Source organism: Sorex fumeus, unplaced genomic scaffold (assembly GCF_029834395.1).
Source record: "Sorex fumeus unplaced genomic scaffold, SorFum_2.1 ptg000276c, whole genome shotgun sequence".
Lineage (NCBI taxonomy): Eukaryota > Metazoa > Chordata > Mammalia > Eulipotyphla > Soricidae > Sorex > Sorex fumeus.
This window is the reverse complement of record NW_026606333.1, coordinates 124,456-196,544: the sequence shown is the minus strand read 5'-3', so window position 1 is coordinate 196,544 and position 72,089 is coordinate 124,456. Positions and strand designations below refer to the sequence as shown.

The 72,089-nt window shown below is 41.9% G+C and overlaps 1 protein-coding gene across 1 annotated transcript; it reads right to left on the bottom strand.

Annotated features, from left to right (window-relative positions):
* Positions 1-50,586: 50,586 nt before the first annotated feature.
* LOC130018818 (elongin-C-like) lies at positions 50,587-50,925 on the bottom strand. Its single transcript, XM_056109509.1, has one exon. It carries the CDS (start codon positions 50,923-50,925, stop codon positions 50,587-50,589), a length of 339 nt encoding a protein of 112 aa, XP_055965484.1.
* Between the last annotated feature and the right edge of the window lie 21,164 nt (positions 50,926-72,089).

The window sequence follows — 72,089 nt, the reverse complement described above, 5'->3', positions numbered from 1 at the left end:
GCGCTGTCCAGGGCTCCCAAAGGCCAACTAGAAGAAAATTTCCACAAGGATCTCCTTTCACTCTTCCCATCGGCATCTCCGCTTTTCTGAGGTCAGATAACACCCCTCCACCAGGAAGTTCTCCTTGATGGATGCTGCCACCCACCCACACGTATGTCTTCCATTGTTTCATTCTCCTACTACTAGGAGTGTCAGGCAGGAGGGACAGAGATAAGGAGGATCTGACAAGGCACCATGGGACAGGAAGTCAGGTCCACTCCTCTGTTTCCCTGGATTCCCAGGTACTCACCTTTGCGAATTCCTCCTCATTGATCTCTTCCCCCTGGAAGCAAACAGCCAATGCATGAGAAAGGGCCCCATGGGAGACTGCCAGGCCTTTGGCCTTTTCCATTTTCTGCCTTTTAATTTATCATCACACTGCCCTCCAGATAAAGGCTATTAATTATGTCCTTCCAACTAGTCATGAAAATTCCCTTTTCCTCCCAGACTTTCCCAGCATGGAATATGATATACATAGATTTTCATCTCTGAATAAGGGGTAGGACATGAGATCTCACTTCATTTCAAATATCTTGGGTTATCAGTCATTTTGGACACATGCTCATATGTATTCTTTGTTATTTATTAAGAAATAAATTATTTGTTCCTATCCTTAGCTCTTAAAATTGATGACTGGGATGGAGAGATAGTACAGTGATTAAGGCACTTGCCTTGGAATTGACCAACCTCATTTCGATACCTGGCACCGCATAGGGTCCCCCATGCATTGCAAGGAGTGGTGTCTGAGCCCAGAGAAAGCCCTGCGGATTGCAGGGTGTGGCTTACAAACCAAAACAAGTAAAAATAAAAATGAACATGCCCATCTGATTTTCATTAATTTAAGAGGAAAAACACACTAATGTATTAACACTCAAAGTCTGTTATGCCCCATATAGGATGGAAATATTTATCCTATATATCTCCTACATAGGAGATATATACACTTTGTGTATGTCATTTTTGAAAATAGCCAATAGGACTGTTTCAGATGGTCTGAAATAAGGACATTTTGAAGAGGAACGAAAGATGACCACAACAGACCCTGGTGGCCAGGACACGGGCTGGTCAGAGGACTGACAGAGTAACTGGACATTCTGGGAGGAAGGAGAGAGAGGTGGACTGAATTAGGTTTCTCAGATGGAGCTGGGTGACAGGCGGGTGATCCAGATGCACAAAGACCATGGGGTTCCCACGGGAAAGACAGGCAGCCGGAATGCTGAATTCCAGGGGCTGCACCCTCAGGGATGCTCTCTCCTTCCATGGTCTTCAAGGAGCCATCAGAGATGGATCCCAGGTTCAACCAGCAGTGTCCTTGGGCCTGAGGTCTGAGGCCAGATTAGGAGCAGCCGTGGCCATTATTCCCACAGTCCTGGTGAAGCCCTGAAGAGTCAGGGGGAAGAGAGGAGAGCCTGGAAGTCATAGTCCGTTCCCTGACACAAGCTCTCTAACTGAGCCCCCTCGCTGCCCTGCCCCCACACTCCTAAGAGCACCTACTTCACACACGCACACACAAACTCCATAGAGCACCTGCTTCACACACGCACTCACACACACACACTCCCTTGAGCTTCTCCTGCGCGCACACACACACACACACACACACACTCCCCTTAGAGCAATTCTTTCATGAATGCACACACACACTCCCTAGAGCACCTCCTTCACACACACACTCTCATACATACTCTAGAACATGTCCTACACACAAACCCCCACCCCTACACACACCTTAGAGCACCTTCATACATACATACACAAACTCCCTAGAGAATCTCCTTCACACACAGACACACACACTCCTTCACACACACACACACTCTTTAGAGCACCTCCTACACACACTCACACACACAAAAATTCCCTAGAGCACCTCCTACATACAATACACTCGCACACACTCCTTAGAGCACCTCCTACACACAAAGACACGCACACTCCTTATAGAAACTCCTACACACACTCACACACACAAAAACTCCCTACAGCACCTCCTTCACACATCCACTCCCTAGAGCACCTCCTTCATACCCACACACTCCCCAGAGCACCTCCTTCATACACACACACACACACACACTCCTCAGAGCACCTCGTAACACACACATACAATACCTAGAGCACCTCCTTCACACACACACACACACACACACACACTCCCTAGAGCATCTCCTTCACACACAAACACACACTCCTTAGAGAACCTCCTCACACACACTCCTTGGAGTACCTCCTATACACACTCATACACACATTCCTTATAACACCACCAACACATAAACTCACACCACCCCAGCCCACTCACCTCAAAATCTGCCATGTCTCTGTCCAGTTTCTCCATCTGCTGAAAGTAGGGCCCCAGGAAGGGAATCAAGTCCTGTGCTGAAGGGGCCGTTAGAAAGGGGCTCTGCACCTGGGGTCCCCAGGACACCCCGAGGACTCAGCCTCCCACGCCTAGCTCCAGGTAAGCGGGAGCCTCTCCATGATCACCACCAAGGTCCACCTCCCCTCACGGCTGAGAGCCTCCCTGGGCTCTGGGGTCCCAGGACTCTCCCTGGGGCGACCCCACTGCCCTCCATGTACCAGCTCTGAAACCGCCTGCTCTGCCTGGGAGGAGGGACAGGGTCATCAGGAGGCAGGGCAGGGACGGGCCTCCTTTCTGAGGGCAGACCCTGGTGGGGGCCACCCCTGTCCCTGAGTCCCGCACACGCCCCTCACCTGCCACAGGGGGATCCCCTGTCGCCTCCCGAGGTTCTTCAGCCAGGACTTGAAGCTGTATCCCTGTTCCTTCTGGAAACGAGCACCCGTCCCTGAGCCTCTGGGCCCACACTCCCAACCCCTCTCTCCTCCCTCAGGCCCAGACTGAGGAGAACAGCAGCAGTGGAACCAGCAGCCCCCACTCAGAGCAGCAGGCCCACGCAGATGCCTCCAGGGTCACCTGCCCCCATGTCCCCTAATAGGTCCTAATGCCTCCCACATGCCCACCCTGCCCATGCAGAGAAGACTGGAAAGTCACAGAAACCACATGGGAGCCCAGCACCCGCGCCTCCTCCCCGCCTCCTTCATGCAGGCCTCCAGCCTGCACACTGCCTTTGGGGGCTTGCAGTGGCTATGTCGCTGGGCCTGTCTTCTCAGGGCCCTCAGCTTCCACCGGCTCCACCTAGGGAGAGAACATTTTTTTCCTTAGGAGTGTCCCTGCATCCCCTGAGCCCCAGGTGGGACACTAGTAGACAGCAGCTGCCTGCGTAGTGTCCTGGGCTCCCGCAGCGTGAGCTCAGGGCCAGTATGGGGCGACTGAGGCTCCCCCCCCCCAATCCCACTTTACACAGCTTGGTTTGGGCGGTGAGTGCTGAGACCTGGACACGGGGGTCTGTGACCAGGAACAAACTGAACGTCTGTGATTCAGTTTGAGCTAGTGGGATGGACATGCCCTGCATGCCCGAGTCTAGTCTGAAACCATGCACCAAGTCCCACGCCTGCACCCACTGTCCCTGGGACCAGCATCACTGGGGCAGAGCACCCAGACCTTGGCACCCACGCAGCCCCAGTACCCTGCGGGGGGAGCAGTTCACAGAAAGTTTGGCAATGTGGGCCCCCAAGTCCACATATTCTGTTTCTGGCTCTGCCTGTCCCCAACACTTAAGGAAACTGGAAACAGAACAAGAGCTCAGGTGAAAAACCTAAGTCCCATTCCCTGCACAGCTCCTGGGCCCCCAGTCTGCTTCTACAGGGGTTCCAGCACACTGAGGGGCACTGCAGACAGAGCACAGAGGCAGTAGCCTTGGGGCCACCATCCAGGATACATGGCGGCAGGTCTGGCGGAGTCTGCGGATGGTGGGGCTCTGCAGGGCACAGAGGATGGCGTTGGTGCATGCCCAGTTGTGAGATGCTGGCACTCCTGGGAGGCAAGAGCGGGGTACAGGGCAGCTGGAGTCCAAGCACCCGCAGGCCACAGTGCAGAGCCCAGACACTGGGGACCCTGAGAGTCTGGGGTCTACGAGGGACACAGGGATCCCCAAGGAATCCCCGGGAAACTGTGGGCACGACTTGAGAAAGAAGAGGCAGAACGATGGGCCCCCACTGGGACAGCCACCAGGACCCAGTGCCCCTAACTCCCAGAGGCTCTCGCCCCCAACATACCTGGGCCAGCACAGGGATTAGGGGAGTGTTTAATGGCCTTCTATTGCTACAGTGAGAAAGGTGAGGTGTACTGTATTTACATAATTCAGAGTTTGAAGAGAAGAAAAAATATGTCACAGCCCAACAGTTATTCCCAATTTTCCTAGGTGCTTCTAGGAAATGAGTAAAGGAGAGAGAACTTGTACCCTTTTAAAATACACGCCTGTATAAGTCATTTTTTATGGGATCATCATTTAAGACAAATTTCAGTGGCATTTGCTATACTTGCTACTTTTACAACTATTACCATTATTTTATCCATGGGCTGGAGTGATAGCAAAGCAGGTAGGGATTTTGCCTTGCAAGTGGCCAACTTGGTTGACCCAAGTTTGATTACTCCGCCCCTTGCAGAGAGCTGGCAAGCTACTGATGATATCTTCCCAGCACGGTTTAGCCTGCACGTTACCCATGATGTGTTCAATATGCCAAACACAGTAAAAATTGTCACAATGGAGAGATTACAGGGCCCACTCGAGCAAATCGATGAACAATGGGAGGACAGTGACAGTGACAATGACCATAATTTTATCCATAACAGTTTCACCATTTCCAAAAACAACCTCTTCACTACCCACTGACATCTGCATTCTCTCTCTCCTCTGGTTCCTGGCAACACTCCTCTTTTATCTATATGAATTTTCTTTCTCTAAACACTTCACATATATGGATTCTAAGATATGTGCCCTTTTTGGCAACATTTTTTTAACCCTTGCCACGCCGTCAACGGTGTCGCCCGCGTAGCAACATGTTACGGGGAACCTGGGCAGGCCTCAGGTTCCTGGGAATGGGAGGTTCGCGGCCCATGGGTCTATGCCTCTGGCAGCCTCCCTTGTTTGCCTGGGCCTAGCAAGCGCCTATGACACTTCTGGTATGCGGTTCTCTAGCCTCCCAAATGGATCTTTTAATATTTGCCTGCCAGTCTTACTTTTAGTTTAAGTATCGACTACTGCAGAAAACATAATCACTGACCACAGGAATGTAGGGAAATAAGTTCATGGTTTTAGGACAATAGGAATATAGGAATATAAGACTAGGTTAAGACTTATAAGAAGAGGTGCTGTAGTTGCAGTTTAAATTACTTTATTGTCAGTTACCTTAGCTCATGGAAAAGAGGTTTTAAATAAAGTCAGAGTTCATTTTGAAGCTAGACAAAAGCAGAGCCAGTCAAGACCACTGAAAGTTATCTTTAGAAGAGTGCCAGCCTCAGCTTACAATGCAGTCATTAATGAACAAACAGCAGGCCTACGTGTGGGAGAGAGGGGATGTTGAAAGACCCCTATGCCCTCTTTTGCAAACATCAAACCCCTGCACGTACACTGCAGACATCGGCCCCTGCACGTGCACCCCGTAATTCATTAATGTGACAATGCTAAACACAGTTTGGTAACCTAATGACCTTCCCTGTCTCTTTAATGTACTGACCTGGTTACAAAAATAAAGCAGAACTTGTATTGGGAAAGATAAGGATAAAAGAACTCTGTAAATTGGATTGTGGTTAAACACCGTTGAACATGAAAGGCCTATGTAAAGATTAATGTAAAGCAGACCCTGTACCGTTTTTGGGAACTTAATGAAGAGACTAATGTAATGTCTGATAAGGACCCCTGGTTCTTTGTTCTTTAACTGTATAATAAGAGGAACTCTGGGCTCAATAAACTCGCAGCAGCATTCAGCCTCTCTCGTGTTGGTGTCTGTCTGTCCATCGCGCCGAATCTCCTGCTTTCCTGCGGACCTTCTCCCCTGTTTTCCCCTCAGCCTGGTGGTCTTCGACCGAGCCAGTCTGCGGCAAACCCTGATGCTTTCAAAGTTCATCTGTGCTACGTTATGTCATTACTTCCTCTGACTGATATCCTGTTGTATGGATCTATCATATTGGAGAGGTTTCCACACATTCTAAATGTACAGAGCCTTGGAGGTCTCATAAATTGGCTGAAAGAAATACAGATCGTGGTTGTACACATAGTACAAGGGTAGGGTGCTTCTCTTCAACACAGTAGGACTGCTTGGCTCCCTGGCACTCCATATGTCGCTTGAGCCCTGCCAGGAGTGAATTCTGAGTACAGAACCAAGAGGAAGTTCTGAGCACCATCAAGTGTGGCTACAATACACACACACACACACAAAGCGTTCACAAACACAATAGATCCAGTCCCGTTCATGTATATTTATATACTTAAAAATAATTGTGTGGAATAGATAATGACCATTCAAATAAGCCATCAACCCTCAAATATTCATTTGTTTAGTAAACCTTGATTGAATAGAGTACTATGGCTGGCAATGGAGAGATCTGGTGAATTATCAGGTGAGTCAATGGAATAACACTTGTTCTGACACAATGTAGGAAGAAGATGATGAAGATAGAGGAGAAGGTCATGTAACTTTCGAGCCAAGACGTGAGTGTATTAACTACCAGACAAATTGATGTCATCATAGTTTAACAGAAAATACAGGATAAAGACCTTCTAAAAAAATGTATGAATCCTGGCTGACATATTTTTCCCAGTTATGTTCATGTGAAATTTCTGACTTATAGGAGTGCGGATTTTTTTCTTCTCATGTTTAAGCTAACAGCTGATTGGTTCCAGCACTCACAGAAAACCTAACCAAAAGAGCACATCAATAACACAATAGCCTGTAATTCAAGACAGTGCCCAGCAACAAATATTTGAAACCAGTACATATAAAACTTAAAAATCTTTTTCTATTTCACTCTTAAATAAACACAGAAATTCTTTTTTTTCCCTTTATTTTATTTTATTTTTTTTAAAGTTGTAGATTTACAATTTTTTGTGCTTTGGTTTCAATTATACAATGATCAGATACCCATCCCTCCACCAGTGCCCATTTTCCACCACCATGGATAATATCCCTCCCACCCCCATCCCCCCATCCCCCCTGTCTCTGTGGCAGGGCAATCCCCTGTGTTCTCTCTCTCCTTTTGGGTGTTGTGGTCTGCAAAAGAGGCATTGAGTGGCAAACATGTTCAGTCCATAGTCTACTTTCGACATGCATCTCCCCTCCTGGGAGGATCCTCCAAACATCCTTTATTTGGTGCTCCCTTCTCTATCTGAACTGCCCTTTCCTCTAGGATACCCGGCTGGCCTCTAAGTTATGGAGTAATCCTCCTGGTGCTGATCTCAGCTATTCTTGGGTATTAATCTCATACTTTGTTACTTTATATCCCCCAGATGAATGCAATATTTCTATGTCTATCCCTCTCTTTCTGACTCATTTCGCTTAGCATGATATTTTCCATATTGTACCACTTGTATGTAAATTTCATGACTTCATCTTTTCTAAGAGCTACATAGTACTCCATTGTGTAGATGTACCAAAGTTTCTTTAACCAGTCATCTGTTCTTGGGCATTCAGGTTTCTTCCAGTTTCTGGCTATTGTAAAGAGTGCTGCAATGAACAAACAAGTGCAGATGTCACTTCGACTATACATTTTTGCCTCTCTGGGATATATTCCCAGGAGTGGTATTGCTGGGTCAAATGGGAGCTAAATTTCTAACTTTTTGAGAATCGTCCATACTGTTTTCCAGAAGGGTTGAACCAGTCGACATTCCCACCAACAGTGAAGGAGTGTCCCTTTCTCGCCACATCCACGCCAGCATCGGTTGTGTTGTTCTTTTGAATGTGGGCCAGTCTCTGAGGTGTGAGATGGTATCTCATTGTGGTTTTGATCTGCATCTCCCTGATGATTAATGATGTAGAGCATTTTCTCATGTGCTTTTTTGCCATTCGGATTTCTTCTTTGAGAAAGTTTCTGTTCATTTCATTGCCCCATTTTTGGATGGGGTTGGATGTTTTCTTCTTGTGGAGTTTAACCAGTATTTTGTATATCCTGGATATCAACCCCTTGTCAGATGTGTATTCGGCGAATATCCTTTCCCATTCTGTAGACTGTCTTTGTATTTTGGTCACTGTTTCTTTGGAGGTGCAGAAGCTTCTTAGTTTAAGATAGTCCCATTTATCTATCTCTGTTTTCACTTGCTTGGCCAGTGGGGTGGCATCTTTGAAGATACCATTAGCTTCAATGTCATGGAGGGTTTTGCCAACTTTATCTTCAATGTACCTTATGATTTCTGGTTTGATGTTGAGGTCTTTAATCCATTTTGATCTTACTTTTGTACATGGTGTTAGGCAGAGTTCTGAGCCTATTTTTTTGCATGTAGCCGTCCAGTGATGCCAACACAATTTATTAAAGAGGCTTTCCTTACTCCACTTCACATTACTTGCACCTTTATCAAAGATTAGATGAGCATATGATTGAGGAGAGATGTCAGTGTATTCAACCCTGTTCCATTGGTCTGCAGTTCTGCCTTTGTTCCAGTACCATGCTGTTTTAATTATTACTGCTTTGTAGTACAGTTTGAAGTTCGGGAGGTTGATTCCTCCCATTTTCTTTTTCCCAAGAATTGCTTTAGCTATTCGTGGGGGCTTATTGTTCCATATAAATTTCAGGAGTGTTTGCTCCATTTCTTTGAAGAATGTCATGGGTATCCTTATAGGGATTGCATTGAATTTATACAATGCTTTCGGTAGTATTGCCATTTTGACAATGTTAAGTCTCCCGACCCATGAGCAGGGGATATCTTTCCATTTCCTCATGTCCTCTTTTATTTCCTGAAGTAGCGTTTTGTAGTTTTCTTTGTACAGGTCCTTTACTTCCTTAGTTAAGCTGATTCCTAGCTACTTGATTTTCTGGGGCACAATTGTGAACGGGATGTTTTTTTCATGTTGCTTTCTTCTCTCTCACTGTTTGCGTATAGGAAAGCCATGGACTTTTGGGTATTGATTTCATAACCTGCAACTTTACTATACGAGTCTATTGTTTCTAGGAGTTTTTTGGTGGAAGTTATTGGGTTCTCTAAGTAGAGTATCATATCATCTGCGAATAGTGAGAGCTTGATTTCTTCCTTTCCTACCTGAATGCCCTTAATATCTTTTTCCTGCCTAATCGCTATTGCAAGTACTTCCAGTACTATATTGAACAGCAGTGGAGAGAGTGGGCATCCCTGTCTCGTCCCTGATCTTAGAGGGAAGGCTCTCAGTTTTTCCCCATTGAGGATGATGCTTGCTGTAGGCTTGTGGTAGATGGCTTCAATTATGTTGAGGAAGGTCCCCTCTATACCCATTTTGGCTAGGGTTTTCATCATAAAGGGGTGCTGGATCTTATCAAATGCTTTCTCTGCATCTATTGATATGATCATATGCTTTTTATCTTTTCTTTTGTTGATATGGTGGATTATGTTGATTGATTTCCGAATGTTAAACCATCCTTGCATCCTTGGGATGAATCCTACTTGGTCATGGTGTATGATCTTTTTGATGAGTAGTTGGATTCTATTTGCTAGTAGTTTGTTGAGGATCTTTGCATCTGTGTTCATCAGGGATATCGGCCTGTAATTCTCTTTCTTTGTGTTATCTCTGTCTGCTTTTGGTATCAGTGTGATATTTGCTTCGTAGAAACTGTTCGGAAGTGTTTTTGATATTTCAATTTCGTGGAAAAGCTTAAAGAGCATCGGGAGTAAGTCCTCTTTAAAGATTTGGAAGAATTCACTAGTGAATCCATCCGGGCCAGGACTTTTGTGCTTGGGGAGACTTTTTATTACCATTTCAATTTCCTTGATGGTGATAGGTCTGTTCAGGTATTCCAGGTCTTCTTGGTTCAGACTTGGAAGTCTGTAGGAGGCTAGGAATTTATCCATTTCCTCGAGGTTTTGATGTTCCGTGGCATAAAGCTTCTCAAAGTACTCCCTGAGGATCCTCTGAATTTCTGTGGTTTCTGTTGTAATGACCCCCTTTTCATTTCTGATTCGGTTTATTAGGGTTTTCTCTCTCCCTTTCTTTGTGAATTTTGCTAGAGGCTTATCGATCTTGTTAATTATCTCGAAAAACCAGCTTTTGGTTTCATTGATCTTTCGGATTGTTTTTTGGGTTTCCATCTCGTTAATCTCTGCTATGAGTTTTATTATTTCCTTTCTCCTGTTCGGGTTGTGCTCCTTTTTTTGGTCCTTCTCCAAGCTCTTAAGCTGTGAGGTTAGGTTACTTATGTGTGCTCGTTCCTCCTTCCTGAGGAATGCTTGTAGAGCTATAAACTTTCCTCTTAACACAGCCTTTGCTGTGTCCCATAAGTTTTGGTAACTCGTGTTCTCATTTTCATTCGTTTCTAGGAATCTTTTGATTTCCTCTTTGATTTCCTGTCTAATCCACTCGTTGTTCAATAGTGCACTGTTTAATTTCCAGGTGTTTGATTTAGTTTTCTGTTTTTGTGTGTGATTTACTTCTAATTTCAGCGCATTATGGTCTGAGAAGATTGTTGATACAATCTCTACCTTCTTAATTTTATGGAGGCATGTTTTGTGGCTCAGCATGTGGTCTATCTTGGAGAATGTTCCATGTATGCTTGAGAAGAATGTGTATTCAGCTTTTTGTGGATGAAGTGTCCTGTATATATCTACTAAGTCCCTTTCTTCCATTGTTTCCCTCAAATGAAGTATGTCCTTGCTCAGCTTGAGTCTGGTTGATCTATCAAGAGGTGACAAAGCAGTATTGGAGTCTCCCACTAGTATTGTGTTGCTATTGATGTCTTTTTCCAAATCTATGAGTAGTTGTTTTAAGTACTTTGCTGGTCTCTCATTAGGTGCATATACATTTATTATTGTAAGTTCTTCCTGTTGTACAGATCCTTTGATCAATAAGAAGTGGCCTTCACTGTCTCTTATGACCTTCCTCACTCTGAAATCGATGTGGTCTGATATAAGGATGGTTACCCCAGCTTTTTTATGGGAGCTGTTTGCCTGTAGGATTGTTTTCCAGCCTTTGACTCTGAGTCTGTGTTTGCTTTGACTATTGAGATGCGTTTCTTGCAGGCAGCAGAATGTTGGGTTCAATTTTCTAATCCATCCTGCCACTCTATGTCTTTTAATTGGTGTGTTTAGCCCATTGACATTGAGAGAGATTATTGTTATGGGATTTTGTCCCATTGTTCTCTTGAAATTTGGTGTATTTGGGGGGCCTTTCTTGCCTTAAAGTAGCCCATTTAGTTGTTCTTGTAACCATGGTTTTGAGTCTATGAAGTTCCTGAGCTGTTGTTTGTCTGTGAAACTGTGTGTTGTTCCTTCTATTATGAATGAGAGTCTTGCTGGGAAAAGTATTTTTGGGGAGGCATTTATTTCATTGAGTTTTTTTACTATGTCCCACCACTGTTTTCGGGCCATGAGGGTTTCATCAGAAAAATCAGCTGTGAATTTTAAGGATGCTCCTTTGTAAGAGATTTCTTTCTTCGATCTTGCTGCTTTCAGAATTTTGTCTCTGTCTAAGGTTTTGGTCATTTTGATCAGAATGTGTCTTGGGGTATTTTTATTCGGATTTCTTCTAGCTGGTACCCTTCGGGCCTCCTGAATGTGGTCACAAGTTTTCTTCAGCTCTGGAAATGTTGTAGCAATGATTTCTTTGACAGTTTCTTCTTCATCGAGGTTTTCTTCCTGTACCTCTGGGACTCCAATAATTCTTATGTTACCCCTCTTGGGTTCATCACGATCTTCTCTTGCCATCTGTTCCCGAATTGTGAGTCTCTTTTCCATTTTCTGCTCTTTTCTGGAGAGTCTCTGAACTTCATCTTCGAGCTCACTGATTCTGTTCTTAGCTGCTCTTACTCTGCTGCTGAGGCCTTCCACTGAGCTTTTCAATTCGCCTACGAGATTTTTCAGGTCTGACATTTCTGATTGCATTTTCCTCATTTCTGCCTTCAGATCCTCTTGTCTTCTATTGGCATTGCTTTCCATTGTTTCTTTTAATTCCCTAAGCATCTTAAGTAGCTCCCTTCTGAATTCCTTGTCAGAGAGGTTGTCTAACACTACAGTACTGTTGGTGTCATCTGGGCTAGACTCTTCAATATGAAAGTTTGGTGGGCTTTTGCGTTGCTTTACCATTGTGAGAGGTGTGGTTTAGTCCTTCACGTTCACTGTTACTATTCTACTTGATATGCAGTGTGAGTTAAGATAGGCTTATGAGTTATTGGCTACTAACACAGAAATTCTTAATGGAACTTGTGTAGCTAGTAGATAGTAGATAGGGTAAGTAGCAAGATCTTGAGGCTGGGACTTAAAATGAGCAGTATGGTTCCCGGTTCGCATCAATTTGCAAACTATTTTGACTTTATATTATAGTTACTCCTCCAGGAGTGATTCCTGAGTGCAGAGCCAGGAGCAATCACTGAGGATAACCCAGTGTGACCCCCAAACTGAAATAAATAAATAAATAAATAAGATTTTCAAAGTTTCCTATAGTATTTTTAGCCATATTGTCCATAACTCAACCACCTCTATTCTCACAGCCACTCTCCACAAGCTGAGACAAGCCTCGCCCATGAATGAATCTATTCCTGGAACTCTTTTATAATTTACATCACTGATAGATGATAGATCAACAGTAGCACACCACATTTGATTGGGTTTAAAATAGAAGACAGGTGGTTGGTAGGTGTGCTCTCCAAGGCAGTGTTACCAGAAATCAAGCTCAGAGAACTGCAAGACCCATCACCTTTGGCCATTCCCCACCCACCACCACCCCCGCAAAACACATATGCACTTAGAACGGAGGTGTTCCCCAGCAAGTTTTAGGACTGCATCAGAAGTGGGACTTTATTCCTGATCAGGTACCATTGGGGTTTACTCCCCCAAAAGTAGAGCAGGGGTGATGGGCATGGCTTCCAAGGCAGCAGTGCCTCATGCGGCTGCTCTAATTTTAAGCTTTCTCTTCACTTTAGACTCACATCCCTGTCTCCATTACCTAACTTTCAGGAGTACCACTTGGCTGTCACAAACACATTATGCCAATAGTCCACTCGCCTATTCCAATTTCATCAAAATAAATGTGAACACAAGAAACTAACTGGTCTAACATTAAAGAAAACATATCTGAAACTGCACTAGAGGACCCACAGAAGTCACAAAGGAGCAGAACCAAGGAGGAAGCTACTATTCTAGAAGGGGGAAAAGGTGACCACTATAGAAGAGCTCATCCAGTATCCTTTCTGACAGCAAGAGGGGAACATTGAGAATGAACCGGAGGGTCCCACCTTAAAAATACCTAAGCAGCATGAAGAATAGGCGCAAATCCCCACCACGAGGAGTGGATGAAGAAAAGAGCTCAGAAACCTCAAAGGGTATAAGAACAAATACAATCTCTCCAATAAAGAATTCCAGAGATGAAATGTTGAGGATATGTATTGAACTCAAAGAAACGATGGAACAGGCACCCAGTAGATTAAAGGAAGCCATGAAAGAAAGAGTGGAATGGACAGCCTATAAAATCAGAAAGCAATGAAAGCAGAATTAAGAAAGCAACAAACATGTGTCACTAATAAAGGATTCAGTAGAAGAAATTAAAAACAGAGTGTGCGCACTCAACAGTCGAATGACCCCTGCTGAGGACAGAAACAATGAGCTTCAAGATGAGCTGCATAAATGACACAGGCAACAACATATAATGGGAAAGGACCTCAAAATAGGTCGTGTGAATCAGAGACCGAGGGTATGAACTTCAGAGGAACAACATGAGAATCATCAAAGATTCAGAAAAACAGGGAGGCCACGCCAATGAGTAGCAAGAATTAAGGACATCATTGCTGAGAATTTCTCAAAGCTGGAGAATGCAGATATTCAGATCCAAGGAGCATGAAAGGTACCAGCTAAAAGAGACCATAATAAAGAGACTCCAAGACATAGCCTATTCAGAATGACGGATAACACAGATAGAGACATAATAATGCAATTTGAAAGGTCAAAGAAGGAAATCACATACAGAGGACACGCCTTAGTTTTACAGCAGATTTATCAAAGGAAACTGTCCTCGCCCAAAGACAATGGGGGGATATAGTGAAAAAAACAATGAAACAAATGCTTAACCACGTATATTCTATCCATCAATGGAATACACTGCAACTGTTAGAAAGGATGAAGTCATGAAATTTACATACAAGTATTTCAACATAGCTAGTATAATACGATGTGAAATGAGCCAGAAAGGGAGGGACAGACATAGAAAGACTGCACTCATCTGGGGAATATTAAATATCAGAATGGGAGAAAACACCCAAGAATATTTGAGATCATTACCAGAAGGTCTGCTCCACGGCTTGGAACTGAAAAAACTGGACAGTTACATGCAAAAAAAAAGGGGGCTCACACATCTACCTAAGACCATACACAAAAGTCAGATCAAAATGGATTAAAGAACCTCAGCATCAGATCTGAATCCATAAGGTCCATTGAAGAGAAGGTCAGCAAAATCCTCTGCAACACTGAAACTAATAATATCGTCAAAGGAGACAGGCCACTGAACAAGCAAGTGGAAACAGAGATACACTAATGGGACTATCTTTTTTTTAGTTTTAAAATATTTTATTTCTTTTTTTAAAAATTTTTATTAGTGAGACATGATGAGGTACAGTTGTAGAGCTACAAATTTTTGTGCTTGGGTTTCAATTATACAATGATAAAATACCCATCCATCCACCAGTGCCCATTTCTCACCACCACGGATCCCAGTATCCCTCCCACCCCACATCCCCCCCATCCCCCCATCCCACCCTGTCTGTGGCAGGGCATTCCCTTTTGTTCTCTCTCTCTCTTATTGCATGTTGTGGTTTGCAAAAGAGGCAATGGGTGGCAATCATGTTTGGTCTATAGTCTACTTTCAGCATGCTTCTCCCATCCTGGGAGGATCCTTCCAATACTCTTTATTTAGTGCTCCCTTCTCTATGTGAGCTGCCTTTTCCCCTAGCATGTGTGGGTGGCGTCCAAGCCATGGAGTAAAATTCCTGGTAGTAATCTCAGCCATTGTTGAGTGTTAGTCTCCTATTTTGTTGCTTTATGTTAATGGGACTATCTTAAACCAAGAAGCCTCTGTGCCTCAAAAGAATCAGTGAGCCAAATACAAAGACAGTTTACAGAATGGGAAAGGATATTCACCCAATACCCGTCTTATAAGAGGTGAAAATCAAGGCTATACAAGGCTCTGGCTAAACTCTACAGTAAGAAAACATCCATCCCATAAGAAAATAAGGTGATGAAATAAACAGAAACTTTCTCAGAGGAGAAATCTGAATGGCCAAAAGGCACATGAAAAAATGTTCTTCACAAATCATCAGGAAGATGCAGATGAAAACAAAAAGATACCAAGTCTCACCACAGAAACTGGCACATATCCAAAAGAAAAAAAGCAACCAGTGTTGGCATGGATGTGGGTCGAAGGGCACTCTCTTTCTCTGCTGGTGGAAATGCTGACTGGTTGCAGCCTTTGTGGAAAACAATATGGACGTTTCTCAAAAAAACTAGAAATTGAGCTCCCATTTGACCCCACAACACCACTTCTGAGAATATATCCTGGAGATGCAAAGAATTACAGTAGAAATGACATCTGTGCTTGTACATTCATTGCAGAACTTTTTGCAATAGCCAGAATTTTGAAAAAATCCAAGTACCCGGGAACAGATGACTGGTTAAAAAAAACTTTGGTACAATTACACAATGGAATACTATGCATCTGTTAGAAAAGATGAAATGATGAAATTTGCATAGAAGTGGATCAATGTATACAGTATCATGCTAAGTGAAATCAGTCAGATAGAGAGGGACAGACATAGAATGACTGCACTCATTTGAAAAATATAAAGTGACAGAATGGGAGACTAACACCAAAGATAATAGAGAAAATGTCAAGCAGATCGTTCCAAGGCTTGGAAACCGGTCTCATATGCTGGGGGAAAAGGCAGATGGAATAGAGAAGGGACCACTATTGAAATGATTCTTGGTGGGCTCACTTGGGATGGTAGATGCCTGTTGAAAGTAGAACATAGAACAAACATGATGGCCACTTACTACATGCATTGCAAACCATAAAGCCCCAAAGGAGATAGAGAGTAAAAGGGCTTGTGTTTGCCACAGAGGCAGGGGCGAGAGATTGTGTGGGGGTGGTGGGTGGGATACTGGGAACATTAGTGGTAGAGAATGTGCACTGGTGGAGAGATGGTTACTCGATCATTTTATGACCGAATGTACTTTCGAAATGTAATCAAGAAATTTTGCAAATCTGTAACTGAACCTCATGGTGATTCATTAAAAAATAAAAGGTAAAGGTAAAGGTAAAGGCCCTCCCGTTGATCGTCGATTTGCTCGAGCGGGCCCAGTAACGTCTCCATTGGAGACTTTTGTTGTTACTGTGTTTGGCATATCGAATACTCTCGGTAGCTTGCCGGGCTCTCCGAGAGGGGCGGAGGAATCGAACTCGGGTCGGCCATGCTGGCCGCTTGTAAGGCGAACGCCCTACCCGCTGTGCTATCGCTCCAGCCCAATAAATAAAAATAAATAAATAAAATAGAATAGAAGGAAACCAGCCTTAAGGGAAACATATTTATACAGAAAGATAGATGGACAGACAGACAGACAGAAAGATAGATATGCAAACAAAGTTAACTTAACAACCTTAACAACATGTTACTTAACCTTAACAACATGTTACTAATCTCCTATATAAATTCTTAATGGCTCCTGGGTGAAACACAACTGTCTTGAAATACTTTCCTCTAAGAAACAATTTTTGGATCATTTTTAGCGAATTATTGATAACAAGCTCTACAAAATTAATTATTTTGGCTCCGCATTAGTGCGGGGGGGCCCACCAGACCAATCCTCCGGCCCGTGGGTCCGTAGATGAAGGGAGGGACTGATCGAATGAACACAAGACACAAGAGACATAATGCAGTTTAGAAGCAGAGAGAAAAAGGGACAGGACAGAGCAGACAGGACAGCAGGCAGGATTGGACAGGATAGGAGTTTATTCAGGGCAGCAGGGGCTTAAATACCTATTACTACAGGAAAAGCACAATGCAGTTACACAAAAAGGGTCATGTCCACATACGGTTAGGAAGGTTACAAAGTCTACACGTTTTCACATCCCAGGCATGAGGTAGTTACACAAAGGGTCATGTCAATATATGATTTACAAAGTTTATACATTTCACATACCAGGTTAATCACTGTCAGTTACTTCTTGTTTTACTGACAGCCATGACAGATGTTTTCTCAAGATAACTATACATAGCACAGCACAGCACATAGGCCCTTGGTCAGTTAAAGGGCTAGCTTCCCACACATTAGGGCAGGGTTTTAGGTTTGGGATGGAAACATTTGAAATATGGTGGTGAGAAGGTGTCATGGTGGTTTATTGGTGTTTGAATATTAAATGAACTCAAATATTGTGAACAACTTTTAAAAAAATTAAATTAAAAAATCTTTTTAAGAGATGAAAGCCAATTCTGAGTGTGGAAATCTATGAAGAGGAAAGCAAAATCAAGAATAACCCAGAGGTTTCTGTATTCAATTATTAGGTGTTCAGAAAGAGAATTCAGCATGATCCACAAGGCTCATGCTGAAAACTGAATGCTGAAAGCCCCAAAGGTGCCATGTGGAGAGAAGGATCATGTGAATCCAGCACTAAGCCAGAGGCTTAGGACTGCGATCATTAGAAAACAGTTGGTTGTCAAAAAATGAAAGTATATAGAGCAAGACCACTTAAGATCAAGGTTGAATCAGTGCGGACTTAAAATGTTGAGAATCAAATAGTGGAATTTTTTGCTATTCACAGTTCTCACACTTCCGTCTATAAACCACTAGGAATTATGTCTTGCACATAGCACTGTAGCACTGTCCTCCCATTGTTCATCGATTTGCTCAAGCGGGCCCAGTAATGTCTCCTTTGTGAGACTTGCTGTTACTGTGTTTAGCATATTGATTATGGCACTGTAGCTTGCCTTGCTTTGCTGTGCGGGCGAGATACTCTCGATAGCTTTCCGGGCTCTCTGAAAGTGGCAGAGGCATCAAACTCAGCTCGACCAGGATGAATAAATTTATTTATTAAATTTAAATATAATAATACCTCAGCAAGAGCAATTGTAAATTAGATAGGTATTTGGTTTGGTCAGGGACTATCCAGGTTCAATCTAAGACTTCCCATATTTTTCGGCAAGCACTACCAGGCATAATTACTGAGCTTCGAACCAGGAGTCACCTCTGAGAATTTTGGGGTGCCCCCACAAATAGTAAGAACTTATGAAGTGCCCACTGTATACAAGCCATTGTTTTAAGCATATTAGTAGCTATTAAGTTGATAATATTTTGTTAGAAATGCTCTAGCATCAAAGATAATAAGATCAAAGAGATAATATGTGGGAAATTGTGTGCCATGAAGGCAGTGGGAGGACAAGAAAGGGGGGATGTTCTGGGAAGACACTCTGAGGGTTTTGTGTTAGAGGGCTCTCTGGATGACTCTATCTCACCATCCGCGTTCGATGCCCTAGAACTACTGTGAGTGGCCTGGATCAGAAGGCTGTTGGCCAAGGGCAGCAAAAGGAAGAGACCAGGGCCAGGCCAATTGATCTTTCTATCAGTTTATTACCAGGAAGTTTATCCCATAGAAGAAATTTATGTTCTGGAGGGCCTAGGTTCTCTAAAGCACATATTCTCCTTGCTAGTCTCTCCGTGGTCCATCTTGCAGCCCTGCTCTCTCTCTCTCCAGCTCCCTTGTCTCTCCAACTCCCTGGAAGTCTTGGGTGACACTCCACCCAATCAGGTAGCCAAATCAACATAAGAAAGCCCTTCCTGAGGGCCCAACTCAAAGGTAATTCTAAAGCCCTTTCTGACAACCCAAGGGCAAAATATCTCCTAAGGTGTTTTTCTCTTTCCCTCAGTCCAATAAAATATCAAGAAATTATCAATTATCAACTATTCCTGAGGCTTTGCAGAAATGACAGAACAGTGTTATCCTACAGAATGTGCACTGGTTTAGGGATGGGTATTTGAACATTATATTATGACATCTTATTATCTTATTCCTACTTTGGACAAACTGGCAGGCTACCGAATGTAGCCTGCCCACACGGCAGAGTCTGGCAAACTCCCCGTGGCGTACCATATATGCAAAATACCAGTAACATTGATGGATCTCATTCTCCTCAAGACCCTTGAATATAATCTCAGGGCTAGGATGAAGGAGATTTTACTGGGGCCTGCTCGAGGCAATCGACGAATAACAGGATGGTCGTCGTGATTCGTGATGTTTGTAACTCAAACATGAAAGCTTGTAACTCTCTCACGGTGATTCATAAAATAAAATTTAAAAAATATAAAGATTCAATCAAGAGAACTCTCAAAAAAATAAGAAAATAAAGAAAATGTGATTCAAAATCAATTTGGAGTCCCATCACTTCCCTGCCCCAATGGAGCAAGCCCCAGCAGCCAAAAACCTCCAGAACTTGAAAGCCATGATCATAGCCTCTATCCTCATGTGGTGAGAAGTCTCATCTATGCGTGAATCCGCAGAAAAACTCAGGTATGTGGGACTTCTGATTGAAAACTTCAGGCTCAATGAAATCAGAGAATGTGACCTCTCCCAAACTCCCCCCATTTACAGCAGCTTGACAGTCACACCCACAAACCACCTCTGGAGCCATATATTCTCATCAATGGCCTTGATCTAGAGAATCAACAATAAGTCTCTCAGAAGAGAGCAAAAAACAATACACCATAGACATACCCCTAGATCCCATGCCATCCTGTTTTATTCAAGGCATCCTGGGGGGGGGGGGGGGTGAGGTCCAATGAAGTCAACCCCAGCAGCCGAAAACGTCTTCCTTCCTTCCTTCCTTCCTTCCTTCCTTCCTTCCTTCCTTCCTTCCTTCCTTCCTCCCTCCCTCCCTCCCTCCCTCCCTCCCTCCCTCCCTCCCTCTCTCTCTCTCTCTCTCTTTCTTTCTTTCTTTCTTTCTTTCTTTCTTTCTTTCTTTCTTTCTTTCTTTCTTATCTTTTCCTTCTTTCTTTCTCTCTTTCTTCCTCTCAGTCATCCTTTCTTTCTTCCTTTTGCTAATTAGGGATAAAGAAATATTTTCTATTTAAAAAAACTACACATAGTAAACTGGTTACTCTTTGAGGATCTGTCTCTGTCTCTGTTCATATCTGCAGTTGTAGTATGAAATCCATTCCTGGCCACTTGAGTGATCCTTCCCTAGCAAAGTTCCTGATTCTGTCTTTGCACTGACTCCTACTGGCTCATCTTATTTTCACTTCTAAAATATATTTCTGCTCCAGCACTGAGGAATAATGTAGGGCTTAATATATTAATATTCCATGTGATTGACCCTGGTTCTATCAGCATAACATATGGTCCCATGAACATCACCAGGAGTCATTCAAGAGCACAGATACAGGAGTACCTGAGTATCACTGGGGCTGGCCCAAAGCCTTTCTGTACACACACACAAACACACATACATAACAAACACACACACACCTCCTGGGCTATCCGGATTGATAGTGCAGTTAGCAGGGTGGTTGCCATGTATAAAGACAATTCTCAAGGGTTCAAGGGACCATACATATTGGGATGGCAGGGATTGAATCTAGGTCGACCATGTGCAAGGCAAGTGCATTTCCCACAGGATTATCACTTTGATCCAGATGACGACACTATTTTAAATGACAACTGCATTCAAGTATTTCTTGTGTCTTTCTGATTCTATTTAGAGGTCCCCAATTATCCCACACTACTTGGGATTTTCTAATACATGGTATAATTTGTTGATCACAATAATTGGTTATAATATGTGTCAATTGTTTCTCATCTACCAAATCCAATTGTCACTTTGAACCTCTATTCAGCAGCGGTCACTCACAGAGAATGAGACAAACACAGAAGTAGACAAACACGTGGATTGGCCAAGACTTAGGGTAACCTGTGCAGCCATCAGTGGTCTGATGGCAGATCAATATAATGCTATATTACACCCCAACCCCAGCAGATCCCTACAAGTGAGCAATTGTTAGGGTTGACAGAGACATCAAGGACAGTTAGGAAGTATATAAACGTGCCACAGGGACCTGGAGAGCAAAGGCTAGCGTAGTTCACAGAGAATCAGTAGGCATCCGTAAAATTTAAAGCTGTTTGAGCAGGAGAGAGAATTCAGTGGGCAGGGTACCTCTCTTGCACCCAGTCTACCGAGCGCCTCCAGGAGTGATTCCTGAGTGTGGAGCCATGAGCAAGCCCTGAGCATGGCTAGGTGAGGACCCAAAATCAAAATAAACAAACAAACAAAAAAAAGATTGTGAATGTTGTTTATTCTAGTTTTGGCTATATTTCCCCCTAAATCTAAAAGACCCTACAAAGTATAAGTCTTTGTTTGCCTGACACAAGTTTGCAGCTGGCAGATACTGTGTCATCTATTCTATCCTTGCCTACTATTCTTTTCTGGGTGCATGTTTGCTAGCGGAACAACCTAAACATAGGGGTTTTTGCTAGGGGAAGATTTCTCATAATAATCCATCATGTCCTACACCAAAAATAAGTAATAATGTATATCATAAAGCATTAACATATAATTTATTTTTATTATTAAACATTATACAAAATACACTAGTGTAACTTAATGTTATTGGTTAACTAGGCAATATAAATTATTACCTAGTATCTGTTGATTTTTTAACAAAATATGTAAGCTCATCAGTGTATAGGAGTATTTCCCTAACCTAAGAGTCTAAGAAAAATGAAACTGCTATAACTGTCTTGTAAAGATTCCATCTCTCTAGCCTGCTTAAGTCTACCTCTCAGTCTATCCAATCCAGTCTTCTTCTTGGGAATCCGACCTCCCTATTGGCTAGCCTCTAACTTTCAACTGGCTGCTTTATGACATCATTCTCCCACCAAACCTACAAGCACCTGGTAGAATCTTGGGGCTCCCGTGCAATTGTTTCTAAACAAGTTTGGATCATCGTGAGTGACCAGTGACCAATGACCAAGCACCAGTGATCAGTCATCGCAACTGGACACTAGTCGACTCCCGCTTCAGTGTTCAGGCGTACTCTCACATCGTCTCCTCTTCTCATTTACCTTTCCTTGATATTTCCTCTTTTCTGATCATGTCAGGTAAGGAATAATATTTTTCAAAGCTTTTTATGAGATTTCTTATCCCTAAACTTAGTACTTAAGGAAAAGCAGCTTGTAAAAATAGAGGAAAGTAATCAACTAGAATATGGTTAGCCTTATTTTAGCTTGATATTCACATTTGCTGTGTGCTTTTAGACACTACGTACCTTTCTCTCAAATACAAAGGCCATTTCTTCATTTATTAAATTATATTTGATAGATATTTATGACCTCAAGTACATGTTTATATATGAGTGTTCACTCTCTGTGTTTTCTTTTGCTTTTAATAGTATTTTGACATGATATCCATGAAATAAATTAAATCAGAGACAATATTTTGACAGAAACAGAAAATACAGTTTTGGTAGAAAACCTAATATATACCAGGATGTTTTATCTGTTACGATTTCTCCACTTGTATTTATAATTTAGTATTTTAAATTTAGTGCTATTCAAAAGTCATTATCGTGTGTCTTTTGAGTTTTCTTTCTAAACTTGATGATAAGAAAAACTGGATTGTGGGGAAGGTGTGGAGTGCTCAGTGGTAGGGAGGCAAGTCCTCAAAGGTAAGGAAGTTTAGGGTTATTTTTAACAAGCTTTGACCAACAGAAGCCAAGAAGTAGAAGATGATATGAGGGATAATGAAATAGGAAAGAAAGATTATGGAGGGAAATTATCAAGGAAGGAGATACAGTTTGAGATGGAATGTTGGAGAGAACCAAATAGTTCATATCAAAACAGAAAGAATATAGTTAAATAATGCTGAGAGCAAGTCAAAGCAGTTGACTTTAATCAATTCTAGTACTAGAAAACATACTATGTCTCTAGTAAAGTACCTAACTCTACTAGAGGAAAAACAGCCTATGTGAAAACAATGGTTGTGGTTGTTTTTCTTATTGTCTCTAGAACACAGTTGGCACTTGACGGTTTTTGAGTGTAAATACGGTTTAGAAATGATAGTTCCTATAAATAACTAAGAGTGGTTACCTAGGGGGATGGAAGATACATCATCTTCAATGTTTTTATTATATTTTAGTTTGTAAGGTACATGTATGTTCTTCCTGCTAAAATATAGAAGTGATATCTACTAAGTTGAATCAGGAGAATTGATTCTTCTGAGTGGTAAGTAGGGTCCAGGTTAAGGCAACGTGTCATCTTCACAAAGAATTTCTTTCTGGGCTGGAGCTATAGGTAAAGCATTTGCCTTGCACGGGGACATGTCATTTGCCTTGCACGTGGCTGACTGGGGTTCGATTCTCAGCATCCCGTATGGTTCCCTGAACACCACCAGTAGTAACTCCGGAGTACATGTGCCAGGAGGAACTCCTGTGTAATGCCACATGTGACCATAAAAGAAAAAAAAGTACTTTCTTCCTAACATGACAGCATTTTGATAGCAGTCGACATCTGCTTTTAGATCCTAGCAAGAAATAGAAATGTCAAGTCTCAGATGTCTAAGTACACATTGATTTCAGGTTTGTGGAGTCTGAGTTTTCCTACATTAAAAATATTTCAATTGGATTTCGGTGATTGTTTCTAAAACATTGGGAATGAGATTTTCCTGGTTGATAAAGATACTTGTCATTTAGGTTTTAAAAATAAATCTGAAATTTTGTTACCATTTTTAAATGGTCTTTTCTATTTCTTGTGTGATTTACTGAACTGGTATGCTCTATTTTATACCTTTTGTTTGATGGCTAATATTCAGAGGTATGAATGAGAATAATAATGTCATTTCCTTGTAATTATTTTATTTCTCCTGTATACTCCTTTAAAACATATACTCACTACGAAATGCAAACATTTATTATATTTTCTGCTTGTTATGTAAGTTACTGGTAAATCTTCTGTTTTATGGACTGGTAAGCTATACACTCAAATATCAACTTCTATAGCCTTTTTTGGCTAGTAGTTTTTGCTAAAATAGAATTTCATCTTCATATCGTATACATGACACAATTTCTTAATAAACTTATTGTACAGTTTTCTTTGTTGTGTTTGGAGACGGTATTCACTGTTGGTCAGGGCTAACTCTTGGGGCGGCTCTCAATCAATTACTGTACTATGCTGCTTGCCACATAGCCCAGATTTCATTAATATCTACATACTTCTTTTTCAGTTCTGTGATACATATTTTTCATAATTTTTTCTTGGTCTCTATTCTTCTCACACATAAGTCACGTGAAACAGACAAATTTTATTTCTGTGTGCACAATATTCTTAATTAGATTTGTAAGTAACTCCTTTGCAGGAAAGCAACTTGAGAGTCAGAATTTAAACAACACTCTTCCTTCCAAAACCACATCTTGAGAAAAACTAAAGTACTCATTTTTGAGGGGGGATCAGAAACCAGGGTACAGTTGTGAACCTTTAATTCATCAAGTAGATGAGTTATATGTGAGCTGTAGGTAATAGATAGGAACCATACAAGAAAAAGACAAACCTGAAGATTACACTGCTAATAGTTGTAACGACCCCACATGCCTATATGAATGGAAAATATTTTCATCATAGTTTCTGATATTTTAGTAATCAAGGCAGAGTCCTAGCAAGAAACTCCACAGGATGAGAAGAAACTAGCTCTAAGCAACAAATCCATGTACCAACATCACCAGAGTTTTCTATAGCTCTCTGTTCACTTTGGGAGCGTGGTGCCAAATACACAAAGTGGCAAAATGTTCCAGCCTTTCAACCACCCAAAGTTGTTTGGACTTTTGGTAACTTACTTGACTGTTGGTATTAGAATTTTCTCTATACCTGAAACCTTAAGTGAATTTTGCTCCTTTCAAACATTGTCAGAGGGGGCTGGAGTGATAGCACAGCAGGTAAGGCGTTTGCCTTGCACGCGGCCCACCCTGGTTCCATTCCCAGCATCCTATATGGTCCCCTGAGCACTGCCAGTAGTAATACTTGAGTGCATGAACAAGCAGTTACCCCTATGCATCCTGGGTGTGACCCAAATACAAAAAAAAAAAACGTTGTCGGATGTTATCAGTCTCACAGATTTTTTTCATCACCCTTTTGTTCCTTACAGAAAATATTCAAATTCCATCTGTATTGGGAACTGCACATTCTCTGCAACTTCTCCTTCTCGTGGTGAACAACGCAGTTTCCCTAACGGGAAGTGTCTGCAACTACTCCAGTGTATATACTCCAGCTGGTAGTTCTGCTTGACTCCTGCCCTCAGATTCTGGCATCTCTTTCCAACCATTCATGGATAGTGCCGATCTTGACCAACATTCTTGCACAAAAATGCTGTCTGTAGGGTCTCCCCAGAACCAGCTATCCACTTTGTCTGCTTTCAACCCAATTGTTTTGGAGTGGGATATTGCAGGAAATACTGAAAAGAAGTCTTACACTAGAGACTTTACTGTGACTATCCTTGACCAAAACACCACTGTCTCTTCCTTGTCTATGGCAGCTCGCTATGAGAAAACCTTAGATACCAACCACATGATGTCTCTGAACCCATCACCCATCACTCTCTGCCAGTTTTGTTGAAAGGACACCATCTGAGGTTCCAAATCAGAGTTATAGCCTGTCGCTTCCCTACCAGGAAGGAAGCCAGGTGGTTTACTATAATCATGGTAGTCCTGGACTTCTCCTTTCTGGAGAGGACATCATGACATGGGTGAAAGATAAACAACTTTCCCAGCTCTTTGATTGCTTAGAAGACCTATGTCAATGCATAGATCAGCAGGAAATGAACACTACGGATACCATCATTCTGTATCAGGGCCAAGAAAACTCAGGTGGCACAAAGGGGAACTCCCTCCCAACAAGGAAGAACAACTACCAGGCCTCTGAGCCTCTGGAGGGAGAACCCAAGGAAAAATTCATTACACAGCCTCAGAATGCTTGGTAGGGGGAGCAGGGATTGTTTGTAATGCTGCAGCCAGTGATAGGTGTCCTGTGACCATGGCCAAACCCAAAAGCAAACCTCAAAATATATGTCTAGCAGAATGAGCAAGACCAAGAGCCATGGGCAGTAGAAGACAAAAAAGAACAAAGAACACTCCAAGAAAGCTGATGACAATAAGCAGACAGGGAACAAGGTGAAGGAGAAGAGAAGCCCACCATTGCCGGGATGAAACGCAAGTTAAGTCAACCTGAGCTTTGCCAAGGGACCCTTTAAAAGACACGCAGCTGCCAGGGCATGCAGAGAATGAAGTCTGTGCAACAGTTTGATGCACTGGGGAAGAAGAAGCATCCAAAGCCTGGATCCTCTTCCTCCCAGGTTCTGGGTAGTTCAAAGAAGCCCAAAGATGTCCAGCCCTCCTCAGCTCTGAAACCATTTGGCAGGTGCTATAAAGGGATGAAAAGGGTCTTGTGAAAACTCAGGTCAAAGCTCAGAAACCAAGCAGCAGTACTAAACAATGCTTGTCTCCATTTCACTCTGAGGTGACACCTCCTGGGAAGGTCAAATTGGTACCTTTGCCTTTTCTTGCCATGGAGAAGCCACAAGCTCAACATGTTCCTCGGAAACCAAAGTCTCTTGCTTCACATCGTCCTGCTGAAGCTTACTCTACCAGGCCTGGCTCGACCAACTCAGCTCAGCCAACTGCCACCAGTTCATCCCAGCCAGGGGCTCCATCTTTCTCACATCCTGCCAGACCAGCTCAGGCTATTTTGACCAACCCATCTCAGCCAGCTTTGCTGAGCTCTACTAGCCGGCCTATTTCTCAGCCTGCAGCTTCTAGACCTGCTTTCTCCAAGACAACAGCTAGCACTTCTCTCCAGCGGGGCCCTCTTCCTGTGTCTGGGACTGAGAGCCAGGCTCCACCCAAATGGCAGAGTCTGTTTCTACTCCAAGACTTCCGTTTTCAACCAATTCCATGGAGAAAGCCCGATGTTCTAGAGCCAGTCTTGTCAAAGCCAATCACAAAAGAGCAGACACCAGAGCATGAGGCTATGAAGAGGAAGGCTCAGCAGGAGTGAGAGAATGCTGCCTAATGAATCTCATTGGGAAATGTGCAGTTTTTTATCGAGAGAGAAAAAGATAAAGACATCTCTTGATTCTATGGCTATAAGTAGCTGGAATGGTTGGTGCCACTTTAAGTACCAGATGGTTGCCTTAGACAAACACCTGAAATGCCATACACATTTCATTTATTCTGATACATTTTTCAAAAAATAAATAGATCCATGTAAGTTAATAGATTAGTAATAAAATTTCTGAATGTTAAGAGGCTCTCCATTTTGTTCATCATTTGGAGGGGGCGAGGATTGAAGAATTCATGAGAAAGAAATAGAAGTTAGAGGGGCGATAAAAGGGGAAACAGACAAGAATCTATGAATGAGAAACTTGGCTCAGGGTTGTAAAGCCCTTAAGAGGAGAAATTTTATAGGTCTGATGAAGAGTTGGGTGGGTGGAGCAGTGAAATAGTATACTTGATAGGGCATTGCAGGAGGCTGACCCAAGATTCATCCCTGGAATCCTATGTGGTCCCAGGAGTTACACTAGATGTTATCCTTCAGCACAGAGCCAGGAGGAAGCCCTGAGTACAGGCAAGTATGTTTCCATCACCAGTCTCCTCCAAAAAAGAATGGGAGAAATGGCACAGTTAGAGGCTTTGGTTTAATATAAAAAAATGGAATAGGTTGAAGAATGAGGATTAGTATAAAAAGATAATCTGTTGAGAAGTAAAAATAGTTTCACAGAGGCTGTCTTTATGTTTCATGGCCTCCGTTTTTAAATAGAGATATTAGAGATATATCTCCAATACGTGATCAGGTTGTGGAATGCTAATACATATAATGGGGAAAGAACATACAGATGAACAGTCAACGGCCCTCAGAGTTAGTCAGGGTGACTGTAAATAGGGACCAAGCAAAGAGAACAATTGTAGTAAGAAGTCCGAAAATCAGCTCTTGGAACATGTAGAGATCAATTGCCATGTACTCAGGCCAGTGGTTCAGTCACCCTACATGCACAATTTCAATTCATCTTCCCAACAATACTCAGAGCCAGTATTACCGGGGAATTAGGCCAGCGCAGTTCAAAAATGAGGTGTATCTAAATTCCCCAAGGTGGCCAATGTGTCTTTCAGACTACAGCATCCTGATATTACTGACTTGGGAGCTCAAAATATATTAGCTTCAGGGCCCTCTTGGGGTTTTTCCGCTGTGCCTGGTGCCTGCAGCCTGCTCCAAACATCGATATTAACGGAAGCTCACACAAAAACCCATGGTGTCAATGGCGTTGGATGCTGGGCCATGGGATAATCCTGACTGGGATATGCGCAGTAGGTCACAACTCCCAGAGCCTTTGGGACAGGCTCTTCCTGAGGCTGGGAACGCGGTAGTGGGAAGAGATGGTGCTAGGAGAAATATGGGGTGATGAATGACAGGGGAGGAAACGGGGAAGGACTGGGACTGAGACACCAGATGGGCATGATGGGAAAGTTGATGGGTTACATTAAAATATTTTTTAAGGAAAAACTGTATTCCATTCACCAAAGAAGGAAAATAAAATAGGTGAAAAATAACAGGTCACATACAAGGTCAGAGAGACCTCAAAGAGCTGACATTCGTTCTGGAGCTACAGATGGAACATGGGCAGCCTGGTTCTCCCAGCATCAAGTGGTTTGACCACAAAACAACCAACACGTGTTAAACATGCAAAGAAAAAAGAAACAAAAATCAAGCTGCAAATATTGAGAGTGGTGAACGGTTTTTCTTTTGGGGGGCGGTGGGAGAGACTTTGAAGTGAAGAGTTGTAAGTATTTCCTAAGGGGAAAAGAGTAAGAACACCCTGGCTAGCACAGGGATTAGAGGCCCAGAGGGGAGAGTCTGAAGACCTTCTACTGCTAATGTGAAAAAGGTAAGGTCTACTGCATTTACATAATTTAGAGTTTGCAAAGAAGAAAAAAATCTAACACAGTCCAATAATTATTCTCAATTTTTCTAGGTGCTTCTAGGCAAAGAGCAAAGGAAAGAGAACTTGTACCCTTTTAAAATACACACCTGCCTAAGCAATTTTTTTATGAGATACATCATTTAAGACAAATTTCAGTTGCATTTGCTTTACTTGCTAGTTTTGCAACTATTACCATTATTTTATCCATGGACTGGAGCTATAGCACAGCGGGAAGGGCATTTGCCTTGCAAGCGGCCAACATGGGCAACCCGTGTTCGATTCCTCCACCCTTCCCAGAGAGCCCAGAAAGCTACTGAGAATATCTCCCCGCATGGCCAAGCCTGGCACATTACCCATGACTTATTCGATATGCCAAACACAGTAACAATTGTCACCATGGAGACGTTGACAGGGCCTACTCGAGCAAATCAATGAACAACGGAAAGACAGTGACAGTAAGAGTGACCCTTATTTTATCCATAACAGTTCCATCATTTCCAAAAACAGCCTCTTCACTACCCACTTACCCCTACATTCTCTCTCTCCTCTGGTTCCTGGCAACACTCCTCTTTTTGTCTACATGAATTTTCTTTCTCTAAACCCTTCTCATATATGGATCTTAAGATATGTGACCTTTTTGGCAGCCATTTTTAAACCCTGATGCTTTCAAAATTCATCTCTGCTACAATATGTTATTACTTCCTCTGAGTGATATTCTGTTGTATGGATCTATCCCAATGCAGAGGGTTTCACACAGTATAAATGCACAGAGACCTGGAGGTCTCATAAATTGGCTAAAAGAAATATTGGTAGTTGTTGTACACATAGTACAGAGGGTAGGGTGCTTGTCTTCAACACAGTAGGCCTTCTTGGCTTCCTGGCACTCCATATGTTTCCTGAGCCCTGCCAGGGGTGATTCCTGAATACAAAACCAAGAGGAAGCTCTGAGCACCATCATGTGTGGATACAACACACAAAAAATCAAAGTATTCACACACACAAAGATCTAGTCCATTCATGTAATTTTAGATGTTAACAACATCATGGTGTAGAATAGATAATGGCCATTCAAAGAAACCATCAAACCTGCAAATATTCCTATGTTTAGAAAACCTTGACTGAATAGATGCTATGGCTGGCAATGGAGAGATCTGGTGTATTTTCAGGTGAGTCAATGGAATAACCCTTTTTGTGACACAGTGGAGGAAGTAGATGATGAAAATAGAAGAGAAGGTCATGCGAACTTTGAGGCCAGGATCTGAGTGTATTAACTACCAGACAAGCCTCCTGGAAGTTATCAGAATTTAACAGAAAATAGAGGCTAAAAATCTTCTAAAGAAGGCATATATCCGGGCTGACATCTTTTTCCCAGTGATCTATATATGAAATTTCTGGCTTGTGGGAGTGCATATTTGTTTAAGCTAACATGTAATTGGTTACATCAGTCACAGAAAACCTAAACAAAACAGCACATCAATAACACAGTAGCCTGTAAAACAATACAGTGCTCCAGCAAAAAATATTTGAAACCAGTACATATAAAACTTAAAAAAATATTTTTCTATTTCACTCTTTAGTAAATACAGCACTTGTTAAGGAACATGGGTAGCTATTTGGCACATAGCAATATCGTGAACCTGGGACTTAAATTAAAATGACAAGTGTGTTCCTCTGCTCCACATTAATTTTCAAACTATTTTGACTTTTTATTATAGTGACTTGTCCAGGAATGATTCCTGAGTGCAGAGCAAGGTGCAATTCCTGAGCCTAATCAAGTGTGGACCCCAAACTGAAATAAATAAATAAATAGATCAAATTTTGAAAGTTTTCTATCCTCTTTTTAGCCATATTGTCAATAATTAAATCACCTCTATTCTCACAGCCACTATCCACAAGCTCAGACTAGCATCACCCATGAATGAATCTCTTCCAATCTCTTATACTTTACGCAACTGATAGATCAAGTGTAGCACACCACATTTATTGAGGTTTAAAATAGAAGGCAAGTGGTTGGTGGGTGTGCACTCCAGGACACTGTGCCCAGAAACTCAGCACAGGGAACTGCAAGACTCCTCACCGTTGGCCATTCCCCCTTTCCCCCCAGAGGCACTCAGGACAGAGGCGTTCCCCAGCAAATTTAGGACTGCATCAGAAGTGGAATTTTATCAGGCACCATTGGGGTTTACTCCCCCAAAAGTAGAGCAGCAGCGGTGGGCATGGCCTCCAAGGCAAGCAAGACCTCATGGGGCTGCTGTAATTTCCCCCTTTCTCTACACTTTGGACTCAAATTTCAATCTCAATTACCTAATTTTGAGGAGGACAGCCTTGCTGTCACAAACACATTATACCAATAGTCCACTAGCCTATTTTGATCACAGCAAACAAGAAACAGACAAGTCTACATTAAAGAACGCATATCTGAAACTGCAGTAGAGGACTCAGAAAGGTCACAAAGGAGTAGCACCAAAGACGAAGCTAGTGTTATAGAAGGGGGAGAAGGTGAGCACCATCGAAGAGCTCATCCAGAATCCTTTCTCACAGCAAGAGGGGAACATCAAGAGTGAACCGGAGGGTCACCTCTCGAAAATACCTCAGGAGCGTGAAGAAAAGGCACAAATACCCACCACGAGGAGTGAATGAAGAAAAGAGCTCAGAAGCCTCAATATGGAATACCAACAAATACAATCTCTCCAAAAAAGATTTCAGAGGTGAAATGTTGAGGATGTTTATTGAACTCAAAGAAACGATGGAACAGGCAGCCAGTAATTCACTAATAAAGCATTCAGTAGATGAAAATATAAACAGAATGTGCATGCTCAACAGTACAATGATCCCCACTGAGGACAGAAACAGTGAGCTTCAAGATGAGCTGTCATAACGCATACAGGAAACAACATATAATGGGCAAGGACCTCAAAATAGCTCATGTGAATCAGAGACCTAGGGGATGAACTTAATTACTGAGGTATAATTACTGAGTATCAGGCCTGGAGTCACCTCTGACAATTTTGGCGTGCCCCCACAAACAGTAAGACCCTATGAAGTACTCACTGTATACAAGCCACAGTTTTAATCATATTAAGAGGCATTAGTTGAGAATATTTTGTTAGAAATGCTCTAGCATCAAAGATATAAGTCCAAAGAGATAGAATGTGGGAAGTTGTCTGCCATGAAGGCAGGGGGAGGGCCAGAAAGGGGCAGTATACTGGGAAGAATGGTGGTGGGGAATGTGCCCTGGTGGAGGGATGGGTGTTTGAATATTGTATGTTTGTAACTCAAGCATGAAAGCTTGTAAGTGTATCTCACGGTGATACAGTAAAATAAAATTTACAAAATATAAAGATTCAATCAAGAGAACTCTCAAAAAAAGAGAAGATAAGAAAATAAAGAAAAAGTGATTCAAAATCTATTTAGAGCCCCATCTCTTCCCCGCCCCAATGGAGCTATCCCCAGTAGCCAAAAAACTCCAGAACTTGAAAGCCCCAATCATGGCCGCTATCGGCAATTGTGGACTAGCCTCATTTATGAGTGATCTGCAGAAAAACTCACGTATGTGGGACTTCTGACTGAAAACTCCAGGCTCAATGAAATCAGAGAATGGTTGACCTCTCCCCAACTCACCCCGTTTTCAGCAACTTGGCAGTCACACACAAAAACCACCTCTGGTGCCATATAATCTCATCAATGGCAGTGATCCAGAAACTCAACAATGAATCTTTCAGAAGAGAGCACTGAACAATACACCATAGACATGCCCCTAGACCCCATGCCAGCCTGTTTTGTTCAGGGCATCCCAGAGCGGGGTGGGGTGGTCCAATGGAGCGAGACCCAGCAGCCGAAAACTTCTTTCCTTCCTTCCTTCCTTCCTTCCTTCCTTCCTTCCTTCCTTCCTTCCTTCCTTCCTTCCTTCCTTCCTTCCTCCGTTCCTTCGTTTTTTCTTCCTTCATTCCTTTTTTCCTTCCTTTATTTATTCCCTTCTTCCTTTCTACTTTCCATCATTCCTTCCTTCCATCCTGTTTTCTTCCTTACATTTGCCTGCTTTCTTTCTTTCTTTCTTTCTTTCTTTCTTTCTTTCTTTCTTTCTTTCTTTCCTTCCTTCCTTCCTTCCTTCCTTCCTTCCTTTCTTCCACCTATCCTTCCTTCCTTCCTTCCTTCCTTCCTTCCTTCCTTTCTTCCACCTATCCTTCCTTCCTTCCTTCCTTCCTTCCTTCCTTCCTTCCTTCCTTCCTTCCTTTATACCCTTATTCCTTTCTACTTTCCATCATTCCTTCCTTCCATCCCTGTTTTCTTCCTTACATTTGCCTGCTTTCTTTCTCTCTTTCTTTCTTTCTTTCTTTCTTTCTTCTCATTCTCCTTCTTTATTTCTCTCTTTCTTCTTCTCAGTCTTGCTTTATTAATTTTGCTAATTAGGAATCAGCAAATATTTTCTGATTAAAAAACTACACTTAGTCAATTGGTTACTCTTTGAGGATCTGTCTCTGTCTCTGCTCATCTCTGCACTTGTAGTATGAAATCAGTCCCTGGCCACTTGGGTGATCCATCCCCAGCAAACTTCCTGATTCTGTTTTTGCAAAGGCTCCTACTGGCTCATCTTTTTTTCACTTAAAAATATATTTCTGCTCCAGCACTGAGCAATAATGTAGGGGTTCACATATTAATATTCCATGTAATTGACCCTGATTCTATCTCCAGCACAACATATGATCCCATGAGCACCACCAAGAGTCACTCCTGAGCACAGAAACAGGAGTACTTGAGTATCACTGGGCTTACCCCAAATCCTCTCTCTCTAGTCACACACAAAAATACACCTACATAGCACACACATATACACACACACACACTTCCGGGGCTGGATTGATAGTACAGTGTGTAGGGTGATTGCCATGTATGAAGACAATCCTCAAGGGCTCAAGGAACATACTTATTGGGATGGCAAGGATTGAATCCAGGTCGACCATGTGCAAGGGAAGTGCGTTTCCCACTGGATTATCACTTTGATCCAGATGACGACACTATGTTCAATTACAACTGACCTCAAGTAATTCTTATATTCTTCCTGATTCTTTTTATAGGTTCACAAATATCCCATACTACTTGATATTTTCTAATAGATTGTATAATTTGTTGATCAAAATAATTGGTTATAATATGTCTAAATAGTTTCTCATCTGCCAAATCCAATTGTCACTTTGAACCTCTATTCAGCAGCGGTCACTCACAGAGAATGAGACAAACACAGAAGTAGACAAACACATGGATTGGCCAAGCTTTAGGGTCTCCAGTGCAGCATTCAGTGGTCTCATGGCAGGTCAATATAATGCAATATACCTCCCCCAAACCCAGCAGATCCCAACAGGTGAGCCAATGTTGGAATTGACAGAGACATCAAGGACAGTTAGGAAGTATATTAACATGCCACAGGAACCTGGAGAGCAGAAGCTAGTGTAGTTCACAAAGAATCAGTAGGCATCTGTAAACTGTAAAGTTGTTTGCGCAGGAGAGAGAATTAGTGGGCAGGGTACCTCTCTTGCACCCACTCTACCGAGCTCCTCCAGGAGTGATTCCTGAGTGTGGAGCCAGGAGGAAGTCCTGAGCATGACTGGGTGAGGACCCAAAATCAAAATAATCAAATAAAAGTTTGTGAAAGTTGTTTATTCTAAATTTGGCTATATTGTCCCCTAAATCTAAAAGACCCTACAAAGTATTAGTCTATGCTTGCCTGACACAAGTTACAGCTGGCAGATACTGTGTCATCTATTCTATCCTTGTCTATAATTCATTACTGGGTGCATATTGGCTAGCTGAACACCCTAAACCTAGGGCTTTTTGCTAGAGGAAGATTTCTCATTATAATCCATCAATTCCTACCCCTAAAGTAATTAATATTGTATATCATAATGCATTAACATATAATTTATTTTTTATTATAAAACATTATACAAAATACACTAGTAGTAACTTAATGTTATTGTTAAGTAGGCAATATAAATTATTACTTAATAACTGTTGATTTTTTAATGAAATATGTAAGCTCATCAGTATAATAGGAGCACTTCCCTAACCTAAGAGTCTGTGGAAAGTGAAACAGTTATAACTGTCTTGTAAGATTCCATCTCTCTAGCCTGCTTAAGTCTACATCTCAATCTATCCAATCCAGTCTTCTTCTTGGATATCTGACGTCCCAATTGGCTAGCCTCTACTTTCCAACTGCCTGCTTTATGACATCATTCTCCCACCAAACCTACCAGCACCTGGTAGAATCTTGGGCCTCCCGTGCAGTTGTTTCTAAACAAGTTTGGATCATCGCGAGTGACCAGTGACCAATGACCAATCACCAGTGATCAGTCATTGGTACTGGACACTTATGGACTCCCGCTTCAGTGTTCAGATGTACTCTCATATCGTGTTCTCTTCTCATTTACCTTTCCTTGATATTTCCTCTTTTCTGATCATGTCAGGTAAGGAATAATATTTATCAAAGCTTTTTATGAGATTTCTTATCCCTATACTTAGTAGTTATTGAAAAACAGCATGTAAAAATAGAGGAAAGAATTCAACTAGAACATGGTAAGCCTTATATTAGCTTGACGTTCACATTTGCTGTGTGATTTTAGACAATGACTTCCTTTCTCTCAAATACAAAGAGTATTTCTTCATTTATTAAATTATATTTGATAGATATTTATGACCTCAAGTACATGTTTATATATGAGTATTCACTCTCTGTGTTTCTTTTTCCTTTTAATAGTATTTTGACATGATATCCATGAAATAAAGTAAATCAGAGACAATATTTTGACAGAAACAGAAAATACAGTTTTGGTAGAAAACCTAATATATACCAGGATGTTTTATCTGTTGCGGTCTCTCCACTTGTATTTATAATTTAGTATTTTAAATTTAGTGCTATTCAAAAGTCATTATCGTGTGTCTTTTGAATTTTCTTTCTAAACTCGATGATAAGAAAAACTGTATTGTGGGGAAGGTGTGGAGTACTGAGTGATAGGGGGGGAAGTCCTCAAAGTTAAGGAAGTTTAGGGTTATTTTCAACAAGCTTTGACCAACAGAAGCCAAGAAGTAGAAGATGATATGAGGGAGAATAAAATAGGAAATGAAGATTATGGAGGGAAATTATCAAGGAAGGAGATACAGTTTGAGATGGAATGTTGGAGAGAACCAAATAGATCTAATCAAAACAGAAAGAATATAGTTAAATATGCTGAGAGCAAGTCAAAGCAGTTGACTTTAATCAATTCTAGGACTAGAAAACATACTATGCCTCTACTCGAGTCCCAGTAGAAAAAAGTGTCTATAGAAAACCATGGTTTTGGTTTCTTTTCTTATTGTCTCTAGAACACAGTTGGCACTTGGAGGTTTTGAATGGAAACAGCTTTTAGAAATAATACTTCCTAAAAATAACTAATACTGGTTACCTAGGGGGATGGAAGATACATCATCTTCAATGTTTTTATTATATTCTAGTTTGTAACGTACATGTATGGTCTGCCTGTTAAAATAGAGCAGTGATATATTCTAAGTTGAATCAGGAGAATTGATTCTTTTGTGTGGTAAGTAGGGTCCAGGTTAAGGGAAATTGTCATCTTCACAAAGAGTTTCTTTCTTGGCTTGGAAGAATAATTAGGGCGTCTGCCTTGCACGCGAGTAGGCCATTTACCTCGCATGTGGCCGACCCGGGTTCGATTCTCAGCATCCCGTATGGTTCCCTGAACACCACGTGGAGTAATTCCTGAGTGCATGAACCAGGAGTTACTCCTGTGTAGTGCCAGATGTGACCAAGAAAGAAAAAAAATATAGTTTCTTCCTAACATGACAGCATTTTGATAGCAGTCAACATCTGCTTTTAGATCCTAAGAAGAAATAAAAAGTCAAGTCTCAGAAGTCTAAGTACACATTGATTTCAGTGTTGTGGAGTCTGAGTTTTCCTACATTAAGAATATTTAACTTAGATTTTTCTGAAACTTTGGACATTTTCCTGGTTGATAAAGATACTTGTCAACTAGGTTTTAAAAATAAATCTGAAACCTCATGGGACGGGGGGCATTCTGGCCCATCCTTCATGCCCTACCGAGGTCACCAGTTGCCCCCCACGAGCGGCTCTCCGACTCGGCCACGGCTCCAGAAGCACAAGGACTTAATGCAGAAAACCAGCAGCTTGGAGCAGAAAAGCGAACAGACTATGTATTAATCCAGGCCATCATGCCTGCCCGGAGGGGAAAGGGTGTTGCCCCATTCTCCCTCTCCTCTCTGGAAAGAAAGATGGCGGCCGCATGGGAGCCTTGTGGAGAGCAGGCATGATTCGGGGGTGGGGCGCGACTGAAACCTCATGGGACGGGGGCGTTCCGGCCCGTCCTTCACGCCCTACCGAGGTCACCAGTTGCCCCCCACAAGTGACTCTCTGGCATGGTGATGACTCCAGAGCACAGAAACCAATCTCTTAATTATTGGACTCTCAGTAGAAATACTTCCAGGGTTAAATAAGTAAAATAGCAGAAATCCAAAACTGACATCATTTAATTGTTGAACCCAACTGTAGAAAGCAAATCATTTCACAATGTTTTTTTCAGCATGGCTGATTTTGGGGGGGGGGGAGTCTAAATAATAATGGTGCAACTCTTATCGAAACAATGAAGCTAGTCAAAGTAGATAGAGTGTTAACTAGAATTCATCTGCCCCACAGGCATTGGGGGGGGTGGCGGGTGGTGGTTTATTGGGGTTCTTCGTGGTGAAAAATAAATATTGGTAAAGGAAAATGTGATTGATGTTTGCATTACCGAGACCTAAACCTGAAAGCTTTGTAACTTTTCCCACAGCGATTCAATAAATAAATAAATAAAAATAAATCTGAAATTTTGTGACCATTTTTTAAATGGTCTTTTCTGCTTCTTGTGTGATTTACTGAAATGGTATGCTCTATTTAATACCTGTTGTTTGATGGCTAATATTTAGAGGTATGAATGAGAATAATAATGTGATTTCCTTGTAATTATTATATTTATTTCTGCCTTATACACCTTTTATACATATGCTGGCTATGAAATGCAATCACATTTATTATATTTTCTGCTTGTTATGTCAGTTACTCTTAAATCTTCTGTTTTAAGGACTGGTAAGCTATAGACTCAAAAATCATCTTCTATTGCCTTTTTTGGCTACTAATTTTTCCTAAAATAGAATTTCAGCTTCATATCATATACATTACACAATTTCTTAATAAACTTATTGTACTGTTTCCTTTGTTGTGTTGGGGGACGACATTCACTGTTGGTCAGGGCTTCTCTTGGGGCTGCTCTCAATCAATTACTGTACTATGCTGCTTGCCACATAGCCCAGATTTCATTAATATACACATACTTCTTTTTTAATTCTGTGATACATATTTTTCATGATTTTTTCTTGGACTCTATTCTTCTCAAATATCATGTAAACCACGTGAAAAAGACAAAGTTTATTTCTGTGTGCACATTATTCTTAATTAGTTTTGTAAGTAACTCCTTTGCAGGAAGGTAACTTGAGAGTCAGAATTTAAACAACACTCTTCCTTCCAAAACCACATCTTGAGAAAAACTAAAGTACTCATTTTTGAGGGGGGATCAGAAACCAGGATACAGTTATGAACCTTTAATTCATCAAGTAGATTGAGTTATATGTGAGCCATAGGTAATAGATAGGAACCGCACAAGAAAAAGACAAACCTGAAGATTACACTGCTAATAGTTGTAACGACCCCGCATGCCTATATGAATGGAAAGTATCTTCCTCCTAGTTTCTGACATTGTAGTGATCTAGCCAGATTCCTGGAAAGAAAGTCCATATGCTTAGGTTCCGTAACTTGGTAATACGTAAGGGACAGTGAGATAGTGCAGGAGGTGATAAGGAATTTGCCTTATAGGCAGCTAATCCAGTTGAATCTCTGTCACTGCATCCAGTTTCCTGAGCACTACATGGGGTAACTTCAGAGTACAGAGCCAGGAATATCCCATGATCACTGCCAGATATTGGTCCAAATCCACTCCACCGCAATCCCAATAAAAAAATAAAAAATAAACAGGAAATCTTGAACAAGTCTCTAGGCCAATTCTGGACCTCGGGTTTCTTTCTTCTCCAATAAAATGTTAGACATTCTCTTAGGACTTCCTAGTTTTAAAATGCTTCCATTCTAGGCAATAATGTAAAGTTCAACAGGAGAGCAAGCTACAGGTAAAGCTAGGACGAGGAGAAACTAGCTCTAAGCAACAAATCCATGTACCAACATCACCAGAGTCTTCTATAGCTCTGTGTTCACTTTGATAGCATGGTGCCAAATACACAAAGTGCAAAATGTTCCAGCCTTTCAACCACCCAAGATTGTTTGGACTTTTGGTAACTTACTTGACTGTTGCTATTAGAATCTTCTCTATACCTGAAACTTTAAGTGAATTTTGCTCCTCTCAAACGTTGTCGGAGGGGGCTAGAGTGATATAGCACAGCAGGTAGACCATTTGCCTTGCATGCGGCCAACCCGTATTCCATTCCCAGCATCCCATATGGTCCCGTGAGCACTGCCAGGAGTAATTTCTGAGTGCATGAACCAGCATTTACCCCTGTGCATCGCTGGGTGTGACCCAAAAGGAAAAAAAAAAAGATGTTGTCGGAGGTTATCAGTCTCACTGATTTTTTTCATCACCCTCTTGTTCCTTACAGAAAATATTCTAACTCCATCTGTATTTGGAACTGCTCATACTCTGCAGCTACCCATTCCCGTGGTTAACAATGCAGCTTCCCTAATAGGAAGTATCTGCCACTACTCCAGCATATCTACTCCAGCTGGTAGATCCGCTTGGCTCCTGCCCTCAGATTCTGGCATATCTTTCCAACCACTCATGGGTAGTGCCTATCTTGACTAACATTCTAAGACAAGAATGCTGCCTGGAGTGTCTGGCTAGAGTCAGCTATCCACTTGGTCTGCTTCCAATCCAAGTGTTTTGGAGTGGGATACTGTAGAAAGTACTGAAAAGAATTCTTACGCGGGAGACTTTACCGTGACTATCCTTGACCAAAACACCACTGTCTCTTCCATGTCTATGGCAGTTAACTATGAGAAAACCTTAGATACTAACCACATGGTGTCTCTGTACACATCACTTTCTGCCAGTCTTGTTGAAAGGACACCATCTGAGGTTCCAAATCAGAGTTATAGCCTGTCACGTCCCTACCAAGAAGGAAGCCAGGTGGTTTACTATAATCAGGTCACTCCAGAACCTCTCTGGAGAGGGCATCATGACATGGTGGAAGATAAACAACTTACCCAGGTCCTTGATTGCTTGGAATACCTAGATTAATGCATATATTTGCAGGGAATGAACACCACAGATACTATCACTCTGAATCGAGCCAAGAAAACTCAGGTGGCACTAATGGGGCCTCCCACCCAACATGGAAAAACAAGAACCAGGCTTCTGAGCCTCTGGAAGGAGAACCAAAGGCCAAAATCCATTCCAAAGAACCAGAACACTTGCTAGGGGGAGTAGGGATTGTTTGTAATGCTGCAGCCAGTGATAGGTGTCCTGTGACCATGGCCATATCCAACAGCAAACCTCAGAAAGCTGTGTCCAGCAGGATCACCAAGACTAAGAACCATGGGCAGGAGTGCCACGCCGTCAACGGTGTCGCCCGCGTAACAACCTGCTAAGGTGACCTGGGCCTGGCCCAGGTCCCGCGGGAAAGGGAGGTTCACGACCTTTGGGTCTATGCCTCCGGCGCCCCCTTTTTCTTATCCTGCTTTGTGTGCTTCTGTGGCACTTTGGTATGTGGCTCTTCTGCATCCTGGATGGAGTTTATAATGGTTGCCTGCCAATTTTACTTATAAGTTAGGTATTTAGAATTAATAGGTAGAAGCTTTGTAGTTATAGTTTGCTTTTAATCATTGTGAAATCTGTAGGAAACCAAGGAGATGTTAGGTTCGACAAAGGTCAGGAGTCATAGTGAAACCAAACAATAACAGGATCCAGAAAAACCGCCAAATATTGTGGCTGAAACAATTAGATCCTTAGCATACAGTACAGCCCTCAATTTCAAGCAAGGGTGCCTAACATAAAAGAAAACAATAAGTTACCGTATGAGAGAATGAGGGACATTGTGAAACTTCTATCCCCCCATACAAAAACTGATTCAAGCACATACATCCTGGAGTTTATTAACAGAAAAACAAAGTGTTGCAAACCAATATATGGGAAGGTCCGAGACCCTTCCTGGATTGTGATGTGTGGTTAAGACCCTGTCAAATGAAAACAAAAGTTGCTGAAGAAAAACAATGATAAAGGACTCTGTAGAAAGGGGAACCATGGTTAGACATTAAATCCTGTGTAATCACTGTAAAGAATTCATAGGTAAATGTTTTGTCCTAATTTAAAGCAGGAAGTGTATTAAGAAAGTGTTTTTGTCCCTCGATATTTTTTGGAATATGTCACCAATAAGTAACCACGATATGATGTAATGTCCGATTGTATTCTGGCCCTTTGTTCTATGATTTTGCCTTGACTGTATAAAAAAGGAACTCTGTGCTCAGTAAAATCGCAGCAGCACTCAACCTCACTTGTGTTGGTGTCTGTCTGTCATCGCCGAATCTCCTGCTTTCCTGTAAACCTTCTCCCACGTTCCCTCAGCCTGGTGGTTCCCGACCGAGCCAGTCTGCGGCACAGGAGAAGACAAAAGGGGCCAAAGAAAACTCCATGAAAGCTGATGACAAGAAGCAGACAGGGAACAAGGTGAAGGTAGAAGAGAAGGCCACCGTTGCCAGGATGAAACGCAAGTTAAGTCAACCTGAGCTTTGCCAAGGGGCCCTTTAAAAGACCCGCAGCTGCCAGGGCATGCAGAGAATGAAGTCTGTGCAATAGTTTGATGCACTAGGGAAGAAGAAGCATCTAAAGCCTGGATCCTCTTCCTCCCGGGTTCTGGGTAGTTCAAAGAAGCCCAAAGATGTCCAGCCCTCCTCAGCTCTGAAAGCATTGGCAGGTGCTATAAGGGATGAAAAGGGTCTTGTGAAAACTCAGGTCAAAGCTCAGAAACCAAGCAGCAATGGGGAACAATGCTCATCTCCCTCCCAGTCTGATCTGCCACCTCCTGGGAAGGTCAAATTGGTACCTTTGCCTTTTCTTACCATGGCGAAGCCCCAAGCTCAATGTGTTCCTCGGATACAACAGTCACTGGCTTCACATCGTCATGTTGCAGCTTACCCTACCAGGCCTGGCTCTAACAACTCAGCTTGGCCAACTACCACCAATTCCATGGCCAGCGGCTGCATATTTGTCACATACTGCCAGACCACCTCAGCCCATTTCTACCAACCCATCTCTACCAGCTTTGCTGAGCTCTACTAGCCTGCATATTTCTCAGCCTGCAAATTCTAGACATGCTCCCTCCAAGACAACAGCTAGCACTTCTCTCCAGTGGGGCCCTCTTCCTGTCTCTGGGACTGAGAGCCAGGTTCCACCCAAACATCAGGGTCAGTTTCGACTCCAAGTCTTCCGTTTCCAACCAATTCCATGGAGAAAGCCCAATGTTTCCAAGCCAGTCATGTGAAAGCCCATCACAAAAGAGCAGAGACCAGAGCGTGAGGCTATGAAGAGGAAGGCTCAGCAGGAGCGAGAGAATGCTGCCAAATGCACCTCTTTGGGGAATGTGCAATGTTTTATGTAGAGAGAAAAAGATATGGACATCTCTTGATTCTATGGCTATAAGTCTTGGAAAGGTTGCTGCCACTTTAATTACCAGATGGTTGCCTTAGACAAACACTTGAAATGCCATACACATTTCTTGTATTCTGATACATTTTTCAAAAAATAAATAGATGCATATGTTAATAGATTAGTAATAAAATTTCTGAATGTTGAGAGGCTCTCCATTGTGGTCATCATTTGGAGGGGGTGAGGACTGAAGGATTCATGAGAAAGAAACAGAGGTTAGAGGGGGGATAATAGGGGAAACAGACAAGAATCTTAGAGAGAGAAACTTGGCTCAGGGTTGTAAAGCCCTTAACAGGTGAAATTTTATGATCCTAATGAAGAGTTGCGGGGTGGGGTGGGGCAGATAAATAGCATACCTGATAGGGCATTGCAGGAGGCTGACCCAAGTTTCATCCCTGGAATCCTTTGTGCTCCCACAAATTTAACTAGATGTTTTCCTGGAGCACAGAGCCAGGAGTAATCCCTGAGTACAGGCAAGTACTTTTCATCGCCAGTCTCCTCCAAAAAAATGGGAGAAATGACACAGTTAGAGGGTTTGGTTTAATAAAAAAAATGAAATAGTTGAAGAAGGAGGATTAGTATAATAAGATAACCTGTTGAAAAGTAAAAATAGTTTCACAGAGGCTGACTTTATGTTTCATGACCTCTGTTGTTAAATAAAGAGATTTGAGAAATATCTCCAAAAGTTGTGGGTGGTCTATTCATAAGTGATCAGGCTGTGGGATGCTAACACATATACTTGGGACAGAACCTACTGATGAACAGTCAACGGCCCTCAGAGTTATTCAGGGATGACTGTAAATAGGGACCAAGCAAAAAGAACAGTTGTAGAAAGAATCCCAAAAATCAGTTCTTGGAACATGTAAAGATCAATCACTATGTACTCAGGCCAATAGTTCAGCCACCCTAGATGCATCATTCTCTTCATCTTCCCAACAATACTCAGAACCAGTATTACCGGGACACTAGGCCAGTGCGGTTGAACAATGAGGTCTATCTGACTAAGTTCTTTGGATTTGCAAACTCCCCAAGGTGGCCAATGTGTCTCTCAGACCAAAGCATCCTGACATTACTGACTTGGGAGTTCAAAATATATTAGCTTCAGTGGCCTCTCAGGGGTTTTCTGCAGTGCCAGGTGCCTGCAGCCTGCTCCAAACATTGATGTTAACAGAAGCTCACACAAAAACCAATGCTATAATTGGCTTTCAAGGCTGGGCCATGGGAGAATCGTGACTGGGATATGTGCAGTAGGTCACAACTCCCGGAGCATTTGGGACCACCTCTTATTGAGGCTGGGAAGGTGGTGGTGGGAAGAGATGGTCCTAGGAGAGATATGGGGTGATGAATGAAAAGGAAGGAAACTGGGAAGGACTTGTACCAGGACACCAGATGGGCATGATGGGAAAGTTGGTTGGTTACATTAAAATGATTTTTAATGAAAAATTGTATTCTATTCATCTTTTTTTTCATTTTTCATTTCATCATCCTGTTATTCATCGATTGCCTCGAGCAGGCCCCAGTAATGTCTCTTTCATCCTAGCCCTGAGATTATATTCAAGGCTCTTTAGGAGAATGAGACTCATCATTGTTACTGGTATTTGGCATATTTGGTACGCCACGGGGAGTTTGCCAGACTCTGCCCTGTGGGCAGGCTACATTCGATAGCCTATTCATCAAAGTAGGACAATAATATAGGTGAGGAAATAACAGGTCACATACAAGGTCAGAGAGACTTCAAAGAGCTGACGTTCGTCCTGGAGCTCCTCCTATATCTTGGGCAGACATCCTGGTTCTCCCAGCATCACGTGGTGTGACCACAAAACACCCACTTAGTGTTAAACATGCAAAGACAAAAGAAACAAAAATCAAGCTGCAAACATTGAGAGTGGTGAATGATTTTTCTTTTGGGGGGCAGTGGGAGAGACTTTGAAGTGAAGAGTGGTAAGTATTTACTAAGGGGAAAAGAGTAAGAACACATTGGCCAGCCCAGGGATCAGAGGCCTTGAGGGGAGAGTCTGATATCCTTCTATTGCTAAAGTGAAAATGGTAAAGTGTACTGCATTTACATAATTTAGAGTCTGAAAAAAAGAAAAAAAATCTAACAAAGCCCAACAGTTATCCCCACTTTTCCTAGGTTTTTATAGGCAATGAGTAAAGGAGAGAAAACTTGTACCCTTTTAAAATACACACCTGTTTAAGCAATTTTGTTTATGGGATCAATCCTTTAAGACAAATTTCAGTGTCATTTGCTATACTTGCTAGTTTTGCAACTATTACCATCATTTTATCCGTGGGCTGGAGATATAGCACAGCAGGAAAGGCAGTTGCCTTGCAAGAGGCCAACATGGGCAACCAGAGTTCAAATCTTCTGCCTCTCGCGGAGAGCCAGCAACCTGCTGAGTGTATCTCCCCCAAAATGCAAAGCCTGGTACGTTACCCATGACATATGAGATATGCCAAACATAGTAACAATTATCACAATGGAGATATTACTTGCCCCAATCGAGCAAATCGATGAACAACGGAAGGACAATGACAGTGAGGGTGATCATTATTTTATCCATAACAGTTTCATTATTTCTAAAAACAGCCTCTTCACTACCCACTGACCTCTCCATTCTCTCTCTCCTCTGGTTCCTGGCAACACTCCTCTTTTGTCTACATGAATTTTCTTTCTCTAAACCCATCCCATAAATGGATCTTAAGATATGTGCCCTTTTTGGCAGCCCTTTTTAAACCCAGATGCTTTCAAATTTCATCTCTGATAACAGTATGTCATTACCTCCTCTGACTGATATTCTGTTGTATGAATCTGTCATATTAGAGAGGGTTCTACACGGTATAATTGCACAGAGCCCTGGAGGTCTCATTAATTGGCTAAAAGAATTATTGATAGTGGTTGTACACATAGTACAGAGTGTAGGGTGCTTGTCTTCAACACAGTAGGACTGGTTGGCTCCCTAGCACTCCTTATGTCTCCTGAGCCCTGCCATGAGTGACTCCTGAGCACAAAACCAAGAGGAAGCTTTGAGCACCATCAGGTGTGGATACAACACACAAAAAATCAAAGCATTCACACACACAAAGATCTAGTCCATTCATGTAATTTTAGATGTTAACAACATCATGGTGTAGAATAGATAATGGCCATTCAAAGAAACCATAAAACCTGCAAATATTCCTATGTTTAGAAAACCTTGATTGAATAGATGCTATGGCTGGCAATGGAGAGATCTGGTGTATTTTCAGGTGAGTCAATGGAATAACACTTGTTCTGACACAATGTAGAAAGTAGATGATGAAGATAGAGGAGAAGGTCATGTGACCTTCGAGGCCAGGATGTGAGTGTATTAACTACCAGACAAGCCTCCTGGAAGTTATCAGAAGTTATTAGAAAATACAGGCTAAAGACCTTCTAAAGAAGGCATATATCCGGGCTGACATCTTTTTCCCAGTGATCTGTACATGAAATTTCTGGCTTCCAGGAGTGCGTATTTTTTTCTTCTGATGTTTAAGCCAACAGGAAATTGGTTACAGCAGTCACAGAATACCTAAACAAAACAGCACATCAATAACACAGAAACCTGTAAAAAAATACAGTGCTCCAGCAACAAATATTTGAAACCAGTACATATAAAACTTAAAACTCTTTTTCTATTTCACTCTTAAGTAAATGCAGCATTTGCTAAGGAACATGTGTAGTTATTGGGCAAGTAGCAATAACGTGATCCTGGGACTTAAATTAAAATGACCAGTGTGTTTCCCTGCTCCACATCAATTTTCAAACTATTTTGACTTTTTATTATAGTGACTTTTCCAGGAATGATTCCTGAGTGCAGAGTCAAGAACAATCCTTGAGCATAACCCTGTGTGACTCCCAACCTGAAATAAATAAATAGATCAGAGTTTGAACGTTTTCTATCCTCTTTTTAGCCATATTGTCCATAACTCAGTCACCTCTATTCTCACAGCCACTATCCACATGCTCAGACTAGCCTCACCCATGAATGAATCTATCCTGGACCTCTTATACTTTACACCACTGATCGATCAAATGTAGCACACAACATTTATTGAGGTTTAAAATAGAAGTCCAGTGTTTGGTGGGCATGCACTCCAGGGCAGTGTGCCCAGAAATCCAGCTCAGGGAACTGCAAGATTCCTCATCATTGGCCATGCCCCCTGCCCCCAGAGGCACGCAGGACAGAAGCTGTTCCCCGGAAAAATTTTAGGACTGCCTCATAAGTGGGACTTTATTCCAGATCAGGCACCACTGGGGTTCACTCCCCCAAAACTAGAGCAGCGGTGGTGGTCATGGCCACTAAAGCAGCAGCGCCTCATGTCTCTGCTCTAATTTTCCCCTTTAGACTCAAATTTCAAGCTCCATTACCTAATTTTAAGGAGGACAGCCTGGCTGTCACAAACACATTATACCAATAGTCCACTAGCCTAATTTGATCTCAGCAAAGTAAATGTGAACACAGGAAAATGAACAAGTCTACATTAAAGAACGCATATCTGAAACTGCACTAGAGGAATCACAGAGGTCACAAAGGAGTAGCACCAAAAACGAAGCTAGTATTTTGGAAGGTGGAAAAGGTGACCACCATTGAAGAACTTATCCAGAATCCTTTCTCACAGCAAGAGGGGAACATAGAGAGTGAACCGGAGGTTCCCACCTTGAAAATACCAAAGGAGCATGAAGAGAAGGCACAAATTCCCACCACGAGGAGTGGATGAAGAAAATAGCTCAGAAGCCTTAATACGGAATACCAACAAAGACAATCACTCCAATAAAGAATTCAGAGATGAAATGTTGAGGATGATTATTGAACTCAAAGAAACAATGGAACAGGCACCCAGTAGATTAAAGGAAGCCATGAAAGAAACAGTGGAATGGACAGCCAATAAAACCAGGAAGCAATGAAAGCAGAAACAAGACAGCAACAAACGTGTCATTAATAAAGGATTCAGGAGATGAAATTAAAAACAAACTGTGCACGCTGAACAGTAGAATAAACTCCACTGAAAAGAGAATCAGTGAACTTCAAGATGAGCTGCATAATGCAAACAGGCAACAAAATATAATGGGAAAAGACCTCAAAATAGGTCGTGTGAAACAGAGACCTATGGGATGGACTTTAGAGGAATAGCATGAGAATCATCAAAGATTCAGAAGAATGGGGAGGCAACCCCAATGAAGTATCAACAGTTAAGGACATCATTGCTGAGTATGTCCCAAAGCTGAAGAATGCAGACATCCAGATTCAAGGAGCTTGAAAGGTACCTGCTCTAAGAGACTCTAATAAAGAGACTCCAAGATATCATATTCAGAATGACGGATACCACAGTTAGAGACATAATACTGTAAGCAGAAAGGCTGAAGAAGGAAATCACATAAAAAGGAGAATCCCTTAGATTTGCAGCAGACTTATCAAAGGAAACCATTCTAGCCCAAAGACAATGGAAGATTATAGTGAAAAAAATCAATGCAATGATTGCTTAACCAAGAATACTCTATCCTTCAAATGGAATACACTGCAACTGTTAGAAAGAATGAAGGCATGAAATTTACATACAAGTATTTCAACATAGTCAGTATCATGCTAGGTGAAATGAGGCAGAAAGAGAGGGACATGCATAGAAATACTGCACTCATCTGGGGAATATTAAATAACAGAAAGGGACAAAACACCGATGAATAGCGAGATAATTACCAGGCACTCTGCTCCATGGCTTGGAAACAATTTCTTAAAACTGGACAGCTACATGCAAAAAAAAAAATGGACTCAGACCTCCACCTAAGACCATGCACAAAGGTCAGATCAATATGGATTAAAGAACCTCAGCATCAGATCTGAATCCATAAGTTTCATTGAAGAGAAGGTCAGCAAAATCCTCCACGTTATTGAAAATAAAAGTATTGTCAAAGGTGATATGCCATAGAACAAGCAAGTGGAAATAGTGATACACTAATGGGACTCTCTTAAACTAAGTAGCCTCTGTGCCTCAAAAGAATCAGTGAGCTTAATACAAAGACAGTTTACAGAATGATAAAGGATATTCACCCAATACCCATCTGATAATGGGTGAACATCAAGGGTATACAAGGCACCTGTTGAACTCTACAGTAAGAAAACATCCATCCCATCAGAAAGTGGAGCAAAGAAATAAACAGAAACTTTCTCAGAGAAGAAATCTGAAAGGCCAAAAGGCACATGAAAAAATGCTCTTCATCACAAATCATCAGGGAGATACAGATAAAAAAACAGATACCATGTCACAACAGAGAAACTGGCACATATCCAAAAGAATAAAAGCAACCATTGTTGGCATGGATGTGGGTCGAAGGGCACTCTCTTTCTCTGCTGGTGGAAATGCTGACTGGTGCAGCCTTGTGGAAAACAATATGGACGTTTCTCAAAAAAACTAGACACTAAGCTCCCATTTGAGCCCGCAATACCATTTCTGGGAATATATAATGGAGATGCAAAGAATACAGTAGAAATGACATCTGAATATGTACATTCATTGCAGAACTCTTTGCAATAGCCAGAATCTGGAAAAAAATCCGAGTGCCCGAGAAGAGATGACTGGTTAAAAAACAACATTGGTACATCTATACAATGGAATACTATGCATCTGTTCGAAAAGATGAAATAATGAAATTTGCATATAAGTGGATCGATATGGAGAGTATCATGCTAAGTGAAATCAGTCAGAGAGAGAGGGACAGACATAGAATGACTGCTCTCATTTTTGGAATATAATGTAACAGCGGGTAAAAGACCCACCAATCATAATTATCATATTCTCTTGGGATGATAAATTTTAAGACACGATTATGTGTAACAAAGTATATTGTAAACATTGCATTGTGTATCTCAAAATGTTTCTCATAAATAATTCAAATGGAAGGAGGAAGATTAGAATAGTATTAGAAGATTAGAATAAATAATAGAAAAATAAATAGTTTTTAAGGTCTAACGAAGTTATGTCTAAATACGTACATACAAAAATGTGAACAAAACAAGGAACTATGGAAGAATGAATATTGGGGGAAAATAACTATAGTCAAGAAATACTGTGAATTGATTAAAATGAACAACGCACATTTAATCATTCATGTAGTTGACCTGTTGGCTACATGCAGTTACTAGCTCCAAAAACTGACTAGCAATCTTCAAAAACTGCTTTCATATCAAGTTCTTAAATCTCAGCTATAAATAAAAGGACAAGAAACATTTAAACAATACTGCAGTTTATGAAAAGACAGATAAGAACTTTCAAATCTTACGTCTTTGACAGTTATAAAAAAATTGAAGTCTTGGCTAAGTTATAAACACGTTTATAATGCAACATTTGCATAACGAATAATGCTACTAATGATATCTAGAAAATCAGAATAGTTTAAGAAAACAAAACAAAACATAAAAATACAGAGCCAATTATTTTCTTGTAGAACATGTACATTTATGCCTAAATTTTAGCATTTACTGTACCACCATTAATTAAAAAAATCATCAAAAATCGAAGGCAAAACCACCTATGAATTGGCATATTAGTTTATTTCTCAGTTTTTGAAGATGTCCTTAATTTTCTGATGTAGCAAACGAATGTCAGCTCTGATTTCTATGCAAAAAAATAGAAGATAATCTGTTTGGCAATGAACATTAAAAGTTCAATTGCACACAGGAAACATGCTATATATGAAAAGTTACTAACTTAACTACGGGTACTAAATACTGAAAAAAGTTAAGAGTATATTATAATTTATTTTATTTAACAATCTAGGAAATTCGCAGCCATCAGCAGTCCCAGTGCAATTTCAGGTGCAATTGGCAATTCAGGAATCTCGGTGGAGCTGTTAGTATAACGAACCTTGTATGTGATATACACGCACACTTTGGATAGCACATGTGAAGGGATCTCTGTAAAATTGACTTCATTGGTTTCATTTTCAGCAAACTGACCTGGGCCACTCAACATGGCTTTTATTGTTCCTGATGTTAATGCATGTTCTCTTTTTACAATAAACTTATGACCATCAGAGGATATTAATTTGACATACATAGCATCAGGACCTTCACAACCACCATAGGTTTTCTCTTCTCCATCCATTATGTTCTTAAGAAATTCTACTTCACTCTAAGAGGAAATTTAGGCGTTTCTGTGTCAGCTGCGCAGCCACCACAACCACCGCACCCTTGCCCGCGCCCCGCTGAGAAGGGACCATCATTTAAATGGTTCTTGGAGGGCTCACTCAGGTTGTTAGATTCCTGAGGTAAATAGACTATAGAGAAACCATGATGGTCACTTGGTATATGCATTGCAAACCATAACACCCCAAAAGAGAGAGAGAGTAAAAGGGAATGTGTTTGCCACAGAGGCAGGTGGGAGAGATTGCGTGGGGGTGGCAGGAGGGATACTGGAAACATTAGTGGTGGAGAATGGGTGGTAGAGAATTAGTGGTGGAGAATGGTAGAGAGATGAGTACTCGATCATTTTATGACCGAAATGTAATCACGAAGGTTTGTAAATCCGTGACTGAACCTCATGGTGATTCATTAAAAAATAAAAAAAATAGAATAGAAAGAAACCAATCTAAGGGAAATATATTTATACAGAAAGATAGATGGACTGACAGACAGATAGATATGTACACAAGGCTAAAACTTAACAACATATTACTAATCTCTTATAGAAGTGCTTAATGGCTCCTGGGTGAAATACAACTGCCTTGACATACTTTCCTCTAAGAAACAATTTTGGGATCATTTTTAGCGAATTTTTCATAACAAGCAGTACAAAAGTAATTCTTTTGGCTTTGCATTAGGGCAAGGTTTTAGGTTTGGGATGTAAACATTTGAAATATGGTAGTGAGAAGGTGTGATGGTGGTGTATTTGTGTTTGAATATTAAATGCACTCAAATATTGTGAACAACTGTATAAAAATTGAATTAAATTAAAAAATCTCTTTAAGAGATCAAAGCAACAATTCTGATTGTGGAAAACTATGAAGAGGAAAACAAAATAAAGAATATCTCAGAGGTTTCTGTATTCAATTATTAGGTGTTCAGAAAGAGAATTCAGCATGGTCCACAAGGCTCATATTGAAAACTGAATGCTGAAAGCCCCAAAGGTGCCATGTGGAGAGAAGGATCATGTGAGTCCAGCACTAAGCCAGAGGCTTAGGACAGTGATCATAAGAAAGCAGTTCGTTGTCAAAAACTGAAAGTGTATAGAGAAAGACCACTTAAGATCATGTTTGAATCAGTGCGGACTTATAATGTTGAGTATCAAATAGTGGAATATTCTGCTATTCACAGTTCTCACACTTTAGTCTATAAACCACTAGGATATTCATCTTGTACAGAGCTCCGTAGCGCTGTCCTCCCATTGTTCATCAATATGCACAAGCAGGCCCAGTAACGACTCACTTGTGAGACTTGTTGTTATTGTGTTTGGCATATTGAATATGGCACGGTAGCTTGCCTTGCTTTGCTGTGTGGGCGAGATACTCTTGATTGCTTGCTGGGCTCTCTGAGAGGGGCGGAGGAATCGAAATCAGCTCAGTCAGGCTGAGTCAATATATTTACTAAATTTAAATATGGTAATACCTCAGCCAGAGCAAGAGTAATGCAGATAGGTATTTGGCTTGGTCAGGGACCTATCTAGGTTCTATCTAAGGCTTCCCATATTTTTCGACAAGCACTGGCCATGTATAATTACTGAGTGTCGAGATAGGAGTCAACTCTGAGAATTTTGGGGTGCCCTCACAAACAGTAAGACGTTATGAAGTACCCACTGTATACAAGTCACATTTTTAAGCATATTAAGAGGCATTAGTTGATAATATTTTGTTAGAAATACTCTAGCATCAAAGATATAAGATCAAAGAGATAGTATATGGGAAATTGTCTGCCATGAAGGCAGGGGGAGGGCAAGAAAGGGGCGGTATAATGGGGAGATTGGTGGTGGGGAATGTGCACTGGTGGAGGGTTGACTGTTTGAACATTGTATGTTTGTAACTCAAACATGAAAGCTTGTAACTGTATCTCATGGTGATTCAATAAAATAAAATTTAAAAAATATAAAAATTCAATCAAAAGAACTCTGAAAAATAAGAGAAAACAAGAAAATAAAGAAAAAGTGATTCAAAATCTATTTAGAGCCCCATCCCTTCCCGCCCCAATGGAGCTAGCCCAAGCAGCCAAAAACCTCCAAAACTTGAAAGCCATGATCATGGACGCTATTAGCATGTGTGGACAAGCCTCATCTATGAGTGATCTGCAGAAAAACTCAGGTATTTGGGACTTCTGATTAAAAACTCCAGGTTCAATGAAATCAGAGAATGGGTGACCTCTCCCCAACTCTCCCTGTTTCCAGCAGCTTGGCAGTCACACACACAAACCACATCTGGTGCCATATAATCTCATCAATGACCGTGATCCAGAGACTCAACAATGAATCTCTCAGAAGACAGCACAAAACAATACACCATAGACATGCCCCTATACCCCATGCCAGCCTGTTTCATTAATGGCATCCCAGAGGGGGGTGGGTGGTCCAATGGAGGAAGCCCCAGCAGCCGAAAACTTCTGCCTCCCTCCCTCCCTCCCTTCCTCCCTTCCTTCCTTCCTTCCTTCCTTCCTTCCTTCCTTCCTTCCTTCCTTCCTTCTCTTTGTCTTTCTCACTTCCTTTTTCTCTTTCTTTCTTCTTCTCAGTCTTCCTTTCTTTCTTCCTTTTACTACCTTGGGATCAGCAAATATTTTCTATTTCAAAAACTACACATAGTCAATTGCTTACTCTTTGAGGATCTGTCTCTGTCTCTGCTCATCTCTGCAGTTGTAGTATGAAATCAGTCCCTGGCCACTTTGGTGATCCATCATCAGCAAAGTACCTGATTCTGTCTTTGTACTGACTCCTACTGGCTCATCTTTTTTTCACTTCTAAAATACATTTCTTCCTCAACACTGAGGAATAATGTAGGGCTTAATATATTAATATTACATGTGACTGGCCCTGGTTCTATCCCCAGCATCACATATGGTCCCATGAGCCCCACCAGAATTCACTCTGAGAACAGAGACAGGAGTACCTGAGTATCAATGGTGCTGGCCCAAACCCTCTCTCTCCACACACACACAGACATACATAACACACACACACACAACCACACTTCCTGGGCTATCCGGATTGATACTACAGTGAGTAGGGTGCTTGCCTTGTATGAAGACAATCTTCAATGATTCATGGGACCATACGTATTGGAATGGCAGGGATTGAATCCCGGTCGACCATGTGCAAGGCAAGTGCGTTTCCCACTGGATTATCACTTTGAACCAGATGATGACACTATTTTAAATGACAACTGCCTTCAAGTAAATCTAGTGTTTTTTATGATTCTTTTTAGAGGTCCTCAATTATCACACCTTACTTGGGATTTTCTAACAGATGGTATAATTTGTTGGTCACAATAACTGATTACAATCTGTCTAAATTATTTCTCATTGGCCAAATCCAATTGTCACTTTGAAGCTCCATTCAGCAGCGGTCACTCTTAGAGAATGAGACAAATACAGAAGTAGACAAACACGTGGATTAGCCAAGCTTTAGGGTCACCTGTACAGCATTCAGTGGTCTCATGACAGGTCAATATAATGCAATATTGCACTACAACCCCAGCAGATCCCTACAGGTGTGCCATTGTTAGAGTTGACAGAAACATCATGGACAGTTAGGAAGTATATAAACGGGCTACAGGGACCTGGAGAGCAGAGGCTAGTGTAGATCACAGAGAATCAGTAGGCATGAGTAATATTTAAAGTTGTTTGTGCAGGAGAGAGAATTCAGTGGGCAGGGTACCTCTCTTGCACCCACTCTACCGAGCTCCTCCAGGAGTGATTCCTGAGTGTGGGGGCAGGAGCAAGCCCTGGGCATGACTAGGTTAGGACCTAAAATCAAAATAAATAAAAGATTGTGAAAGTTGTATATTCTAGTTTTGGCTATATTGTCCCCTAAATCTAAAAAACCATACAAAGTATTAGTCTATGTTATCCTGACACAAGTTAACAGCTGGCAGATACTGTGTCATCTATACTATCCTTGCCTACTATTCTTCTCTGGGTGCATGTTTGCTAGCAGAACACACTAAACTTAGGTGTTTTTGTTACGGGAAGATTGCTCATAATAATTAATCATTTCCTACCATGAAAGTGATTAATAATGTATATTAAAAATCATCTACATATAATTTAATATTATTAAACATTATACAAAATACACTAGTAGTAACTTAATGTTATCGGTTAAATTCCCTCCGGTCGGCCATGTTGGCTGCGTGCAAGGCAGACGCCCTACCCGCTGTGATATTGCTCCAGCCCATCGGTTAAATAGGCAATATAAATTATTACCTAATAACTGTTGATTTATTAATGAAATATGTAAGCTCATCAGTATAATAGGAGCACTTCCCTAACCTAAGAGTCTGTGGAAAGTGAAACTTTTATAACTGTCTTATACGATTCCATCTCTCTAGCCTGCTTAAGTCTACCTCTCAGTCTATCCAATCCAGTCTTCTTCTTGGGAATCTGATGTCCGTATTGGCTAGCCTCTACCTTTCAACTGCCTGCTTTATGACATCATTCTCCCAAGAAACCTACCAGCAACTGGTAGAATCTTGGGTCTCCCATGCAGTTGTTTATAAACAAGTTTGGATCATTGCGAGTGACCAGTGACCAATCACCAATCACCAGTGATCAGTCATCGGTACTGGACACTTGTGGACTCCTGGTTCAGTGTTCAGACGTACACTCATATCGTCTCCTCTTTTCATTTACCTTTCCTTGATATTTCCTCTTTTCTGATCATGTTAGGTAAGGAATAATATTTTTCAACGCTTTTCAGGAGATTTCTTATCCCTAAACTTAGCAGTTAAGGAAAAGGAGCACGTAATAATGGAGGAAAGTATTCAACTAGAATATGGTAAGCCTTATTTTAGCTTGACGTTCACATTTCCTGTGTGCTTTTAGACACTGATTTCCTTTCTCTCAAATACAATGTGGTTTTCTTCATTTATTTAATTATATTTGATACATATTTACGACCTCAAGTACATGTTTATATATGAATGTTCACTCTCTGTGTTTACTTTTCCTTTTAATTGTATTTTGACATGATATCCATGAAATAAAGTTAATCAGAGACAATATTTTGTCAGAAACAGAAAATGCAGCTTTGGTAGAAACCTAATATATACCAGGATGTTTTATCTGTAGCGGTCTCTCCACTTGTATTTATAATTTAGTAATTTAAATTTAGTGCTATTCAAAAGTCATTATCATGTGTCCTTTGAGTTTTCCACATAAACTCGATAAGAAAAAGTGGATTATGGGGAAGGTTTGGAGTGCTGAATGGTAGGGGAGCAAGTCCTCAAAGGTAAGGAAGTTAAGGGTCATTTTCAACAAGCTTTCACAAACAGAAGTCATGAATTAGAAGATAATATGAGGGAGAATGAAATAGGAAAGAAAGATTATGGAGTGAAAATATCAGGGAAGGAGATACAGTTTGAGATAGATTGTTGGAGAGAACCAAATATTTCAAATCAAAACAGAAAGAATATAGTTAAATAAGCTGAGAACAAGTCAAAGCAGTTGACTTTAATCGATTCTAGGACTAAAAAACATACTATGTCTCGAGTAGAGTACCAGTAGAAAAAAATGACCTATCCGAAAACCATGGTTGTGATTTCTTTTCTTATTGTTTCTAGAACACAGTTGGCACTTGGCAGTTTTAAATGTAAATACGTTTTAAAAATGATACTTCCTATAAATAACTAATACATGTTACCTAGGGGATGGAAGATACGTCATCTTCAATGATTTTAATTAAGTTCTAGTTTGTAAGGGACATGTATGGTCTGCCTGTTAAAATAAAGAAGTGATATCTTCTAAGTTGAATCAGGAGAATTGATTCTTTTGTGTGGTAAAAAGAGTCCAGGTTTAGGCAACTTGTCATCTTCACAAAGAGTTTCTTTCTGAGCTGGAGAGATAGGTAAAGCATTTGCCTTGCATGCGGACAGGTCATTTGCCTTCCATGTGGCCTACCCGGGTTCCTTTCTCAGCATCCCTTATGGTTCCCTGAACACCACCAGGAGTAATTCCGGAGAGCATGAGCCAGGAGGAATTCCTGTGCAGTGACGGGTCTGACCAAAAAAGAAAAGAATAGTAGTTCCTTCCTAACATGACAGCATTTTGTTAGCAGTTGACATCTGCTATCAGATCCTAAGAAGAAATAGAAAAGTAAAATCGCAGATGTCTAAGTACACATTGATTTCAGTTTGGTGGAATCTGAGTTTTCCTACATTAAAGATAGTTAAGTTGGAATTTGCTGATTGTTTCTGAAACTTTTGGAATGACATTTTCCTGGTTGATAAAGACACTTGTCATCTAGGTTTTAAAAATAAATTTGAAATTTTTGTCACCATTTTTCAGAAGGTCTTTTCTACTTCTTGTGCGATTTACTGAAATTTTATGCTCTATTTAATACCTGTTGTTTGATGGTTAATATTCAGAGACATGAATGAGAATAATAATGTCATTTTCTTGTAATTATTCTATTTATTTCTGCTTTATACTCCTTTAGAACATATACTGGCTCCAAATATAATCACATTTATTTTATTTTCTGCTTGTTATGTCAGTTACTGGTAAATCTTCTGTTTTATGGACTGGTAAGCTATTCACTCAAAAATCACCTTCTATTGCCTTTTTTGGATAGTAGTTTCTGTTAAAATAGAATTTTATCTTCATATCATATACATAACACAATATCTTAATAAACTTTTTGTACTGTTTTCTTTGATGTGTTTGAGGACGACATTCACTGTTAGTCAGGGGTTACTCTTAGGGCTTCTCTCATCAGTTACTGTACTATGCTGCTTGCCATGTAGCCCGGATTTCATTAATATGAACATACTTCATTTTCAGTTCTGTGATACATATTTGTCATGATATCTTTCTTGATCTCTATACTTCTCCCATGTAAATCACGTGAAATAGACAATTCTATTCATGTGTGCACATTATTCTTACTTAGAGTTGTAAATAAGTCCTTTGCAGGAACGCAACTTGAGACTGAGAAATTAAACAACAGTCTTACTTCCAAAAGCACATCTTGAGAAAAAATTAGTACCCATTTTTGAGGGGTGATCAAAAACCAGGATATGGTTGCTACCCTTCAAATCATCAAGTAGATAGAGTTATATGTGAGCCATAGGTAATAGATAGGAACTGCACAAGCCAAAGACAAAACCTGAATATTACAAGTGTAATAGTTGTAATGACCCCACATCCTAAATGAACGGAATGTATCTTCCTCCTAGTTTCTGACATTGTAGTGATCAAGGCAGAGTCCTAGCAAGAAAGTCCACATGCTTGGGTTCCATAACCAGGTAATACAAAAGGAACAGTATAGGAGGGAATAAGGCAGCCAATCCATTTGGACCTCTCTCATTTCATTCATTCTCCTGAGCACTACAAGGGGTCACTCAGAGTACAACGCCAGGAATAACCCAACATCACTGCTGGGTATTGGTCCAAACTCCACCCCACCCCAATCCCAATAAAAACAATGGGAAAGCTTGAAAAGGTCTCTAGGCCATCTCTGGGCCTCAGGTTTCTTTCTTCTCCAATAAAACGTTAGTCATTCTCATAGGACTTCCTAGTTGTAAAATGCTTCTGTTTCAGGCAATAACGTAAATTTCAACAGGAGAGCAAGTTACAGGTAGAGCTAGAACAAGGAGTAAGTAGCTGTAAGCAACAAATCCATGTAGCAATATCACCAGTCGTCCATAGCTCTGTATTCACTTTGGGAGCATGGTGCCAAATACACAAAGTGCCAAAATGTTCCAGCCTTCCAACCACCCAAAGTTGTTTGAACTTTTGGTAAGTTACTTGACTGTTGGTATTAGAAGCTTTTCTATACTTGAAACTTTAAGTGAATTTTGCTCCTCTCAAATGTTGTCGGAGGGGGCTGGAGTGATAGCACAGCGGATAGGGCGTTTGCCTTTCACGCGGCCAACCCGGGTTCCATTCCCAGCATCCCACATGCTCCCTTGAGCACTACCAGGAGTTCTTGAGTGCATGAACCAGGAGTAACTCCTGTGCATCGATGGGTGTGACCCAAAAAGAAAAAAAAGTTGTCAGATATTATCAGTCTCACCGATTTTTTTCATCACACTCTTGTTCCTTACAGAAAATATTCAAAATCCATCTTTATTGGGAACTGCACATTCTCTGAAGCTTCCACTTCCCGTGGTGATCAATGCAGCTTCCCTAACAGGAAATGTCTGCAAGTAATCCAGCGTATTTACTCCAGCTGGTAGATCTGGTTGGCTCTTGGTCTCAGATTCTGGCATCTCTTTCCAACCACTCCTGGGTAGTGCTGATCTTGACCAACACTCTTGCACAAAAATGCTGTCTGGAGTGTCTGGCCAGAACCAGCTATCAACTTGGTCTGCTTCCTACCCAAGGGTCTTGGAGTGGGATATTGCAGGAAGTACTGAAAAGAAGTCTTACACGGGAGACTTTACTGTGACTATCCTTGACCAAGACAGCACTGTCTCTTCCATGTCTATGGCAGCTCGCTATGAGTAAACCTTAGATACCAACCACATGGTGTCTCTGTTCCCATCACTTTCTGACAGTCTTGTTGAAAGGACACTGTCTCAGGTTCCAAATTAGAGTTACAGCCTGTCGCTTCCCTACCAGGAAAGAAGCCAGGTTTATTACTATCATCAGGAAACTCCGGGACCTCTCCTTTCTGGATTACCTGGTCCCTGCCTGCAATCCAATGGCTCTATGACATACAAAGGAGGTCGGGGCTCTGCCCTCCAAGCTTACAGCAATGCATCCCCAGAAATGGTTATGGTTCTAAAGTAGGTCTAGCCCCCAAAGAACCGACCACCAGCCTCCACCTCTGGAGTCTACTACTCTGTGTCTGCTCCACCAATCATGGAATCGTGTTATCAAGGTGAGTAAAACTGAGAGAAGGGAATTCCGGGATTCAAAACTTGGAGTCAAATCCGCAACTGAGAAACTGTCCATAGACAGTTGACATTTCAGTTCAATACACTGATGTTTTAAAATATATGAAACCTGAAGTTAAATAAACTGAGTTTTTGTTTAGAATCCCCTCACTCATTTTACAGCACCTTATTTTCACACTCAATATCAGAGCTTCTCATGCAGATTGGAAGGTATGCTAGTATAAAGACCACCTAGGTTTCCTTAGAAGAAAACTTCAGTAGCATACAAGGAATGCCACATTTTCATAGTTGATAAGTTCGCCAGTATAACCACAGTAACAATAAGCTCCATTCCTTAAATTATTGGTTTTGTGATTTCTGAAGACATTTAAGAACACTTATTGTGATGATACCACATTAACTTACCCTTAATTAAATATACAAGATTCTGAATACACAATATAGTCAGAGATCCTGTCCAAAGTTATCAAACCTAGACTTTACATGAGCACACAATTCATGATGTAGTAGGCTCCATTCCTTCTTTGATTCCATGATATGAACTTCTGGGTTTTTTTGGGGGGGAAAGTGAAGAAATTGATTATATTATGCTAAGTTCTGCATAGCATTTAATAGTTCACAAATCTCTAGCTTGAAAAAAAAACTTTAGTTTGGGGAAGGCAGAATGTGAGTCATTGACCGCAGTGCTCATTGCTTGCATCTTGCTGTGTGCTCAGGGTTCACTTACAAAGGTGCTTAGGCTCTCATATGTGATGCTGAGAATCAAAATAAGTCAGCAGTGCGCAGGGCAAGTGGTTTACAACTCCGCTATTCCTCTGTTCCAGTCTCTTATTTTTAAGTACAGTTTACTCAGAAACTCTTTCAAATACAAAGAAAACAATGGCACCACATGACCAACAGTAAGAACGACAACAGTTACCTCCAATATTCTAGCTAAGGGCTGTGACGATGATCCTTAGAAGAGTCAGTAACAATGTATTGCCCATTGCTGAAAGGTGCCCAATTGTGGCAAAAAGAGTTGTGTGGAGGGAGTATCTCGGTTAAGGGGGACTGATTTCTTCCGTGGTTCCTTTGTAGTGATGAATTCCTTGGGGATCGAGACTTCCCTTGCAGTGAAACCTTTCAATCAGACATTTTGTCTGACACCCACTTCAGAATTACCCATGTCTTGCAGTAGCAGGATTCAAATACTTGAGAGCAACCCAGCACCAGAGCTCCCGAATGTTCTCATAATAGATTCAGCACAAAGTAACCCGGCACTGCCCCCACCTCCAACTCAGGAACAAACAGATAAGAATTGGAATGAGGTGAACACTGGGCTTTCAACGTCTCTGGAAACCTACCAGATCCCAATAGAAAACCAAGATCCTCCACTGTGCTCTTTAGAAATCCCTGATATCCACCAGCTCCTGGCCTGCACTGATCCTCTCATCCAGAAGCAACAGCCTGGTACTGAAACTACTGGTCACGAAAAGAATGGTCAATGTTTGGAGGACACAGGAACACTTGAAGGTGGTACTGAATCTCATGATAATTTTGCAGATCATGACATGGGTGGAAGATACACAACTTCCCCAGCTCTTTTAATGCTTAAAAGGCCAATGCATAGATATGCAGGGAATGAACATCACAGATACCATCACTCTCTGAATCAGGGGCAAGAAAACTCAGGTGACACTAAGGGGACATCCCATCTTACATGGAAGAACAAAAACCAGGTCTCTGAGGCTCTGGAGGGAGAAACCAAGGCCAAAATCCATTACAAAGACCCAGAACAATTGCTACGGGGAGCAGGGATTGTTTGTAATGCTGCAGCCAGTGATAGGTGTCCTCTGACCAGGGCCAAACATAACAGCAAAACTCAGAAAGCTGTGTCCAGCCATATCAGCAAGACCAAAAGCCATGGGCAGGAAAAGACCAAGAAAATCAGAGAAAACTCCAAGAATGCTGATGACAATAAGCGGATAGGAAACAAGTTGAAGGCAGAAGAGAATCCCACCATTGCCAGTATGAAATGCAATTTAAGTCAACCTGAGCTTAGACAAGAGGCCCTTAAAAAGCCCCGCAGCTGCCTAGACATGCACATGCCTGAGTCTGTGCAAGACTTTGATGTACTGTGGAAGAAGAGGGATCTAAAGCCTGGATCCTCTTCCTAACGGGTTCTGGGTAGTTCAAAGAAGTCCAAAGATGTCCAGCCCTTCTCAGCTCTGAAACCATTAGCAGGTGCTGTAAGAGATGGAAAAGTTCTTGAGAAAACTCAGGTCAAAGCTCAGAAACCAAGGAGCAGTACTAAAGAATGCTCATGTCCATCCCAGTCTGAGCTGCCACCGACTGGGAAGGTCAAATTGGTACCTTTGCCTTTTCTTACCATGGAGAAACCACAAGCTCGACGTGTTCTCGGAAAACCACAGTCTCTGGCTTCACATCGTCCTGCTGCAGCTTACCCTTCCAAGCCTGGCTTGACCAACTCAGCTCGGCCAACTGCCACCAATTCATCCCGGCCAGCGACTGCATCTTTGTCACGTCCTGCGAGACCAGCTCAGCCCATTTCTACCAACCCATCTGGACCAGCCTTGCTGAGCTCTACTAGCCGGCCTATTTCTCAGCCTGCAACTACTAGACCTGCTCCCTTCAAGACAACAGCTAGCACTTCTCTCTAGGGGCGCCCTCATCCTGTCTCTGGGAATGAGTGCCAGAGTCCACCCAAAGGGCAGAGTCAGTTTCTTCTCCAAGTTTTCCGTTTCCAACCAATTCCTTGGAGAAAGCCCTATGTTCCCGAGCCAGTCATGTCAAAGCCCATCACAAAAGAGCAGAGACCAGAGCGTGAGACTATGAAGAGGAAGGCTCAGCAGGAGCATGAGAACGCTGCCAAATGCACCTCTTTGGGGAAAATGCATTTTTTTATGCAGAGGAAAAAAATATGGACATCTCTTAATTCTATGTCTATAAGTAGCTGGAATGGTTGGTGTCAGTTTAGGCACCAGATGGTTGCGTTAGACAAATACTTGAAATGCCATTCACATTTCATTTATTCTGATAAATTTTATTAAAAAATAAATAGATTAGTATAAGTTATTAGATTAGTAATAAAAAATCTGAATATTGAGAGGCTTTCCACTGTGGTGGTTATTTGGAGGGGCTGAGGGTTGAAGGATTCATGAGAAAGAAATAGAAGTTAGAGGGGGGACAAAAGTGGAAACAGACAAGAATTTAAGAAAGAGAAACTTTGCTCAGGGTTGTAAAGCCCTTAAGAGGAAAAATTTTATGGTTCTGATGAAGAGTTGCGGGGGGGCGGGGAGGTGCCGGGGTACGGGGGGCAGGTAGATAAATCGTTATACCTGCTAGGGCATTTGCAGAAGGTTGACCCAAGATTCATCCCTGGAATCCTTTGTGGTCCCACGAGTTTCATTAGATGTTATTCTTGAGCACAGAGCCAGGAGTAAGCCCTGAGCACAGGCAAGTATGCCTCCATCGCCAGTCTCCTCCGAAAAAGAATGGTAGAAATGGCACAGTGAGGGGGTTTGGTTTAATATTAAAAAAGGGGAAATAGGCTGAAGAAGGAGGATTAATATAACAAGATGACCTCATGAAAAGTAAAAACAGTTTCACAGAGGCTGTCTTTATGTTTCAGGACCTCCATTGTTAAATAAAGAGATTTGAGACATATCTCTGAAAGGTGTGAGTGGTCTATCCATAAGTGATCAGGCTGTGGGATGCTAACACATAGACTGGGGTAAGAACCTACAGATGAACAGTCAACGGCCCTCAGAGTTATTCAGGGGTGACTGTAAATAGGGACCAAGCAAAGAGAACAGTTTGTTGCAAGAAGCCCGTATATCAGCTCTTAGAACATGGAAAGATCAATCGCCATGTACTCAGGCCCATGGTTCAGCCACTCTAGATGAACCATTTCACTTCTTCTTCCTAACAATACTCAGAGCCAGTATTACCGGGGCACTAGTCCAGCGTGGTTCAACAATGATATCTATATGACTAAGTTCTTTGGATTTGCAAACTCTCCAAGGTGAGCAATGTGCCTTTCAGACAACAGCATCCTGACATTACTGACACGGGAGCTCAAAATATATTAGCTTCAGGGGACCTCTCAGGGATTTTCCACGGTGCCTGGTGCCTTCAGCCTGCTCCAAATATCGATGTTAATGGAAGCTGACACAAAAACCAATGGTATCAATGGCGTTGGAGGCTGGGCCGTGGGAGAACCCCGACTGGGACATGTGCACTAGGTCACCACTCCCAGAGCGGTTGGGACCGGCTCTTCTTGAGGCTGGGGAGGCAGTGGTGGGAAGAGATGGTCCTAGGAGAACTATGGGGTGATTAATGAAAAGGAAGGAAATGGGAAAGGACTGGGACCGGGGCACCAGATGGGTATGATGGGAAAATTGGTGGGTTACATTAAAATGTTTTTAGTGAAAACCTCTGTACCATTCATCAAAGGAACAACAAAAGTGGGAAAATAAAATAGGTGAAAAAGAACAGGTCACATACAAGGTCAGGGAGAGCTCAAGGAGCTAAAGTTCGTTCTGGAGATCCTGCTCGATCTTAGGTAGACAGCCTGGTTCTCCCAGCATCATGTGGTGTGACCACAAAACAACCACCAAGTGTTAAACATGCAAAGACAAAAGAAACATAAATCAAGCTACAGAACATCGAGTGTGGTGACTCGTTTTTCTTTTGGGGGGCTGTGGGAGAGACTTTGTGAAATGTTTCAGGTATTTCCTAAGTGGAAAAGAGTAAGAACACCTTGGCCAGCACAGGGATTAGGGGCACTAAGGGAAGTGTCTGACGGCCTTCTGTAGCTAACATGAAAAATGTAAGATATACTGCATTTACATAATTTAGAGTTTGAAAAGTAGAAAAAATCTGACACAGCCCAACAGTTATTACCATTTTTCCTAGATGCTTCTAGGCAATGAGTAAAGGAGAGAGAACTTGTACCTTTTAAAATACACACCTGCATAAGTAATTTTTTGATGGGATCCATCATTTAAGACAAATTTCAGTGGCATTTGCTAAACTTGCTAGTTTTGCAACTATTACCATTATTTTATCCATGGGATGGAGCTATAGGACAGCGAGTAGGGCTTTTTCCTGCAAGTGGCCAACATGGGCAAACCGACTTCGATTCCTCTGTCCCTCGTGGAGAGCTAGGCAAGCTACCGAGAGTATCTCCCCTGCAGGGCAAAGCCTGGCACGTTACCCATGATATGACAAACACAATAACAATTGTCACAATGGAGACTTTGGTGGGCCCGCTCAAACAAATCAATGAACAACTGGAGGACAGTGACAGTGAGAGTGATCATTATTTTTTCCATAACAGTTTCATCATTTCCAAAAACGGCCTCTTCACTACCCACTGACCTCTCCATTCTCTCTATCCTCTGGTTCCTGGCAATACTCCTCTTTTGTCTTTATGAATTTTCTTTCTCTAAACCCTTCATATATATGGATCTTAACATATGTGAACTTTTCGGCAGCAGTTTTTAAACCCTGATGCTTCCAAAGTTCATCTCTGCTACAGTATGTCATTACTTCCTCTGGCTGATATTCTCTTGTATGGATCTATCATATTAGAGAGGGTTCCACATGGTATAAATGCACAGAGCCTGGAGGTCTCATAAATTGGCTAAAATAAATATTGATAGTGATTGTACACATAGTACAGAAGGTAGGGAGCTTGTCTTCAACACAGTAGGCCTGCTTGTCTCCCTGGCACTCCATATGTCCCCTGAGCCCTCCCATGAGTGACTCCTGAGAATAGAGCCAAGAGGAAGCTCTGAGCACCATTAAACGTGGCTACAGACCCAAAAAATAAAAGCATTCACACACACAAGATCTAGTCCCGTTCTTGTAATTTTAGATGCTAACAACATCATGGTGTAGACTAGATAATGGCCATTCAAAGATATCATCAACCCTGCAAATATTCCTTTATTTAGTAAGTCTTGATTGAATAGATGCTATGAATGGCAATAGAGAGATCTGGTGTATTTTCAGGTTAGTCAGTGGAATAACACTTGTTTTGACACAATGAAGGAAGTAGATGATGAAGTTAGAGGGAAGGTCATCTGACATTTGAGGCCAGGATGTGAGTGTATTAACTACCAGACAAGCCTCGTGGAAGTTATCAGAAGTTAACAGAAAATACAGGCTAAAGACCTAAAGAAGGCATATATCCTGGCTGACGTCTTTTTCCCAGTGATCTGTATATGAAATTTCTGGCTTCCAGGAGTGCAGATTTTTTCTTCTGACAGGTGATTGGATCTAGCAGTCACAGAAAACCTAAACAAAAGAGCACATCAATTACACAGTGACCTGTAAAAGAGTACAGTGCTCCAGCAAAAATATTTGAAACCAGTACATAAAAAACTTAAAGATCTTTTTCTATTTCACTCTTAAATAAAAACAGCACTTGTCAAGGAACATGTGTAGCTATTGGGGAAGTAGAAATATCTTGACCCTGGGACTTAAATTAAAATGACCAGTGTGTTTCCCTGTTCCACATTAATTTTCAAACTATTTTGACTTTTTATTATAGTGACTTCTCCAGTAATGATTTCTGAGTGCAGAGCCAGGAGCAATCTCTGAGCATAAACAGGTGTGGCCCCCAAACTGATATAAATAATTGAATAGATCAGATATTGAAAGTTTCCTATCCTCTTTTTAGCCAGATTGTCCATAACTCAACCACCCCTATTCTCACAGCCACTATCCACACGCTCAGACAAGACTCACCCTTGAATGAATCTCTTCCAACCTCTTATACTTTACACCACTGATAGATCAAATGTCATGTTCACAGTCAAGGTCCTCCAGTTGTTCATCAATTTGCTCAAGCGGGCCCAGTAACATAGTGAGAATTGTTACTGTGTTTGGCATATCAAATACGTCACCGGGAGCTTGCCAGGCTTTACCATGCCAGCGAGATACTCTCGGTAGCTTGCCAGCCTCTCCAAGAGGAGTGGAGGAATCGAACTCTGGTAAGCCATGTTGGCTGCATGCAAGGCAAACGCCCTACCGCTGTGCTATCGATCAAATGTAGCACACCACATTTGTTGAGGTTTAAAATAGGAGTCAAGTGGTTAGTGGGCATGTACTCCAGGGCAGTGTGTCCAGAAATCCAGCTCAGGGAACTGGAAGAGTCCTCACCATTGGCCCTGCACCGCCCTTCCCCCCACCTCCCCCCCCAAAGGCACTCAGGACAGAGGCCTTCCCCGGCAAATTTTAGGACTGCATCAGAAGTGGGACTTTATTCCAGTATTATGCAAAGTGAAATCAGTCAGAGAGAGAGGGACAGCCATAGAATGACTGCACTCATTTGTGGAATATAAAGTAACCGAATGAGAGACTCACACCCAAAGATAATAGAGATAAAGGTCAAGTGGATACCTCCAAGGCTTGGAAGCAGGTCTCACGTGTTAGGAGAAAAGTCAGATGGAATAGAGAAGGGACCACTATTTACATGATTCTTGGAGGGCTCACTCGGGATGGCAGATGCCTATTGAAAGTAGAATATAGACCAAATATGATGCCCAGTTACTACATGCATTGCAAACCATAAAACCCCAAAGGAGAGAGAGAGTAAAAGGAGTTGTGTTTGCCACAGAGGTAGGTGGGAGAGATTTTGTGGGGTTTGTGAGAGGGATACTGGGAACATTGCTGGTGGATAATGGGCACTGGTGGAGAGATGGGTACTCGATCATTTTATGATGGAACTGTAATCACAGAAAGTTTGCAAATCTGTAACTGAACCTCATGGTGATTCATTAAAAAATAAAAAGAAAACAATAAAAATAATAATAATAAATAAAATAGAAAACAAAATAATAATAAAAAAATAAATGAAATAGAATAGAAGGAAACCAATCATAAGGGAAATATATTTTTACAAAATCATAGATAGATGGACAGACCTCTGAGAGACAGAGAGACAGACAGACAAACAGACAGACAGACAGATGGATATGCACACAAGGCTAAACCTTAACAACATGTTACTAATCTCTTATAGAAGTTCTTAATGACTCCTGGGTGTAATACAGCCATCGTGATGTACTTTCCTCTAAGAAACAATTTTTGGATCATTTTAGCGAATTATTCATAACAAGCAGTACAAAATTAATTATTTTGGCTCTGCTTTAGGGCATGGTTTTAGGTTTAGGATGGAAACATTTGAAAAATGGCGGTGAGAAGGTGTAATGGTGGTGTATTGGTGTTTGTATATTACATGCACTCAAATCTTGTAAACAACTGTATAAAAATAAAATTAAATTAAAAAAATCTTTTTAAGAGTTCAAAGCAACAAATCTGAATGTGGAAAACTAAGGTAAAGGTAAAGGCCCTCCCGTTGATCGTCGATTTGCTGGAGCGGGCCCAGTAACGTCTCCATTGGAGACTTTGTTGTTACTGTGTCTGGCATATCGAATACTCTCGGTAGCTTGCCGGGCTCTCCGAGAGGGGCGGAGGAATCGAACTCGGGTCGGCCATGTTGGCCGCTTGTAAGGCGAACGCCCTACCCGCTGTGCTATCGCTCCAGCCCATAGTGGAAAACTATGAAGAGGAAAAAAAATCAAGAATATCTCAGATGTTTCTGTATTCAACTATCACGTGTTCAGAAATAAGATTCACCATGGTCCACAAGGCTCATTCTGAAAACTGAACGGGAACGCTGTTGACCAAGGGCAGACAAAGGAAGAGACCAGGGCCAGACCGGTTGATCTTTGTAGCAGTTTATTACCAGGAAGTTTATCCCATAGAAGAAATTTATGTTATGGAGGGCCTAGGTTCTCTCAAGCACATGTTCTCCTTGCTAGTCTCTTCGTGGTCCATCTTGCGGCCCTGCTCTCTCTCCAGCTTTCTTGTCTCTCCAACTCCCTGACAGTCTGGGCTGACACTCTACCCAGTCAGGTAGCCAAAGCAACAGAAGAAAGCCCTTCCTGTGGGCCCACCTAAAAGATAAGTCTAATGCCCTTCTGACTGCCCAAGGGCAAAATACCTTCTAAGGTGTTTTTCTCTTTTCCTCAGTCTAATAAACTATCAAGAAACTATAAAATATTCCTGAGACCATGCAGGAAGGCAGAACAGTGTTATCCTACATCTCCCCCTTTTTCTTTTTACACAAAAACACAAAATTTGAAACAGAGAAAAAATACTATTTTTTATGGACACAGTAAGAGATAACATTGAGACTTGTAGGGCAGCTGTCCTGGAAACATCTTGCCACAGATTCACAGACTACCAATATCAGGCCAGATAAATCATTCCTAATCCTAGCAGGGTCCAAATCTAGTTATTACTTTTTGGATCATGACAGCATTTGTCCATGACCAAGCTCTTCACTTATAGTTAAGCATTATGGCGCTTTGGCCAGTCCCATCCCGATTCCAGGGTAGCACATAGATTACAGCTTGCGCTGATTCCATCCAGTCCCTCATCGGGACTCTGCTCTTGGGGGTGCTAGGAAGTAAAAGGCAGCTGAGGCTTAGGTGAGAGAACTGATGCCCAGGACGAAAATATCACTGAATCACATTACAAAATTCTTGTGTCCATACAAAAAGGACATTGCTCTGAATAACCTATGCAAAGGACTTAGGGAGAAGAGAAAAGCAATATTTACATGTCAATAGAACACAAAGAAAGTTACAAATGAACACAGAGAAATGTGAGCAATGTGATGGGAGCAACCCAATAAACCTAAACTACCTGAGGCTATGCAGGAAGGACAAAGCAGTGTTATCCTACATCTCTCCCTTTTTTTTTAAAAAAAAATTTGAAACAGAGGAACAATTCCAAATACAAGACAGACTCATTTCTTTTTTTTTTAAATTTATTTATTGAATCACTGTGGGAAAGGTTACAAAGCTTTCAGGTTTATGTCTCAGTCATGCAAATATCAAACACATTTCCCTTTACCAATACTTATTTTTTACCATGAAGAACCCCAATAAAACCCCACCCCCACCCCTCCCCGTCCCTGTGAGGCAGATGAATTCTAGTTAACACTCCATCTGCTTTGATTAGATTCATTGTTTCAATAAAAGATTCATCACTATTATTTAGAGTTTACCTCCCCCCCCCAAATCAGACATGCTGAAAAAGCATTGTGAAGTGATTTGCTTTCTATAGCTGGGTTCAAGAATTAAATGTTGGTTTTGGATTTCTGCTATTTTACCTATTGACCCTGGAAGTATTTCTACTGAAAGTCAGATAGTTAAGAAATTGGTTTCTGTGTTCTGGAGTCGTGGCCGTGCTGGAGAGCCGCTCGCGGGGGGCAACCGGTGGCCTCGGTAGGGCGTGAAGGGCGGAGCGAAACGCCCCACTTCCCATGAAGTTTTAGTCGCCCCCACACTCCCGGCTCATACCTGCTGTCCACAAGGCTCCCATGTGGCCGCCATATTTCTTTCCATAGAGGAGAGGGCGAATGGGGCAACACCCTTTCCCCTCCGGCAGACTTGATGGCCTGGATCAATGCATAGTCCGTTCACTTTTCTGCTCTAAGCTGCTGGGTTCTGCATTAAGTCCTTGTGCTTCTGGGGCCGTGGCTGTGCTGGGGAGCCGCTCGTGGGGGGCAACCGGTGACCTCGGTAGGGCGTGAAGGACGGACCGGAACGCCCCCCTTCCCATGAGGTTTTAGTCGCCCCCACACTCCCGGCTCATACCTGCTGTCCACAAGGCTCCCATGTGGCCGCCATCTTTCTTTCCAGAGAGGAGAGGGCGAATGGGGCAACACCCTTTCCCCTCCGGCAGACTTGATGGCCTGGATCAACGCATAGTCCATTCACTTTTCTGCTCCAAGCTGCTGGGTTCTGCATTAAGTCCTTGTGCTTCTGGGGCCGTGGCTGTGCTGGGGAGCCGCTCGTGGGGGGCAACCGGTGACCTCGGTAGGGCGTGAAGGACGGACCGGAATGCCCCCCTTCCCATGAGGTTTTAGTCGCCCCTACACTCCCGGCTCATACCTGCTGTCCACAAGGCTCCCATGTGGCCGCCATCTTTCTTTCCAGAGAGGAGAGGGCGAATGGGGCAACACCCTTTCCCCTCCGGCAGACTTGATGGCCTGGATCAACGCATAGTCCGTTCACTTTTCTGCTCCAAGCTGCTGGGTTCTGCATTAAGTCCTTGTGCTTCTGGGGCCGTGGCTGTGCTGGAGAGCCGCTCGTGGGGGGCGACTGGTGACCTCGGTAGGGCGTGAAGGACGGACCGGAACGCCCCCCTTCCCATGAGGTTTTAGTCGCCCTCACACCCCCGGCTCATACCTGCTGTCCACAAGGCTCCCATGTGGCCGCCATCTTTCTTTCCAGAGGGAGGAGGGCGGAAGGGAGCAACACCCTTTCCCCTCTGGGCAGAAATGATTGCCTGGATTAACGCATAGTCCTTTCACTTTTCTGCTCCAAGCTGTTGGGTTCTGCATTAAGCCCTTGTGCTTCTGGGGCTGTGGCCGTGCTGGAGAGCCGCTCGTGAAGACAGTCTCATTTCTTGTAGTAAGATTTCAGTCCAACTCTGGACCCAGAGCAGTGCTTGTAGTAAGCGTCCAATTGTCCTGAACTGTCCAGGGGTGATGAGAGTCACCAATGATGAGAGTCATTTAGTCCCATTCTGAAGAAATGAAGTGTCTGGATCAAAACTGAAGAGTTGTTCCTGTAACATCATCAGTAGTAGTTGCAGTAATGAGTACCAGGGGAGCAGCTATGAGAAGTCCGATAAATTCCAGGGAGCACTGGAGCAGTCAGGGAGCACTGGAACAGGAGCATCACAACTTCTGGCAGGAGTACTTCAGTAGGGGAATGCAGCCATTCTCCGGTCAGGTTCATCGGTAGTCATAGACGTACAACCTAGCTTATGTTTGAGAAAAACAGTTTTTTTTTTAGTTATCAGAGGCTTTGACCATCAGGGTTTGGTCTCCGTGCATGTGAGTAGAGAAAAAGACAGAGGGAAGCTCCAATACAAATGGATATCCTAGAGAGAAATGAAAAAAGTGCTCCTGTTTAAAAGTCATTATTTTCTCCTTCCGGAACCTGTGAATTCCAAGGAAAGAGAAAAAGTAAAGTATTGTTAATTCAAAATACGAAGACCTGGCGTTGTCCAATCCACAACCTGTAAAAAGAGAGGTATAAGGAATGCCTTCATGGGAACTCTTGATGTGTTAAAGGAGCCAGAGGCCTTGCTTCAGGTCTTCTGACACTGGCTCCTCTTCTTTTCCCTTATGACTTCCAGCGGA

Coding starts and splice junctions, on each gene's coding strand:
- LOC130018818 (XM_056109509.1), bottom strand. CDS start 50,925: ATGGATGGAGAAGAGAAAACCTATGGTGGTTGTGAAGGTCCTGATGCT.